A 72,089-nucleotide genomic window follows, 5' to 3' on the forward strand; every position below is an offset into this window, starting at 1 on the left:
CTACCCAGTCAACAGATCTGGGCTTGATCCATCACCGTTTTTTAGCTCACTGCACCATCCCAGTTCAGAACCTGGCTATATGCAAATTAGTCTGTCCCTGGCCCAGTGCATCATGGGAACAGGGCAGACCAAACTACCAAGCCAATTCTTCACTGGAAAGGAAACAAGCTTCCGGGGACCGGTTTCTGGCATTGCAGCCGTCTTCGGCCCGGCTTGCTTGAATCCTGATTGCCCTGTTCCCATCATGCACTGGGACAGGAACAGACTAATTTGCATATAGCCAGGTTCTGAACTGGGATGGTGCAGTGAGCTAAAAAACGGTGTTGGATCTAGCCCTGATCTCTTGACTGGGTGAGAGTATTCTGCTTAATTCAGAAACTCTGTCCATCACCACCCCTTGTTGTTAAATATTTTGTCCACCCTAAGCGTGGAAGGGTATACTCAGATGTGAGTCCCTTGCTCATTGCACCAGCAGGATTCAAGCAAGCCGGGCCGACGACGGCTGAAATGCCAGAAACCGACCCCGGAAGCTTGTTTCCTTCCCAGTGTAAGAATTGGCTTGGTAGTTTGGTTTGCCCTGTTCCCATCATGCACTGGGACAGGAACAGACTAATTTGCATATAGCCAGGTTCTGAACTGGGATGGTGCAGTGAGCTAAAAAACGGTGTTGGGTCTAGCCCTGATCTCTTGACTGGGTGAGAGTATTCTGCTTAATTCAGAAACTCTGTCCATCACCACCTCTTGTTGTTAAATATTTTGTCCACCCTAAGCGTGGAAGGGTATACTCAGATGTGAGTCCCTTGCTCATTGCACCATCAGGATTCAAGCAAGCCGGGCCGACGACGGCTGAAATGCCAGAAACCGGTCCCCGGAAGCTTGTTTCCTTCCCAGTGTAAGAATTGGCTTGGTAGTTTGGTTTGCCCTGTTCCCATCATGCACTGGGACAGGAACAGACTAATTTGCATATAGCCAGGTTCTGAACTGGGATGGTGCAGTGAGCTAAAAAACGGTGTTGGATCTAGCCCTGATCTCTTGACTGGGTGAGAGTATTCTGCTTAATTCAGAAACTCTGTCCATCACCACCCCTTGTTGTTAAAAATGTTGTCCACCCTAAGCGTGGAAGGGTATACTCAGATGAGAGTCCCTTGCTCATTGCACCATCAGGATTCAAGCAAGCCGGGCCGACGACGGCTGAAATGCCAGAAACCGGTCCCCGGAAGCTTGTTTCCTTCCCAGTGTAAGAATTGGCTTGGTAGTTTGGTTTGCCCTGTTCCCATCATGCACTGGGACAGGAACAGACTAATTTGCATATAGCCAGGTTCTGAACTGGGATGGTGCAGTGAGCTCAAAAACGGTGTTGGATCTAGCCCTGATCTCTTGACTGGGTGAGAGTATTCTGCTTAATTCAGAAGCTCTGTCCATCACCACCCCTTGTTGTTAAATATTTTGTCCACCCTAAGCGTGGAAGGGTATACTCAGATGTGAGTCCCTTGCTCATTGCACCATCAGGATTCAAGCAAGCCGGGCCGACGACGGCTGAAATGCCAGACACCGGTCCCCGGAAGCTTGTTTTCTTCACAGTTTAAGAATTGGCTTGGTAGTTTGGTTTGCCCTGTTCCCATCATGCACTGGGACAGGAACAGACTAATTTGCATATAGCCAGGTTCTGAACTGGGATGGTGCAGTGAGCTAAAAAACAGTGTTGGATCTAGCCCTGATCTCTTGACTGGGTGGGAGTATTCTGCTTAATTCAGAAACTCTGTCCATCACCACCCCTTGTTGTTAAATATTTTGTCCACCCTAAGCGTGGAAGGGTATACTCAGATGTGAGTCCCTTGCTCATTGCACCATCAGGATTCAAGCAAGCCGGGCCGACGACGGCTGAAATGCCAGAAACCGGTCCCCGGAAGCTTGTTTCCTTCCCAGTGTAAGAATTGGCTTGGTAGTTTGGTTTGCGCTGTTCCCATCATGCACTGGGACAGGAACAGACTAATTTGCTTATAGCCAGGTTCTGAACTGGGATGGTGCAGTGAGCTAAAAAACGGTGTTGGATCTAGCCCTGATCTCTTGACTGGGTGAGAGTATTCTGCTTAATTCAGAAACTCTGTCCATCACCACCCCTTGTTGTTAAATATTTTGTCCACCCTAAGCGTGGAAGGGTATACTCAGATGTGAGTCCCTTGCTCATTGCACCATCAGGATTCAAGCAAGCCGGGCCGACGACGGCTGAAATGCCAGAAACCGGTCCCCGGAAGCTTGTTTCCTTCCCAGTGTAAGAATTGGCTTGGTAGTTTGGTTTGCCCTGTTCCCATCATGCACTGGGACAGGAACAGACTAATTTGCATATAGCCAGGTTCTGAACTGGGATGGTGCAGTGAGCTAAAAAACGGTGTTGGATCTAGCCCTGATCTCTTGACTGGGTGAGAGTATTCTGCTTAATTCAGAAACTCTGTCCATCACCACCCCTTGTTGTTAAATATTTTGTCCACCCTAAGCGTGGAAGGGTATACTCAGATGTGAGTCCCTTGCTCATTGCACCATCAGGATTCAAGCAAGCCGGGCCGACGACGGCTGAAATGCCAGAAACCGGTCCCCGGAAGCTTGTTTCCTTCCCAGTGTAAGAATTGGCTTGGTAGTTTGGTTTGCCCTGTTCCCATCATGCACTGGGACAGGAACAGACTAATTTGCATATAGCCAGGTTCTGAACTGGGATGGTGCAGTGAGCTAAAAAACGGTGTTGGATCTAGCCCTGATCTCTTGACTGGGTGAGAGTATTCTGCTTAATTCAGAAACTCTGTCCATCACCACCCCTTGTTGTTAAATATTGCTTCCAGTAAGCAGCTGCCACTGTCCTACCCTCCACTTCAAAGTGCTTCACTCACCCCAATAGCAATAAAACTGATTCAAACCATGAAAATATCTCAGCAAACAGCCAACTCAGGACCTGCTCATCAATGGCAAAAAAGCAGCATAACACCCCTTCCTGTACACCTGGTCCATAGGACCAACCTACACATGATGCACCCTTCCAACCCCTAATAAAGGGGAATGTGTGGACGGGTAAAAAATTCTGCCCTGCCTAATGCTACCAGCCATTGCATCACCTTACCATAAAATAGTGGCTGGAAGCCCAAACCCTCCTACCTATGCTTAATGCCCGGCTCCTGCAAACTAGCCCCAGCCCAAAACCAACAGGCAGTCCTCTGGGCTGAACCAGCCTGCCCTGCCTACCCAGCCAGCCCAGGTGGCACACCACCCCTGTTGGCTGCCTCTTAACACCTTCGGTGCTCATGACGAGCTCAGCTCGTCATGAGGCACAGTTGCGCTGTGCTCATGATGAGCTGAGCTCGTCATGACCGCTGTGGCGCTCCCACGCGGGGATAATTCTACTGCTGTGCTGAGGATTCTACGAAGACTGGCGTGGTCATGAAGAGCTCAGCTCATCATGAGCACAGCACCACCGTGCAGCGTGATGAGCCGAGCTCGTCACAAGCACCGCGGCGCCGCACTGTTTGGTAGGCCCTCTGGGGCCGACCAAAGCAGTCATGCGCACTCTACATTTTCTCTATGTAGGCTGCATGCGGCCTACATAGAGAAAATGACCTCCCTACAGGTGCTCGGCGGGGCGCTGTCTTGGACTCCGCACCAATCACAGTGTTGTGATTGGCTTACAGGAGGGAAGGGAGCATGGCTCTTCCTGTTCCTGTTCAGGAGCAGGAAAACGCACGACCCGGCCCAGGAGCAGAGGCGGCGTGTGACCGGTCAGGTAAGTTTTATTTTTATTTTTATTATACCCTTGTCTCCAACCTCCGCCGTGGTAAATCCGCGCAACCCCCCGCCCCCCCACCTGTGAGCATTGCAAGCCGCGACTGCCTATACTCTATATCCTGTACTACCTTTAGTCGCTAAAAGTGTAAACCTTTAACTTCCTGCCTTCAGCAAGTGTAAATTTAGACCTACCCCCCCCTTCGAAGTGCCTCACTTACCCAGCAACAATAAACTGGTTCAAACCATGAAAACATCTCAGCAAAGAGCCAATCAGAAAAACTCTGATTCATGAGTTTTTTTTACCACTGCTTGCCTTTATGGGACTGCAACTGGCGACACCCAAACTCATAGTGCCTCCGACAATGTCTCACACAGCTGCACCAGATTCAAATCCATCCCTATGGTTGACAGATGAACTCCATCACCACTAAAGCATTGTCCCACCTGAAAATGGAAATCCGGATGCACTTTCCTCCCCACACCTTCCTCTCTCCTTCAAAAGATCTGCAACTTGACCTTCCACCAGGCTTCATCTATGGCTGCCGGCCTCTCCTCCCCTCACCACTTTCTCCTATTGATAGAAAGGGCCTGCCCAAGGTGTTTTTATCTCCTTCATGTCTGCCTTATTGGCCTTTATCAATGCATAGCTGTTAGATTTGGCCCTCTCTGCTGCGTCACCCCCAAACATTTTGGCTTAACCCCCCTGTTTTCTGAACTCATTTTTTGGGGCTTTTCGGACTCTCTGCACTCTACCACTGCTAACCAGTGCTGAAGTGCTTGTGGCCCCCCCTTTAAACGTGGTAAAATTGGCTTTCATCCTGTGGCCATATTTAATGTACTTGTACGCCCCTAGTAAAGTGGTAATACATGAACCAAGGGCCTATAAATGTAACGCTACTAGTGGACATGCAGCACTCTTGTGCCACCCACTTAAGTAGCCCTTTAAACATGTCTCGGGCCAGCCATTGCAGCGTGTGTGTGCAGTTTTAAATTGCCATTTTGACCTTGTTTATCACTAGTGTAAGGCAGGCCTCTTCTATAGGATAGCAAGGGGCTACTTTAATGCATTTAATAAGTGATTACATTCAATTCGGAGGAGGTAGTAAAGCCAAGTTTGGCGTCTAAAGAATTGTGATTTGAAAACTGCTTTAATGGTATATCATGGAACACTGTACCTAAGAAAATAAGGACAATTAACAATCATTTAAAATTCGGAAAAGCAATGAAAACATGGCTTTTTCCATGTCTTTTGGGTTCTTTTGGGTACACTACTAAAACCAGCAACTTCTTAACATGCGCTTACTGTGCTATATAATGTAGTGGATGTGATGGATGTAATTGGTAAATTAGGGACCAGGACTTGATCATTAATACAATAATCAACGTCCCAACCTTCAAGCTCTAGAGTCTATGTGCCACGGACCATACACTACAAACCATCAGTGTACTATCAGTTTCAACATCAGGCTCATCAGCCCTTAACATTACAGTGACAAGCATCCTAGGAACCACAAAAGCTATGTACACAGCAATGCAGCAAAAATAGTGTCTTAATGGCTAAGTGGCTCAATCAACTCTTACAGGGCCAGAAGCCACACCAAGTGCCGACTTCTTGTCTGTCCATTGCCCCCGCCACTATCTGCTTGCAGACCATGCAACGCCTCACCTTGCTCGCCTAGGTGTCCATGACATCTGTCACTGCACCTGACACCCTCAAACGTGGTCCCTGGACCTTCTTTTCTGGGAGACTGGGAGCTCAAGGCTACACACCAGATTCCCGATGTCCATAGTATTTGCTGTAACCCTCGGGCGGACGATCCAAGGAAAACACCTTCGAGGTTAGCTACCCCGACAAAACAGAAACGGTAGGAGGCAAATACAAATGCAGGTAGCAAGGCAGCAACAAGACATTAACATACTGTTGCCCACCTTGATGATGTTAGATGCAAAGGCTTCCATGAACATTAGGGACAGTTCTAGAAGTTTTGAGGCCCTGGGCAGAAAGGGAATGTGCAAGGCCCCACTCATTTTCCTATAATGTGACATCACAAGAAATTACATCACAGGAACTACCATCAAATGACTATCAGTCCTCTGGCATTGTTGAAGCAACTTTGCAAGAAGCATTATTCCTGCTGCGGACATCAGTATAACAATAAAAATATCAATAATAACCCTAATAAAATAAAAAGATATAATTTAAAGTTCTATTAAGTGGAAATACATTATATTAGTCACACTGGGTGGAATAACTTGGCCTCATTCTCTCCAAAACCTATATATTTAATCAAATGTTAGCAAATTGTTTCCCGATTAGTGGATTAAGAAGTATGTATATATGCTTGTATGTGGTGTTTACATAGTGCAAATCAAGCTGAAAGGCAGCGAAGTGTGCAGGGTCAAAGCTAAACACACACTCAACGTGTATTCGAGGTGTGGTTGGTTTGTGGACTGTGCATTGTGATGTGGCATTCGTTAAAGAGTAGAGCATTCAGGTGTTTCCTCAAATGGAGCTAGGTTGGGGCTGTCAGGGTAGATCTGGGAAATATGGTTCCAGATCTTAGGTGCATAGATTGGGAAGGTTTTTTACTTTACATTGTTTTTTTCCTTTTTGCACTTCTTCATCTTCCATCTGAAGGTGTCCTTGCTCTGGTTGAGTGGAAAGCCGCTGGAGATGGTGAGCTTGTCTTCCAAGTAGGCAGGGGTTTCTACTTGTTTGTATGTTGAATCTCTATGGGAAACAGCCTTCAGCATGACGCGGGAATCATGCTGTGCCTTTACAGCCCTGGCAATTGAAAAACGTGACATTAACACACATTCGTTTAGCATGCAAGTCATTACAATGACTTGCTTTAGGAGGGCCCATTGGTGCAGAGGTGTTGGATTTAAAATCCAACACCTTCCCTACTGATGCGCACACTGGAGTTGGACTAGTAAATTATACTAATCCCAAATCCAGCTCCCGCCTCCCCAGGGCAAGTCGCTGTAACAACTCGTGTGCAAGAGAAATGCATGGCTATGAAGCGCTTGTACTAATGACAGCGTTAAAAAGGCATGCGTTCTAAACTAATGCGGAATTCCGACATACAATCTTCTCTGTAGCACAAACCTAGCCAAAACGCAGTGGAGTGCTGTACAGGGTCAAAGACAAGCACAAAGTCAATGAGTGATAGGAAAAGTTACAGGTTTGTAAACACTTAATGCATTATGAGGCCAGCCATGAGCACTTTTTAGATTACAGTTTACTAGTTTTGAACGTGGTGCAGGCTTGAAAAGAAAGCCGGCAGACTTCCATTAGGGTGGGGTGATATGGTCATATTTATATAAGTTCCAATGAGGTGTGTTGCAGCATGTTGGATGCCATTTACCAGAGCCAGTGTGAATTACAGTTCCAAGATGGTTTCCCAGATACTCAGTGCAAGGTAAGATGTGTGGCACAAAAGATGTTTTACCAACAAAGATATGAAAGCAAGCAAAACAGTTGAAAATGCCTTGTCTTCTATAGAATGCATCACTCAAATCACCATAAAGTATTAGAAGCTACCAGAATACATTTAGATAAGACTCAAAAACTTTAGTATCATGTGCCATGGACTATAGCTATGAGACCCCTACCAATGCCAATTATTAGCATGCACTTGGATGGTTGCGAGTGTATTTTCCTGGGTAAATTAACATAATGCAGAGGCAATTAACATTATTGAGCTACATCTCCTTTCACTTGCTTTACAAACTTTTTTCCCAGTTTTGCAGCACACCTGGAAAGCACATGTCCAATGCAATTAAATGATGCTGAAAGCTTGGCTCACTAACTGGTCTATTCCCTTTTGGCCTCACAGGGGTGGACTATGGATGTGAGGCCCAGGGTAGAGAGGCCAGGCCTCTAGAGATTCACCTGGTAGGTATTTTTCCAGCATGGCCAGTATTTTCCTGTCTAAACCAGAACAACAACTGGTATTTTTTAATGTTTTCAATGGAAGGACCAAGGCAGATGTACATATGGTTCTCACTTGTAGCGAATTAGGCAAAAGTATAGCCTGGAATGATTACTATAATAATTATTGGGGACTGAAAATAATTCAAGTATTCTACCAGCCACTTTTTTTCTTCTCATTAGGGAATCTGCCAAACTGCAATAGGGATGCCTAGATGTTGGCTCTGTAGCTCACTGGGCCATAAAACATAAAATGCATCTCATTAAGGAGACCTAAAAGTGCAGTGCCCATAATGGGGTAGCGTTTGTTTCGATTGCAAATAGCATGGCTGGACTGTTCCTTTCCAAGCAGAATCAAACAGATTTGGATAAGGCTGACCCCTGAATCACAGAACATTTGCCCAATCAAAACATGTACTCCTGTCCCCCACCATGTGGGCGGAGCCAGCGCCTTTCTCTAGTGATGCTCACATAATTGTCTGGCGGCAGCTCGGCTGTCTAACCAGACCATAAGACACTATAGGCCATATGAGTGAACATATTTTCCCATAGACACAGAATGGGCAAAACCCTTTGATGCATCTGGCCCTATGAATCAAATCTATTTCTGATGTAGTAATGAGTTCCGATGTAAAGGTAGGCAATGTAACTACTGATATTTGCTCAATTTACTGCTTCTATTTCAAGTGGAGCATTTGCGAAATTGGGTGTTCTCTAATTTGCAGAATAATAAACTGCTCTATAACAATCAGGTGGGGTTTCTTGCGTGTGTTTCTGTGTTTGATGTGTGTGTGTATCTGTCAGCACGCGCGCCTGTAAGCATAGGCGTTATAAGTAGGGTGCAGGGTTGCTGCAGCACCCTCAAAGTTCAGAAGTTGAATAAGCAATAAAGATGCCTTTACATTTTGGGGAATTCTGAAGTATGATAGAAACAAAGATTTTAATAGGATCAAAACAAATTAAGACACCTTTGTGATGCGCAAATGATATATATTAGCTGAAAATCAATTTCCACTCATTATCGGTTGTGGGCGATAGCTTTACCAGTACAATTGCATGTCTGTGCATATTTAGTGGCCATTTCAATGGAAAATATACTGTGTATGCATTAGTGTGTTACCACTCCATACTTTTGTAATATATTTGCAACAGTGTGCTCCTAAATACACCATTGGCTAAATATTACAACTTTACCATTCTTCTGATCAATGGGCTCAGCTCATTTGCTACACTTTTTCTTTTAGTGATGCATGGATTTTTCACACTGCCCATAACTTCAGTGATAAATATTGATGGCAGAACCCACACTCTGGAAATTGATACGGCTCTCTGCCTGTAAGTGAGTATCCTGGGATGCACTTCAAGTTCTATAATATGATTTCCAGATTTCTTATTAGAACTAGGTATGGGTGTAAAATTCCACTCAGCTCACGGAGTTTGTGGAGTTTTTCCCACTCCACGCTTTGTGTGGCGTTCAGAGCTGAGTTTTTCCATGCTCATGCTCACCAACGTTAAGTTGGTGAGTGAGGAAAATCTTACTCAAGACCACCTCCTGGCAAGATTTCTCAATGCGGGTGGTTGCGGCTGGCCGCTACCGCTCACGTTGAGAAACCTTCTGTTTGCATTGAGACAGCTGCTGCTCCAGTAGAACATCTAGACTATCGGCAGAAAGAAGCAGCAACCTCTTGTGCTGCGCATGGTTCCGCTCGTGCTGATTTTCCAGCATGGGACAAACACACGGTGGTAAAAATCAACGCAAACAGTGCAACCTAACGCACTCCGCCGTTTGCAGAACTCTGCGTAGTGCGGCAGAGTTTTTTGGTCACTTCTCAAGTTCCACAAAGCAGAACTCCAGGAACTCTGCCCAGGCCTAATTAGAATAGCACACATCACTTCTAAAAACAGTTGTACATGAGCATCTGGTGTGTTAAATGTATTAATTACTCTGTTTTCAGCTTTTGTAAACTTCCTTTATACAACTTCACTAAACTGCTATAGTTTTAAAAAATAAGAAATTAGAAGTTCTGCACCAAAGCAGGATTTAAGAGAGAAAAAGTCACAGAATTCAACTTTTTTTGTCAAACGTTTTGAACTTTGCACCTACTCAATATTATAACTTTAGCAGCCCCCGATTAAATTACTAAAAATTACCTTACAAGCAAACTGCCTAATGGCTCGAGCATTCACATTTTAAAACATTCCATATTATTTCAAATGTTATCAAGGTCTCGCTATGAAGAGAATATTCTGCATAGACAGCCCAGCTAATTGCATCTATTCAGCCTTTCTGGGCTGTTCCTTTTAACAGTATTCAGCGCTCCGAAAATGTATTCTCTTTAGACTATGCAACAATCAAGCTTCATGGAGGAGAATCAATAGATCAGGCTGTTTTGTGATTGACAAATATAACATTTGCTCTTTTCTATATAAAGTGTTTTACTGCCATGATCTGAAACGTACTTCAGCTGTGGAGCCTCAGAAAATATGTGTTTTTTTGAAATCCAAAAAGAGACTAGTTGTCATTGGCAACTCCTGGGCCAGTCGGTCATGTCTCCTTGTACAGCAGTCAGTTCAGACCCATGGCTGGCTTTACAAACTTGCAGCCTCTTTGAAAGTCTTCATTCACTGTTTGTTGACATATGATAAACTATAAAATCTTGACGATTAGAGTCAGACTATAATCCAAGTTCAGACTATACACTCCCCTCGAACTCATCCTGCAAACTATTACATTCTGTCTGCTCCTGAGCTCTGCTGTTTTCACCACAGTTAATTTTCTCCAGCACTCACTCTCTCAGTGCAAGGCATGTTTAGTTAAATAAAACTATTTAACAAGATAGTAGAGCTGGATGTAAGAGGCATCATTTTGAGTCCGTATGACATTAGAAATGCAAATGCAGTTCTCAATTGATAGCCGACATTTATTTTACTGGTTCAGTATTCAAGATAACACTAAAAATCATCCATTTTATATGTACAAAAATATATGTTTTTATAATCTTAATACAAAGATCAGTATTATAAAATATACAGCCTTATTTTGTGTTTGATTTTCAGAATATGGTACAGTCAACTCATGTTTCGCAACGCTCTATTGCTTTTTCAGGGCTTTCTTTTAGAATGAATATTGCATCCGTGTTGTTGTTGCCTCAGAGATATTCTATGTTTGGCATTCCTTTTGATTGCAAGATGAACTGTATATGTTTTGCGCCTACTTACATCCGAGATCAGAGTAGGTGCATCATTTCTGTCAACTATATGAAAAGCTTTAATGGTATGATTTTTCTTAGTTTACCCAGAGGTAAGATATCACTCTTCAGATACTAGGTTCGGAGAAAACCTGAATCGGATATGTTTCTAGATGTTCCTGGTAAATCGAGGTGAGACTGGAACCACAGTCAGAACCAAGTCGAGTTGGCAATAGTGTTTCCAATGTACCCACAATAAGCTCGACAAGGCTTGAATCATGAATAGATCAAAAAGCGTGTTCGCTTTGATATTAGTAAAACACCCATGACAAGGCCGGCAGAGAGACAAGTAGTCCGGGATCGATGTATTAACATTTAACGAGATGTGATGTGGCAGTAAAATTTCACAAAACATTTTTTTTTAAATTGGAATCCATTGGAAGCAAGACCTGTATTCCATTGTCCCCATTGATTGGGGCATTTAAACTCCTGTGTCTTATTTAGAGCAAAAGGAATTACTTCCGGGTGCCGGCTGGTCATAGCCTAGAATGAGGCGAAAGGCAGAGATAAGAAGTTTGCGGTGCCCTTACGTGCATGCATTAAAAGTAGGCATTGGCAACTCCAACAAATCTGACTGTTTTATACTGAAGAGTAATTTGCAAGCATGTTTAAGAAACAGAAGAGGAAGCATCACTGGCGTAAGGAAAATTGAGGTGGGTCTCCCTGCACGGTACGAAGAGGGCCCCCTCTGGGCTCTATCAGGAGCTCTCTGGCCAGAGTGCAGTGCCGAGGGGGCCCTCTGGAGCTTAGGCCCCCCCCCCGCACCGCAGGGGCTGAGGGGCTGCGGGGGCCTGTGTTACGCCCCTGGGAAGCATCTAGGACCAGCTGTCGATGTTTATTATCCACATATCGGGAATCTCGCTTTGATGCACACGTATCTGTTCAATGTGTGAGTACGTGCATGCATTTGTGTCTGTTTGTGTGTGTGTGATGGTAGGCTGTTGCCACCTTTCCTGTAACTGCTATTGTTGGGGAGGCACACATTGATGCCTGTCAGTGGCGGCTCCTCCGCTAAGGCAGATATGTGTCGCCCCGCTGCCTTGAAGCAGTTAAAGAAAGGACAAAATAAAATGATAATAACATAATATTATTGTCATTTTATTTTGTTCTCCTGCTGCTGCAGCTTTGCATGACGGGACAGGGCTGCAGACCAGGGGAAGAGTGGTAGCACCCTCCTAAGTTAACAATGACTGTGCACTTTCCCTGTTCTCCATGCAGGCTGCATTACAGCCCACATGGAGAACATGCTCAGGCCCCTAGTCCCTGGCTGAGCGCCGAACCACGGCGCTCAGACCAATCACAACTCTGCATTGCAGCGTTGTGATTGGTCAGAGGAGCCTAGGTGCTTACCAATCACAACGCTGCACTGCAGCATTGTGATTGGTCAGGGTAGACTGGCTGCCTGCTTCCTGTTTCATTCCCGACACGAGGAGCGACAACGGAGAGATGCGGCGGTAAGGTACGTTTAAAAAAAAATGTATATCCTCTTACCCCACACCCTCTCTCCCCGCCGCCCGCCAACCCTGATCCATACGCCCGCTGTTGTCCGGTACCTGTGTTGGAGCTTGGCAAATAGTGTTTCAATATCCCAAAAATAAAACAGTTGGCAATTTGGGTGGGCTCGTAGGCTAAGGGGAGAATATTTAAATCACAAGCAGGTAGGATATCAGAAGTGGTCGGTGGTGGGAGTGCTGCCGGACGGGGACGTGGGGCGGGGATGGGCAGGGTGGGGGGTAGTAAAGTACAGAAAACGGCCAAATACAGGTAAGTAAACATATAAATAAATAAAACGAATTGTGTTGCGGTCACTGCATTTGCCTATGCCTGCTTGTTCAGGGTTTGTTTATTACTTCCCAGATTATATTTTTTAATATATTCTCTTCTCCTGCTTGGCTTTGAGGCAATAGGCTAGGACAGTGTTTCCCAAACTGTGGTCCGCGGACCCCCAGGGGTCCGTGACACATTCCCAGGGGGTCCGCAGGCAACAGTTTTAAAAGCACAGATAAGTTTCTTGTATAATTAGCAGCTTTCCAGCAGCAATAAAAGTGTCAAGATAAAGCCAGTGATTAATGTACCTGCTGGAGCGTGAGGAGAGTTTTGTTTAGTGGCAGCTTTGACTTAACTAATGTACCACAGAGGGTTAATGTGCCTACTGCAAAGATAGGTTCGTGGTTACTGCTTTTGTCACAGAGATTCGTTTGTTACTGTGCACTTCATAAGTGACAATCGTAATGTAGCAGAGGGACCTATAAACTGTCATCAAAGAGCTGCTTGCAAACTGCATGGTACCAGTTAGTAACTTTTGTTTTTTTCCCAGTTATTCATTATGCTGATGCTGCAAAAAAGATTTATTTGGGTGGAAATACATTTTTAATGTTAAAGTCAGTGCTAGCCACTGTGTTATGTTCTGAATCCTGAGTTTGTGCTTTTCCAGACCAAGCACTCATTAAACATTTTATATACACACTGATTTACATGTGCGATTCAATTGCTCTATATGTGTGTGATGTAAAGTGCTCTGACATCCTACAACGGTATGAGAGATGCTATAAAACAAATGAAATACATGTGACAGAGGGGCTATTACTTCAATATAAAATACTACGGGCCAGATATACGATCCGTTTTTATATGCGTGAACGGGTTTGTGAACCCGCTTTCACATGCAAAAACGTATTGGGCCATGTACATTGCATATTTCGCGAGTCGCAATTTGTTTGTGCCTCGCTAAATAGGTTTTTCAACTTGCTATTTGAAAGGGGCATTCCCTTCCAAATTGCGAGTCTTAAAATCATGTACAAATGTTTTGCGGTCGCAAAACACTCGCAATTACCACTTACTTCAAGTAGATGGTAATGCATTTGCAAATGGGAAGGGGTCCCAGGGGACCTCTGCCTGCCCTTAGAAAATGAAATGAAAACGTTTCATTTTCTTTTTTTTTTAAAATAAATGGTAAATGGGCTGCATTTTTTTTAAACTGCTTTATTTAAAAGCAGTCCCAGACATGGTGGCCTGCAGAGCCCAGCAGGCACCATACCTAGGAGGGCTGGCATTCCCAATAGGCTCGCAAATTGAGAGACGCTCATTAATATTAATGAACCTCGCAATTTGTGACCCCATTGGGAATCCAAAACAGTGTTAAACACACTGTTGTACATTTCATTTAGCTACTCGCAATTTGCCACTCGCAATGTGTCGCCAATTGCGAGGCGCTAAATGAAATGGTCGTACATCTAGCCCCAAAATCCTTAGGGGCAGATTTACAAGCCCTTGCTCCTCTTTTCGCCACCGTTGCGTCACTTTCGTGTTGCAGCGGCGACGCAAAAGATGCGCCTTGGTGCAGGGTATTTACAACGTGACGCATCTGAGAGATGCGCCACGTTGTAAAGCCTTGCGCCAGAAGGTGGCGTTCCGGCGCAGGAACGCCTCCTAAAAGTGGCTGAGTGAAATCTACAAGATTTCACTCAGTCACTTTGGGGCCCATGCTGTGTCAAAACCCTGTGCCTGCTTGAAGCAGGCGTAAGGATTGACGCAGCATCAGCAAGATTCGGCCCCCCAGAGCATTGCTGGAGCTGTGTTGTGCTTGCGACGCAACTCCATCAATGCACCACCTTTACGGCCCAGATGCGTCATGCATCTGTGCTTTTTTGCCCCATGAGGCGCAGCATTGTAAATGCGGCGCATCAATGGTGGCGGAGGCATGGCGCACAATAAGTGGCGCATCCCTGCTGATATGCATGGATGCGTCACTTATTGTAAACCTGCCCCTAAGCACTTTGAGTATTTGTTTTGTGAAATTTAACTCATACAAATTGCTTGGGGGTCCCTGGCTTCCAGTGGTGACTCAATGGGGGTCCTCAGGAGTCAAAAGTTTGGGAACCACTGGGCTAGGAATTTCGCCTTCAATACCAAGTGCTGTGAACACAGGCAACATTTTTGTCGATTTTGGGCATGCAATATACAGTTAGGTAGGGAGACTACTGGACTATTGCAGGTGGAATGTGCCCTGTCTCGCCATTTAGCCATTTTGCCTCTGAATGTCATTGCTCCATTGGTGATGGTAGGTAATAATTTGCTGCCCATCACCTTTAGAAGGGGGCTTAGGTCAGGATTCACCATTGATTTCTGTAGCTTGCGAAATGCCCATTCCAAGGAGTTTGCTGCTGCCTGCTGGGTGTGGATATGAGGTGCAATGTAGCCCCTGTGGTCTGGCAAACCTCCAGATATGTGTATGTGTCAACAACTTAGAACGCATTCCCCTCTTTGTACCATGCTCCCCTTTTTTCAGTTTCGGGGACATTATCATAGCCTTGGTGTTTGCCACATTTATCTTCAGATCCTTAGCTCTACATTAAAAGGCAAGTGCATTGAAGAGTCTCCGCAGTTCTATCGGTGTCAAATCAAAAAGCACCATGTCATCGGCGTACTGGAGCAATTGGACTTTAATGCCTGTAATGTTTGGTGGAAATGCCATTACCATCTCAAGATGTTCTGTTAAGTCAGCCAAGTACAGATTAAATAATAATGGCGCCACTATGCAAACTTGCTTTAGGCGTTTATTTGTCATGATTTTTGCCGTGGTGACCCATCCGACGCTGATTTTTATTTTAACCCAGGTTTTGGAATATAGCGTATTGATGCCTTTCAGTAAATTGGGTGGGATACCCCAGGCATTGAAACTGATACCCAACGTTCCAGCTACGTCAATATAGCATATGCCTACTTTCCCCATAAAGAAGATATGCAGTTATTCGGCTGTTACCATATACATCATCCATACCATGGTGCGCCTGTTTGCCCCATATTACAAACATTCAATTATGTACACTTTCCCTTGCAAGTCGATCGTGCTACAGTGTGCCCCCATCATTTCATATTCTAACTGGGACATGATGTTCCCTATAACCCCATGCCAGTCATGCAACCATTTGTCCCATATACCAGCCATGATATGATGCATTTCCCCATAATATTTAAGCCATGTTATAATGTTTGCCCATTCCCCAAATGTCAGTAGCACTGGGCAGCATAACTAAGTCTCAACACACACATAGACCTGTGTGCACATGCACACACCCACACATACAAATACACACATATAAATACGCACAGACACACAAACACACATACAGTGCTGTGTCTACCCATATTACCAGCTTGTGGGTTGCTGCAGATGCTCTGGTGCACAAATCCTTCTGCCCATGGCAGTGATCCCAGTGGGAAGAGGGTGGAGTTGACTGCACTGGTAGCGGCTCACCAATAAGACAAATAGTGCCATATGTATCAAACTTAGGTTTTGCGATTCTCAAATAGCGATTTTTAGAAAATCGCTATTTGAGAATCGCAAAATGCTTTGTATGTAGGATTTGCAAATAATTTTGCGAATCCTACATATTCCTTAATTGCGAATCGCAAATTGCAATTTGCAATTAAGGAATACCTCCCCATTCATTCCAATGGGCCTAGAGGCCCATAGGAATGAATGGGAAGACATTCTCAATTAGGGAATCGCAAATTGAGAGTGCAATTTCAAGGGTGCCAGGGTGTCAAAAGGACACCCTGTTCCACCCCTGAAATGTGCATGTGTGCACATGTGGCACACATACATGCCCTACAGACATGTATGTGCGCCACATGGCACTTTGAAAAATGCAAACAAGTGCATTTTTCAAAGAAATCGCAAATTAACACCAACTTGAAGTTGGTGGTAATTTGCGATTCCTTAAGGCCGAATTGCACTTTTGTGTGCTTCTTACATTGCATTTAAGGAATCGCAAAATTTGCGATTCCTTAAATGCAATCGCGTGCAAAATAAGGAATCGCTAAATTTGCGATTCCTTATTTTGCACGCAGATTTGCCTTCATACATACCATTTAGCAAAATTGCGATTGCAAACGCCGAAATTCTTCGAATTTTGGCATTTGCGATCGCAATTTTGCTTGATACATATGGCCCTTAGTCAGTGACCCATCAATTTTTCAAAGTCACTTTGAGGGTCTCACGGTGGCCAGAAGTGCAGATCTCACTCAACTGCAGAGCCCTTTAGTGGGAGAAAAATAATACAAGTTGTGCATAATTGATGGCTGATGATCCACACTTAGGTAAACAGCACTTTGTTAGAGGGGTGGGTCACAATTCTCTCCAGCAAAGTCAGGTATTTCATCTCTCTATATCACAGGGTAGACCCTGCATCATTCTAACACTGTGGTTGACAACAGAGGACCCATGACACAACCATTCGCCATGCTGCTCAAACATCATGGTGACTGGCCAAAAACTGAGCAGGGGATCGTGACTGGAGGCAGCCAGAGCAGGACATGTCAAGCCAGTCATCATAAAAAAGTATAAAAAAAGTAATGACTGCTGATGTAGTATTGTGTGTGTTTATGCATGGGTGTTTGTGTGCGACCTTGCATGTGTGCATGACTGCCTGTGTGTGTGTGTGTGTCTGTGTATTTGTGTGTGTGTGTGAGAGAGAGAATAAATGTGTTTGGCACACTGCAGTAAAATCCTAAGCATGATATTATTACCATAGTGGGCATACCTGGCATGATTGTGCCGACGTCTAATGTCATGATGGCCCTGACACGATGATGTTAATGTGGTACAAAAGGGGGTGGTGATGGATGGAGCACCTGAACCAATCAAACACACACACCCAGTCAACAGATCTGGGTTTAATCCTTCACCGTTCTTTAGCCCACTCTGCCACCCCAGTTCAGACATGGCCATATGCAAATCAGTCTGACTCTGCGCCTCATGGGAACAGTCAGGTTCTGAACTGGGATGGTGCAGTGAGCTAAAAAATGGTGTTGGATCTAGCCCTGATCTCTTGACTGGGTGAGAGTATTCTGCTTAATTCAGAAACTCTGTCCATCACCACCCCTTGTTGTTAAATATTTTGTCCACCCTAAGCGTGGAAGGGTATACTCAGATATGAGTCCCTTGCTCATTGCACCATCAGGATTCAAGCAAGCCGGGCCGACGACGGCTGAAATGCCAGAAACCGGTCCCCGGAAGCTTGTTTCCTTCCCAGTGTAAGAATTGGCTTGGTAGTTTGGTTTGCCCTGTTCCCATCATGCACTGGGACAGGAACAGACTAATTTGCATATAGCCAGGTTCTGAACTGGGATGGTGCAGTGAGCTAAAAAACGGTGTTGGATCTAGCCCTGATCTCTTGACTGGGTGAGAGTATTCTGCTTAATTCAGAAACTCTGTCCATCACCACCCCTTGTTGTTAAATATTTTGTCCACCCTAAGCGTGGAAGGGTATACTCAGATGTGAGTCCCTTGCTCATTGCACCATCAGGATTCAAGCAAGCCGGGCCGACGACGGCTGAAATGCCAGAAACCGGTCCCTGGAAGCTTGTTTCCTTCCCAGTGTAAGAATTGGCTTGGTAGTTTGGTTTGCCCTGTTCCCATCATGCACTGGGACAGGAACAGACTAATTTGCATATAGCCAGGTTCTGAACTGGGATGGTGCACTGAGCTAAAAAACGGTGTTGGATCTAGCCCTGATCTCTTGACTGGGTGAGAGTATTCTGCTTAATTCAGAAACTCTGTCCATCACAACCCCTTGTTGTTAAATATTTTGTCCACCCTAAGCGTGGAAGGGTATACTCAGATGTGAGTCCCTTGCTCATTGCACCATCAGGATTCAAGCAAGCCGGGCCGACGACGGCTGAAATGCCAGAAACCGGTCCCCGGAAGCTTGTTTCCTTCCCAGTGTAAGAATTGGCTTGGTAGTTTGGTTTGCCCTGTTCCCATCATGCACTGGGACAGGAACAGACTAATTTGCATATAGCCAGGTTCTGAACTGGGATGGTGCAGTGAGCTAAAAAACGGTGTTGGATCTAGCCCTGATCTCTTGACTGGGTGAGAGTATTCTGCTTAATTCAGAAACTCTGTCCATCACCACCCCTTGTTTTTAAATATTTTGTCCACCCTAAGCGTGGAAGGGTATACTCAGATGTGAGTCCCTTGCTCATTGCACCATCAGGATTCAAGCAAGCCGGGCCGACGACGGCTGAAAAGCCAGAAACCGGTCCCCGGAAGCTTGTTTCCTTCCCAGTGTAAGAATTGGCTTGGTAGTTTGGTTTGCCCTGTTCCCATCATGCACTGGGACAGGAACAGACTAATTTGCATATAGCCAGGTTCTGAACTGGGATGGTGCAGTGAGCTAAAAAACGGTGTTGGATCTAGCCCTGATCTCTTGACTGGGTGAGAGTATTCTGCTTAATTCAGAAACTCTGTCCATCACCACCCCTTGTTGTTAAATATTTTGTCCACCCTAAGCGTGGAAGGGTATACTCAGATGTGAGTCCCTTGCTCATTGCACCATCAGGATTCAAGCAAGCCGGGCCGACGACGGCTGAAATGCCAGAAACCGGTCCCCGGAAGCTTGTTTCCTTCCCAGTGTAAGAATTGGCTTGGTAGTTTGGTTTGCCCTGTTCCCATCATGCACTGGGACAGGGACAGACTAATTTGCATATAGCCAGGTTCTGAACTGGGATGGTGCAGTGAGCTAAAAAACGGTGTTGCATCTAGCCCTGATCTTTTGACTGGGTGAGAGTATTCTGCTTAATTCAGAAACTCTGTCCATCACCACCCCTTGTTGTTAAATATTTTGTCCACCCTAAGCGTGGAAGGGTATACTCAGATGTGAGTCCCTTGCTCATTGCACCATCAGGATTCAAGCAAGCCGGGCCGACGACGGCTGAAATGCCAGAAACCGGTCCCCGGAAGCTTGTTTCCTTCCCAGTGTAAGAATTGGCTTGGTAGTTTGGTTTGCCCTGTTCCCATCATGCACTGGGACAGGAACAGACTAATTTGCATATCGCCAGGTTCTGAACTGGGATGGTGCAGTGAGCTAAAAAACGGTGTTGGATCTAGCCCTGATCTCTTGACTGGGTGAGAGTATTCTGCTTAATTCAGAAACTCTGTCCATCACCACCCCTTGTTGTTAAATATTTTGTCCACCCTAAGCGTGGAAGGGTCTCCTCAGATGTGAGTCCCTTGCTCATTGCACCATCAGGATTCAAGCAAGCCGGGCCGACGACGGCTGAAATGCCAGAAACCGGTCCCCGGAAGCTTGTTTCCTTCCCAGTGTAAGAATTGGCTTGGTAGTTTGGTTTGCCCTGTTCCCATCATGCACTGGGACAGGAACAGACTAATTTGCATATAGCCAGGTTCTGAACTGGGATGGTGCAGTGAGCTAAAAAACGGTGTTGGATCTAGCCCTGATCTCTTGACTGGGTGAGAGTATTCTGCTTAATTCAGAAACTCTGTCCATCACCACCCCTTGTTGTTAAATATTTTGTCCACCCTAAGCGTGCAAGGGTATACTCAGATGTGAGTCCCTTGCTCATTGCACCATCAGGATTCAAGCAAGCCGGGCCGACGACGGCTGAAATGCCAGAAACCGGTCCCCGGAAGCTTGTTTCCTTCCCAGTGTAAGAATTGGCTTGGTAGTTTGGTTTGCCCTGTTCCCATCATGCACTGGGACAGGAACAGACTAATTTGCATATAGCAAGGTTCTGAACTGGGATGGTGCAGTGAGCTAAAAAACGGTGTTGGATCTAGCCCTGATCTCTTGACTGGGTGAAAGTATTCTGCTTAATTCAGAAACTCTGTCCATCACCACCCCTTGTTGTTAAATATTTTGACCACCCTAAGCGTGGAAGGGTATACTCAGATGTGAGTCCCTTGCTCATTGCACCATCAGGATTCAAGCAAGCCGGGCCGACGACGGCTGAAATGCCAGAAACCGGTCCCCGGAAGCTTGTTTCCTTCCCAGTGTAAGAATTGGCTTGGTAGTTTGGTTTGCCCTGTTCCCATCATGCAGTGGGACAGGAACAGACTAATTTGCATATAGCCAGGTTCTGAACTGGGATGGTGCAGTGAGCTAAAAAACGGTGTTGGATCTAGCCCTGATCTCTTGACTGGGTGAGAGTATTCTGCTTAATTCAGAAACTCTGTCCATCACCACCCCTTGTTGTTAAATATCATGGGAACAGTCCAGCCCGAACTGCCAAGCCATGCCTTCCCTGGACCGGAAACAAGCTTCCGAGGACCGGTTTCTGGCATTGCAGCCGTCTTCAGCCCGGCTTGCTTGAATCCAGTGGCAAAGTGAGCAAGGTACTCACGTCTGAGCATACCCTGCCAACTTAGGGCGAACAAAGAAAAAACAAAGGTGCCCTAATTAATTAACCTTAGGGTATTACAAGGGCAGGCAGGTAGTAGCCAATAGTGTACATACTTTAGGGCGTCTACATCCTCTAGTGACCAATTCACTGTGGGATGGGCCTGATAGGTTGTTCCACCATCCCAGGGTGGTGGAATTTCAGGATAGAGTGTAGTAGAATTATGCACCTTAAATTCTTGCATATTCTACATTACTCACCTGCTAATTTCCATTAAATGAATTTAGATACGGTTGCAGGACGTCACACTGATAAAGTGGATTACATACATTTTATTGTCTATTGCACAGTTTGGGGTTCAAATGTTTAAGATCCTTTAAAAATAAAATATATATGAGTATCCCCATCCCCACTCATCGCTCTAATAGAATATGTCAATACAGTAACTATAGAGGTGAGAAGGTATACAGCTGTAGCAAGTCTACTGGCAAAACAAAGGGTGGCATTGAAATGGGGCAGAGGGCCTATGCCTGAACTAAGGAATGGATAGCAGATCTCATGTAATGCAATGATATGGTGCCTAAATATACAATTACACATCCCACTATTTCATGCCCTAAAAATATTTGGGGGTCCTCCAACAGTATCCCTTCGTGATCAATTCAGGCCCCACTCAGTGGAGCCCGCCCACCAGTTTGAAGACCTATGAACTAGAGCAATATCTCTGCAAGCATTGGACACATTTTAGACAAGAAGACAAAGAGACGAAAGGATGTTGAGACAGAGGAGGGACATTGGCATTAGTTTTATGATTACCTTAATACGGAGATTGGCAAATTGGCAGATTGGAAAATCGGTGATGACTGTGCTCTATGCAATTCAAGTGTTTTGGGGAAAATGTGTCCAGTGGGTGGGTGAAGGGGCAGATGATGGGAAAGGGAAAAAGAGCATAGAAGGGTTGCCATGATTCCTATTTTGAAACGATTACATTCGGGGGCATTCAGGGTATTAGAAGTGATGGGCAGTATGTATACTATGGTCTGCAATGAGGTGGAATGGGAATTGTTGATGGCTAACAACAAATATGGTTACTGAAGACTAAGAATGATCTAAGGAAAATGGCCAGTAGGTCATTGCGGCCATCAGGCAACAAGATCATTTTCCCAATAGGAGTTGTCATGTAGTATGAGAGCTCAAGGGAACCACAACACATTTTGTACACAAGGATTGTAAATTGCTGAAGTGCTAAAGTGCTGGGATTACTAAGGAAATATTTGCAAGCAAAGGTTTGACAAACTATGGAGTATAAAGGGTTTTTATTTCTGAATGGGGAAACACATTTCAAATGTTTGAAGCAACAGAAGTCAAACTGTGTATTGGGATAGGTCCAGCCAAAAGGACGTGAGGGTGTGGCAGCATTGACTGGGATGCGAGCCCGGGTCAAGCAGCAACCACAATCCTAGTAAGGCACGAGCAAACCCCAAATTAACCTGTGCTGAACCCCTGATAGCTTGGCACTTAGCAGTTAGGCTTAACTTACAGGGAATGTGTAAAGTATTTGTGCAATAGTTCAAATAGTACAACAGTAACAACACCACACAAAATGATCTCCACACCAGGTTAGAAAATAGGGCTGAATTTACTAAATAAAACAAAACCAAAACAACAAAAACCAAACAGTAGAACCGGAGTTATGAATTTTTAAAGAATAAATTGTAAAATAGCACCTAAAAGAGGAAAGCGTCAACTGCAGTTATCTGTATGTACTGGTCTGAGTCAAAGTCAAAAGTTCATGCTGACCGCGATGGAGTGCTGGTCGGATACAGTCCCAAATTAGTCCCACTGAAGTGTTACCTTTTCAGGCTTTGTGGTAAGAGTCCCGTTCACAGTGGAGAGGGTCGCAGGGGGCAAAGAGAGCATCGTGGGCAGTGGTCAGTGTGGTGCAAAGAGGAGGCCGGGTGTTGCAGGTGGGCAGGCGAGAGCTTCACGGTAACAGTTCTCTATAGGAGATCAAAGCTTTCTGTGTGAAGAGACAGGCTGGAGGCTGGACAGGTTGGAGGCTGCTTGTGCTGAATTTCAGTGCGAGCGGTGAGATTCTGGAATGAAAAGGCCACTTAGCGGTCACGAAGAGTAAAAAATCATGATGTTAAGAGCCCTTGTGCCACACCAAGGGTCTAGATGCACCACTTGGGAGTATGGAACGCGCTACAGCTGTGTACAGGAACTGGTTGCAGAGCCTTTTATGTCCCTGAGGCTCAGATCAGGAGAGCAGCAGACTAGCAATTTGAGTCACTCTGGTGTCCTGGGTTCAAGATGAAGTTGCAGGTCCAGTTCTTCTCCAAGCAAGAGGGCAGCAGACCAGAAGGCACCAAATCCTTTGGAGCAGCAGTCCAGCAGAGTTTCAGTCCTTGTAACAGCACTGCAGTCCTTCTTCCTGGCAGAGTATCCACAAGTTCAGAAGTGTATTGAGGAGTTGGTGTCTGATGTCCTTCTTTTATACACAGTTGTGCCTTTGACGTGGAAAAAAGCTTCTAGAGCATGCCTTTGAAGTGCATGGATGACCTGCCTTCTGGGCCCTGGCTCCAGACTACCTACAGGGAGTATGCAGCCCTTTGTGTGGAGACAGGGCATGCCATATTTAAGTATAGGTGGAGCTGGGCCGAGCTCCTCCCTCCCATCCTGCCAGTGATTGCTAATCCAGTCACACCTAAGCTCCCCATGTTGTGTGGCTCTCTAGGAGGAATACAGCAACTCCAACTGTCAACTTCACCTAGTCATGTGACTCAGAGACAGGCTACAGGCACCATATGGCTAAGGCAAGAAAACGCCAACTTTCTAATAGTGGCTTTTTCAGAATTGCAATTTAAAATTCAACTTTCCCATAAGTTAAGATTTTAAATTGTGCTTTCAGAGACATCAAACATGAACTCGTTATCTTTCCTATTTGGAAATTACACTTATAAAAGGGAATAAGACAACTCCAGTGTTATCCTATGGGAGAGCTAGGCCTTGTAGTAGCGAAAAACAATTTAGCAGTTTTTCACTACCAGGACATGTAAAACTTAAAAGTACATGTCCGACTTTGTAAATACATTGCACTCTGCCCCCTGGGCTGTCCAAGGCCTACATAAGGGGTGACATATATATATATATATATATATATATATATATATATATATATATATACTGAGAGCTCGCCGTGACTGTGACTGGCGGTTGGAGCAGCCCTTTCAATCGCGTCGGAGGACGCGGGACACGGAGCGGTTCCCGCCATCTACGTGCGGTGAGTCTTTCTCAAAAGCAATATTACCCGGTGGTGAAGTTTTCAAGCAGCTTTAACAATAGCGGGCGGAAGAATTACGTTTGCCTGCTAGCTTTGACCAATACTTAAAAACAGAACACGTTTACAACATGAACGAGGAGGAAATTGACAAACTGCGGGAGGAAGCCGCTCTCACTTTGTTTGAACGAACAGATAATCCTTCTAACCAAACAAAAGCCCCAACGCAGGATAACTGCAATGTGACACAAACAAGGGATTTGAAATATTTGTTTAAAGAGCTAACAAAACTGCGCAAAGCTGAATGCACAAAATGGTGGGAACATAAATCCCTCAGTAAATATGAACAAGTTGGTCGGGTCCCCCGTGGATTACGCCTCATACTGGCACCTTGCTTTGATGACCCAGACCCAGCGATGCTACAGGAGTGGGGGGAAAGCAACCTAGCGGCATCTATGAACTTGGTTTGCATTTTAATTAAATATGCCGTACCTGATAGAGCCAAATTGCTGATTAAAATTAAATCTGTGGAAACTGAAATAAATGCTTGCCCAGAAACAGCAGAAATTAAACAGCTAAACGATAATATGAATGAACAGCTACGTAAGCATGAAGAAAAAATCAAAATCAGAAAAGCAACTAAATTTACTCGTGATGCCGATGATTATCGCTATGGGAGAATTTTTACATTTTCCAGAAAATACAACACAGCGAAAAGGCAAGCCTATACCAAGAGGAAAAATGCCATGGGAGGCAACATTGGCAACACCAGCAATACTAATGCAACCACAAATGCTAACACCACTGTACCAGGTGCTTCCACCAATGAGGGGGCAGAACAAAATTATGAGACCTCTTCTATAACTAGTTTATCTAGTATTGATTCCTTATCATCTGGCTCTACTAGCTCAGATTTAAACTCAATGGGACTGGAAACTTTCAATCTCCAGCAAGAAATGGACTTTGTGGTAGAGGAGAGATTGCAAACTTTGAGGTCATGGCAACCCAATCCACAAGCAGGCAAAGGAGGAACCAACGCAGGAAAGCACGCCGGCGCAGATCCAAACAGCGCAGGGGCGCAGCAACAACAACCACAACAGCAAAAGAAAAAGAAAAACAATTGGGTGAAACGTCGGTAGGTGAAAATACAATCATAAACTTATCCAACGTAACACTCAATAAAGCAGAGGAGCAATTGCTCTCACTTGGTTTAAACTACTCCCCTATACAGAGCCTAAATTATGCCATGACTCGAGTGGATCTTTTCCGTTTCATAAGGAAATTGAAATTAAAAAAACATTTTGCCTTGAAAAATGCTAAAGATCTTTACAAAACCAGCGATCTTAATGAGGAAACTGAGCCTAATGAACTACAGGAATTATGTGCATCAGACACCCACACCTTTTTGGATGCAAATGAATTAATGGACTCTAGTAGCGACTTGGAATCTGATTGTGATGAGGCTACACAAAGTCGTCTAATGCGAGTACCCATAGCCCAAAAGGGTGCTGGTCTGAGTCCTTTTGCCAGCAAATCTAAATTCATCCCTTTGATGCCTAAGGATGCGATAGACACTTTTAATGATTGTGTTACCAACGACATCAAACAATTGTACACACAAGTGAACAATAAACACCGAAAAAAAGAGATACATACAAAGCGTGCTTACAACAAATTGATAAAGAAACTGGAAGAAAACCCTGACATTGTGATAAAGAAATCCGACAAGGGGGGTAATCTGGTGATCTGGCCTAAACTAGACTACATTCGAGAGGCAAAGCGCCAACTCGATGACCCTCTTTGTTATACTATATCATCACAAAAAGAATATGAAAATGCTATCACTAGACTCCACAAGATGTTAAGCCAATGGAAAAGAGAGAGCTTGATTTCATCTGAAGAACATAAATTCTTGTACATTAATTTTCCTATCTTGCCCTCTCTTTATCTCATCCCGAAAGTTCACAAAGGTGTCCAACCTATACCCGGTAGGCCCATTGTATCGGCCATCGGCAGTGTGGGTGAGAAGGTGGGTGAATATATTGACTTTTTCCTTCAGGATTTTGTGAAACATCTCCCCAGCTTCATCCGAGATACTAGTGATTTCATCACAAAAATTTCTACTATCAAGTGGGACAGTGATATGTGGCTTATCTCTTTAGACGTAGAGTCATTGTACACTAGTATTGATCATCTGCAAGGACTCTCCGCCATACAACATTACCTCTCTAGCAGGCCAATCATGTATTATGAGCACAACAAAGTCATCTTAAGCCTTATAGAATGGTGTCTCTATAATAATTTTTTCTCCTTTGGCAAAGAAATATATAAACAACTGAGGGGAGTGGCGATGGGGGCCTGCTTCTCTCCCAGCTATGCGTGCTTGCACGTCGGCTGGTGGGAGGAGCAGGTCCTCAGTGTTCGCCATAAAGCTTGGGTTGATAGACATGTTACGTGCCTACTAAGATACATTGATGATATCTTTATTGCTTGGAGAGGTAGTAAAGAGGAAGCGCTCCAGTTTATTGAGGAAATTAACAACAATCCACTCAATTTGAACTTCACAGCACATATTGACAAGACCAGAATGCAGTTTCTGGATGTTGAAGTGTATGTTGTTGATAATACACTACAGACTACACTACACAGAAAACTGACAGCCGGCAATGCTACTTTGCACGCTACAAGCATGCACCCGAGACACACCATTTCTGGAATCCCGTACGGCGAGATTTTGAGACTTAAAAGAATATGTAGCTCCCCAGAAGATTACAACAACTGTGTAGAAGATCTCATGATGAGACTACGAGCTCGGGGCTATTCAGACACTGTCTTAAAAGCGGCCCTAAACAAATCCTTGTCTAGATCAAGGGAAAGTCTCTTCCCAACATCTACGCCTAATACTGTAGATTCCAATACTATTGAACCCCAGCTGGAATGTCCACGTCTAATCACTACATACAGTAGGGAGGACAGAAAAATTAGAGCCATATTAAAGAAGAATTGGCCAATAGTGTTGAGTGACCCAATACTGAACACTAGATTACCATCTACCCCCACAGTAACTTTTAGACGTGCCAAAACCATGGGTAACTCTTTGGATAAAACAGCTCCTGAGTTAAAAGTGAAAAAACCTTGGTTACGCCCAACTAGAGGGTTCTATAGATGTACAAGCTGTCGGGCTTGCAAATTTGGCACTACAACTACACACTACTCTACCCCTTTTAGTACTGTTCCTAAACCTATTACCGGTCACTATACCTGCAGGACAGATCACGCTGTATATGTCTTGGCATGCACCTGTGGGCTTAGATATGTTGGCAGCACTAAGCTCCAGGTGCACGTCCGGATACTACAGCATCTGCGGGCTATACTTCACAGCGACCCAGCATATCCGGTTGCCCGGCACTTTAAGCGGGTACATAATAAGGATCTAAAACACCTTAGCTATTTTGTTATCGGAGCTGTACCAGTTTTGAAAAGAGGGGGAGATCAAGAATTACAACTAAGACAACTTGAGTCTCGATTTATCCTTGAGCTGGATAGTCGTTGGCCTAATGGGCTCAATAATATTGAAGAAATGCACCATTATTTATAAACATCTAGAACGATGGTGGCAATTTCGTAATTGAGCCAGTGAGTATGTACTCACAGTGGCCTGTTTTAGATGTGGACTCCGGCCCTCTAGTTAGGTTCCCTATTAGAGGGCACAATTTACTGTATTTTGATTCGTGATGCCACATTATCAAGTCTTAGTGTAATGCTTATGTGCCACATGATTTTCAAATTGTCCAAATTGTTCAGATTTCATTAGGGCTGTATTGTATCATACACTTCCTTCCAGACTAATAACATGCCTTATATTAGATTCATTCTGACATTAGAGAATCTAGTCTGTGTTTACTAGGAAGAGTTGAAATGTACATGCTTGTAAATATTTGTATATTGATTCGTAGGTTTTTTTGGTATTGGGGTTATTATTATTATTTTTGTATAATAGGCTTATTTAGAGTTAGTTGGGTTTTCTTGATAAGAAACTGTACATGTGTATGTATATATATGAAATATGGAATTATTTTTACATATTTTCGTTTTTAATAACTTTGATATTTCACTTTTACCATTAATAACTTTTTAAAGAACCTGTTAATAAACACAGCTTAGATCTGTGAATCTATGGAATTGAAATAGATCAACAACAAGTAAAATTAGGTATCTTAAGTTGTATGGTAACGTGGCTTCTCCTCGCATTTAGCACCTCCTATGAATATTTCGAATTTGATGCACTTTTTTATACACTTATTTGCACTTTACACTTCCGCTGCTATAATGCATTGTTTTGCACAAAAAAAGTATATCATAACATAATTGTGGTTGCTTGACAATCTTTCTTTTAAATGTGATTTGTTGAAGAGTATTGGATTTAACCAGGAATTGCATTGCCTTTATGTACTATGTATGCCTAAAAGCAAAGAAAGACTAGCGGCGGTAGTATGTTTTCACTATTTGTTGCTCACCGGTGATCACCACTAGGGGGCGGTGATATTATCACTATAGGCATATAAAAAAGCATTATTACCTTTAACATGTTGCAGCGTGATCAAGGGCTTTGCAGCTCGAAACGCGTCGCTGGTTCTGTTTATGGAATAATTACCATCTGTTGCTGACTTTGCTGGTCCGTTTACCTCATTTCATGCTGGCGTGGAGGCGGTGTCTGCGAGCGCAGAGCGTGCTGAGGAGGAGCTGTTAATCATATATATATATATATATTAAATATGGCATGGCAACACCTTTATTTTGCCAGGTTGACATGGCAGTTTAAAACTGCCCACACAGACTCTGCAATGGCAGGCCTGAGACATGTTTGAAATGCTACTTAAGTGGGTGGCACAATCAGTGCTATAACCCCACTAGCAGCATTTCATTTACAGTCTCTGAGGATAAGGAAAGCCATTTGTTAAGGGACTTTCAGGTTAATTAAATGTGCCAATTGTGTATAACGCAATATAACATATTGTAAGGAGAGAGCACATGCACTCTAGCACTGGTTAGCAGTAGTAATGGGTCCAGAGTTCTAAGGCCTAAAAAAACAAATTCAGCAAACATAGGAGGAAGAAGGCAAAAAGTTTGGGAATAACCCTGAAGAAAAGGCCAGGCCCAACACGCAGGAACTGGTGTGTTAATCTATGTCTAGTATTCAAGGAGAGACTTGTAAGCATGAGGTGTGGATATGAGCACACTCCAGAGAAAAGTGTACCGGGAAACAGGCAATGGTTTAGGATGCAATTAGGAAGGTAATAAGAGAAGGCTATTATTGATAAGGTTGAGGGCTCCTGAACACAATTATTGCTGAAAAGAGTATGGAGTGATGCTAAGAAGACGGAGATCATTCACAGGTGTTGGACCTGTCCCTTGATGTAGAGTCACCCTCAATTCCTCCTCCTTGCTTGTTTGTTTGATTAATTCATTTTTGCTGGTCTTGCGACTCTGAGCACGTTACCACTGCTAAACAGTCCTAGAGTGCTTGTGCTATCTCTTTAAAACATGATAATATTGACTTATATCCAATTGCCATATTTAATTTACTTGTAAGTCCCTTGTACAGTGATGTTTCATATACCCAGGGCCTGTCAATTAAATGCTACAAGTGAGCCTGCAGCACTTATTGTGCCACCCACTTAAGTATCACCATTAAAGATGTCTTAGGTCTGCCACTGCAGCTTGAATGCAGTTTGAAACTACCATGTAGATTGGAATTTAAACCCCTTGCCAAGCCTTAAACTCCCCTTTTACTGCATATAAGTCACCCCTACGGTAGGCCCTAAGTAGCCCATAGGGCAGAGTGTTGTGTACTTAAAAGCGTGGGCATGTACCTTTCAGATTTACATGTCCTAGTAGTGAAAACTCATTCATTCATTTTTCATAATTGTGAGGCCTACCCATCCCATAGATTAACATTCAGGATTCCTTCTTACATCTAATAAGCTGTAATTTCCAATTAAAACCTGAGAGCTATGTCATGTTTGGTGTCTTTGGGATAGTGATGACAAGCCCTATTTAATGAGAAAGTCAAGTTTTTTATCACAATTTTTAAAATGTGACTTTTAGAAAGTTGCCATTTTTCTGCCCTTAGCTGTTTTGTGCCTGTAGCCTGGCCTGGGTCACATGATTGGGTGTAACTAACAGTTAGTCTTTGCGGATTCCTCCCAGACAGTCACACAATAGAGGGAATAGCGTGCCTGAATGGGACATCTGTTGGCAGGATGGGAGGTAGCTAAGCACAGTCTCACTTGTAACTGAGGAGCCTGCACTCTGCCTTCACACAAAGGGACTAACTACCCCACATTGTCATTGCAGCCAGGTTGGAGTCAGGACAGGGGAGGCAGGAGCTCCCATAAATTTCAAAACACTGTCTAGAAGCTTCTCACACCTTCCAGAACCAGGGCACCATTGCTCCTTAGACATCAACTCTTCAGTACACTTCTATACCTGTGAATACTCTGCCAGGAAGAAGGACTGCTGAACTGCAGAAGGACCCTTACTCTACCTGACTGCAGCCCTGCTGGGCTACTGCCTTGCTGTGCTGACCTACTGTCTGCTGCCCTCTTGCCTGGGAGAGACTGACTGGACATGATCTCTTAAACCCAGAAACCAGAGTGACTTCAACGGCAAGTTGGATGGCCTCCAGATCTAAAACCTCAGGGACACAACTGGCTTCCAACAACCTTGCACTTGGACTCTATCATCTCTGAGTCTAATCTGCCAAGTTGTGCCAACCCAGTCCTGAACCCTTGGAAGTGGGCCTAAGGAGCTCTGCCATCCTCTGTGGATAAAGTGAAACCAACGCATCTCCAATGCTGCGTGGCACAATGCCAAGCAGAACCAAAGCAACGCCGTTACTGCATGGCTCGGAACAGTCGCAAAGACTCGCATCACAGCCAGTCACCATATCAGAACCACTGCTTTGCAATGCATCAATCGTCGACGGAAGCCACGATAACGGACTCTGCATCAAAACTTTGCCACTCCTTGGAACCAATGCATTGCCCCAAGTGTGTGGCACATCCTCGACTCCTGACTTTGCATTGCAAGCCCTAATCAACAGAACCCTCTACGACCACGCAGGACCATGCACCACAGTCTCACCGCTTCTTGGCTATCAAAGCATCACTACACATCTTCAACATGGATCCTCACAACACTCCACAAAACTGTAGCCAGTCCCTGCACTCCATTGCAGTTGACTGGAACTTGTGACTTTGTCGCATTCTGCCACAACCAGATATTCACAGTTAGCGATTTACACCTTTTGGCACTATTTTCACTAAAAGTTTTTTAATTGAATATCTCTGGATCTTCTAGTTGGATTTTTGTCATTTTGTGCTTATTCTATTTATTAACAATTACTCTAGTTTTCTAATACTGTTGTGCTGCTTTGTGGTGTGTTTTCATTGTGTTAATGTTTGCACAAATACTTTACACATTTTCTCTGAGTTAAGCCTGCCTGTGCCAAAATACATGAGGTTTGAGTACAGGTTAATCTAGGGAGAATAATTGTGCTTGCTGCTTGAGAAGGGTTCCACCCCCCTCTACCAACAACCCAATTTCTTAAAAAATTAATAAGAAGGAAGAGAATAGAAATAGAGAGGTTTTCTGGATTTTAGAAGGCAAAGAACATTGGGCTGATATGCATGACTATATTGTGGAAAAATGGCAGGTGCTCTTTCGGTATGATGAGGATCATATAACATTGCCAGGAAAAAGATCTATTTGAGGAAGTTGATGGAAGCAGTGGAAGTCGAGTTTGGTGGGCAGCACTTACAAGTCAGAGGGTCTGTCATAAATGCCCTCATGCTGGTAGCTTCAGGTGACTTCCTGTTTCTGAGTAAGAAGCATGAGATTGTAGTGGGCAATATAGTACTCAGCTGAAGGCAGGACTTCCTGTTGACGCGGTACACGTCACACAAATAGCAAGAGTTGAAGTATCAAGAGAGTATTTGAATCATTTTGAAAGCAGTTGCTGCGCTTTTCTTCCAGCATACCCACCAATAATATGATATGAGGAGGGGTGGAGTTTTGTGAGGGAGCTCTACCTACTTGTTCCACTCCTGACATCATGGCACCAGTGGTGTGATACTGTTGGGCATCGTTCTATCGATGAACTTTCTCTGATTTCTGCATGACCACATGAGTACTAGTGTTATAGAATTTGTATATATTGAAGTATTTCTGTGGTATAGTAGCTCAGAAGATTCTTATGTTTGTTTACTCAAGAGTGAGGTATTATTTGGGTACTGTGGCACAGAAGGTACAAGTCTAGATGAAACAAATCAATTCATTTGGACTGCCTAAAATCCTATTGTGGGTAATTATCATAAAATAGTCACAACATTTTTGACCTTCAGTTAGTATAGTCAAGAAATGTCCATCCCCATATTTTTCAGGAAGAGGGTAGAATTCCTGTGTTACAATAAAACTTGTTTCTTCATCTTCTAGTGATCTTAGATGTTAGTGCAAACAGTAACACCTGGTTAACTCACAACTAAGGGCCCCATTAGGATGGTGGTCGGTCAGACTGCAGTCGGCTGTTGCCAGGAGGCCGTCCAACAAGCATGAGCTGGTCCAACCACGGCATTTCGATATGACAGCCGTGCTGGCGGTCGGAAAGTGCTCCGTATCACAGCGTCTTGTGCTGCGGCCAAGGAAGAGGGCTGCAGCACAAACTGCTGTGGTATGAAACACCTCCTGCACATTCATGGGCCGTGTGCTATGCACCATTTTGTGCATTGCACACGGTGCATGGAGGTGAGTGGGGGCACTACATCTGTTTACAGTGGCCCACGACGGATGGGGCCCTGTTTGTGGGCCCCCATATCCATTTCCGTCAGCCTTCCCGCCATGAAAAGGCTGTTGGAAAAGGATATTTTAACCCCAAAGGCGGTGCCTGTCACAGCGCTGCCGCCATTCAGGGATATGACTCCGACAGCTGCCTGTCAGGATCTCAGATCCTGGCGGAGGCGGCAGTCTTCCCTCCAACCACTGTGGGTCCAACTGCTGGAACTGTAATCCAGCGGTCGGACTGAAGGGCTGTCAGTGGTCGGGCCGCCAACAACAGCCTGTCCGATCACCATCCTAATCAGGCCCTAAGTTATCATTATAACTGAGAAGAGGAATTTAGGGCCTAATTATGAGTTTGGCGGCCCATAGGACCGTCAAACTTGCCTTGGAGGTGCGGTGGCGGTCGGGGATTACGACTATGACGGGCAGACCTCCAGGGGACTGCCGCGACTGCCAGGTCAGGGGGGGGAAATATATGCTTGGCTGTACGACTGCTGCTCTGACAAACATATTACGAGTTTCCCCATCCCCATGCCTTTTCATGGTGGTGAACCCACCATGAAAAGGCTTGCAGTAGGGAAACAAAATCCTGTGCATGGGAATGCTTGCAGTGGGCATATGTGCCCCACTGTCTGCATGCACCCCTTTCCTGCACAGCATGGGCTAGACAGTCCATGCCATGCAGAAACTGCCCTTAGCACTGCCATTGCATTGCCCTCTCAATAGGCACAGTAATAGGACTGCCGTGCCACCCGCCAGACAACGAGGAAACCCGTAATCTGGCGGGTTGGCAGTCAACTTTGGTGGTCTGGGGGCAGAGGGATGGACAGCCAAATTCGTAATCAGGCCCTTAGTGTTTGTTCATTGTTTTTTACAGATTCGTTCCTAACAAGTAGAGGATTCATAAAGCTCCTGAAAGACATGGGGTGGGGGGAAAATAACAACTTGGAGAGGGTGGAGGGCTTTTCGTTTGATGGACATAAGAACAATAGAACTGATAGCTCTGCAAGCAGGCTGGTTGGTTATGAGTTTGGAAAAAATAGAGTGTCCGTAAGTAGGAATGTGAAACAAGCATTTGCAATGCAATAGGTCTCGCATTAGGAAATTTGGAGCTATTGGTATTGTAAATGTCAAAATTTCTATTTGTGTTTTAGAAAATAGCAAAATTAATAGCTTTGTCATTTACAATGCCAATAGTTATAGCATGTGGTGGTGTCCCCGAGTGATGTGGTGTTGTCCCCGAGTGATGTGGTGTTGTCCCCGAGTGATGTGGTGTTGCCCCCGAGTGATGTGGTGGTGCCCCCGAGTGATGTGGTGGTGCCCCCGAGTGATGTGGTGGTGCCCCCGAGTGATGTGGTGGTGCCCCCGAGCGATGTGGTGGTGCCCCCGAGCGATGTGGTGGTGCCCCTGAGCGATGTGGTGGTGCCCCCGAGTGATGTGGTGGTGTTCCCAAGTGATGTGGTGGTGTTCCCTGAGTGATGTGGTGGTGTTCCCTGAGTGATGTGGTGGTGTCCCTGAGTGATGTTGGGTGAAGTTGGAGGGGTGGAGCTGGAGGGGTGGAGTTGGAGGGGTGGAGTTGGAGGGGTGGAGTTGGAAGGGGTGGAGTTGGGGGGGGGTGGAGTTGGAGGGGGTGGAGTTGGAGGGGGTGGAGTTGGGGGGGGCGGTGAGGGGTGGAGTTGGGGGGTGGGGCGGTGAGGGGTGGAGTTGGGGGGTGAGGGTCAGTGGGTGAGGGGTGAGGGTGTGTGGATGTGAGGGTCAGTGGGTGAGGGGTGAGGGTGTGTGGATGTGAGGGCCAGTGGGTGAGGGGGTGAGGGTGTGTGGATGTGAGGGTCAGTGGGTGAGGGTGTGTGGATGTGAGGGTCAGTGGGTGAGGGGGTGAGGGGGTGTGGATGTGAGGGTCAGTGGGTGAGGGGGTGAGGGTGTGTGGATGTGAGTGGTGAGAGGGTGAGGGTGAGGGGGTGAGGGTGAGTGGGGATGATAGGGTGACTGAGGTTGTGTGAGGGTGATAGGGTGACTGAGGTTGAGTGAGGGTGATAGGGTGACTGAGGTTGTGTGAGGGTGATAGGGTGACTGAGGTTGTGTGAGGGTTATAGGGTGACTGAGGTTGTGTGAGGGTGTGTGAGGGTGATAGGGTGACTGAGGTTGTGTGAGGGTGATAGGGTGACTGAGGTTGAGTGAGGGTGATAGGGTGACTGAGCTTGTGTGAGGGTGATAGGGTGACTGAGGTTGTGTGAGGGTGATAGGGTGACTGAGGTTGTGTGAGGGTGATAGGGTGACTGAGGTTGTGTGAGGGTGTTTGAGGGTGATAGGGTGACAGGTTGTGTGAGGGTGATAGGGTGACTGAGGTTGTGTGAGGGTGTGTGAGGGTGATATTGTGACTGAGGTTGTGTGAGGGTGATAGGGTGACTGAGGTTGTGTGAGGGTGATAGGGTGACTGAGGTTGTGTGAGGGTGATAGGGTGACTGAGGTTGTGTGAGGGTGATAGGGTGACTGAGGTTGTGTGAGGGTGTGTGAGGGTGATAGGGTGACTGAGGTTGTGTGAGGGTGATAGGGTGACTGAGGTTGTGTGAGGGTGATAGGGTGACTGAGGTTGTGTGAGGGTGATAGGGTGACTGAGGTTGTGTGAGGGTGTGTGAGGGTGATAGGGTGACTGAGGTTGTGTGAGGGTGATAGGGTGACTGAGGTTGTGTGAGGGTGATAGGGTGACTGAGGTTGTGTGAGGGAGTGAGGGTGAGGGGGTGGGGGTGAGGGGGAGTGGGAGGGTGAGTGGGGGTGATAGGGTGACTGAGGTTGTGTGAGGGTGATAGGGTGACTGAGGTTGTGTGAGGGTGATAGGGTGACTGAGGTTGTGTGAGGGTGATAGGGTGACTGAGGTTGTGTGAGGGTGTGTGAGGGTGATAGGGTGACTGAGGTTGTGTGAGGGTGTGTGAGGGTGATAGGGTGACTGAGGTTGTGTGAGGGTGTGTGAGGGTGATAGGGTGACTGAAGTTGTGTGAGGGTGATAGGGTGACTGAGGTTGTGTGAGGGTGCTAGGGTGACTGAGGTTGTGTGAGGTTGTGTGAGGGTCATAGGGTGACTGAGGTTGTGTGAGGGTGTGTGAGGGTGTGAGGATCTGAGGGTGTGTGAGGTTGTGTGAGGGTGATAGGGTGACTGAGGTTGTGTGAGGGTGTGAGGATCTGAGGGTGTGTGATGTTGAGGAGGTGTGAGGGTGAGGGTGGGTGAGGGTGTGAGGGTGAGTGAAGGGGTGAGGGGGTGAGGGTGAGTGAGGGGGTGTGATGGTGTGTGGTGTGTGGTGTGTGAGGGTGAGGGTGTGAGGGTGAGTGAGGAGGTGAGGGGTGTGATGAGTGGTGTGTGAGGGTGTGTGAGGGTGGGTGAGGGTGTGAGGGTGAGTGAGGGGGTGTGATGGTGAGGGTGTGTGATGGTGAGTGGTGTGTGAGGGTGTGAGGGTGTGTGAGGGTGAGGTGTTGCGAGGGTGTGAGGCTGAGTGGTGTGCGAGGGTGAGGCTGAGTGGTGTGTGAGGGTGTGAGGCTGAGTGGTGTGTGAGGGTGTGAGGCTGTGAGGGTGTGAGTGTGTGTGAGGGTGTGTGATGGGGTGAGGGTGAGGGTGAGTGAGGATGTGAGGGTGAGTGAGTGGGTGGGTGTGAGTGTAAGTCTTTTGTAAGTGTGTGTGTTGTTGTGTTGTTGTGTTGTTGTGAGCTTGTGTGTATGTTTCTATATGTGTTTGTATGTGTGTGCGTTCTGAGTACGGATATTGGCCTAGCCTCTTAAAGAACCAGGAGAATTATGTTTTGCCCAGGATCACATAGTTCAGTCAAGCGTTGGAGTCGGGACGGGAACGTCGTTTTCTTGACACTACTCAATACTTTGACAAATCCAACCCATTTGTTGAAAAAAAGAGGAGCTGGTGGACTGAAAGCATCAGCAACGCAATTATTCAAGTAAAAAGTTGTTCCACAAATACAGAAACTACAACCAGACCTGCACTGAGCATCATTTAATTTGCACACGGCATCATGCAGGCAACTGCTCCGTGTGTTGAGGCCATGGGGACATGTGTAATAACAGAGCAATACTAAAACTCAAAGCGCATATTGCCATAATTGTGCCGTTTTCAAGCGCACCAAACAACAAATGCTACTATTGCCCAGTTTAAAGGTGCCCATGATGGGGGTGACATGTCAATCTCACGTAAAATACTTAATGTATCATTTATTCTGTGAGGCACCTCTCAGAATAAATGACAAAGTATTGCACTTTATGGTCTGTTCAGTCAGTTTCTCATCTCTCCCGGTTTTGCCAAATAAAGAACCTAGGGAAGATTTTGCCCAGGATCACATAGTTGAGACAAGCGTCGGAACTGGAACCCCGTTTTCTTGACTCTACCCAACAATAGTGGGCAGGCACTAATCTGGTACTGCACACCTACCGTTCAAACGTATCAAATAACATATAAACACGAGTGCGGAACCCTTCATTCATTCATATCTACCCAACACTCGGCCAAATACAACCCATTTGTGGAAAAAAGGAAGAGGAGCTGGTGGGATAAAAACCATCGGCAATGCAGTTAGATGAAACTTGGAGAAGACGGGACAAAAATCGTTTTTCATGCAAATAAACGGTAAATGATTTAGCTGCGAATGCTGGTGGCGGGGTCTTCTGATTAGAAAAAAAAAACTTTTCTCACCAGTTACAAAGTGAGCAGCAGACTTCTGCAAGTGCAATAAAAGAAGCAGAAAATGTGCAGCTCGGCATGATGCTGTGTGTAAGCCAGCATCACACCACTGCGCTCTCTTTGAAAGTACAGGGCTCTGACTGTACAGATGTTTTTTTGTTTTTTTAGGATTAAGACTTTGGGAAATGTGCACTGCTCCCGCATCCGAGGCAGTTTACATGCAATGGCTGTGCCCAAGGGAGGGTTTCCGTGACTTCCTGCCTTTGTTGTACTGTATCAGTGCTAAAGGGAAAGCATGCATATCGTGTGGAGGGGAGGCTCTAAATGCGAAGCAGCAGGGGTGTGAGGAAATAACTTCAATGAGCATGCAGCGGCATGCAAAATGCTCCTAATGTGAAGCAAAAAATTCTCTCAATGTGAAGCAAATGAAATCCCGACGGGGTTGGGACGGGAGGAGTGGCACTTCAATGGTTGTAAAAATACAAATTATGCAGTAGCCGATGGATTATGTGACAAATGCGGCAAATCAGCAATTATGTGGAAAAACGGTGTAATCACGGGCCTGATCATACATCAGTCGGCCTCCTACTGTGAAAAGCAGACACTGCAAAACTTGTGAACTATCCACAGAAAGCAGTTGTGCGCCATTACCTAAGGAGTCAGACTCATGGCACATGTGTACCATTTCATATAAGGACTGATATTAAGAAAAGCATAGGCTACAGGGCATGCTATCGCTCACTACACAATCACTTACAGTGCCTTCTACTGTGAGAAGCAGACATTGCACAACTCGTGGATTCTCCATAGAGAGACACTGTGCACAATTACCTGCTACTTGTAAACAGAGACTGTTGGAGACATGAACACTTGCATTCCAGCAGCAAACCATGGAATGCCTACCACTAAGGGAAGCTGAGACTGCAAATCCAAGTAAGGTTGTGTGCGGGGAGAGAGAGGGGAGGTGCTAAAGAGGCTAAAAGGGCTGAAAGGGAGGGGAGAATGCACGTAGCACATTCCAATGAAGTCTGGTGGGGGGCGGGGGTGGGGAGCAGGCATATGGTGTTTCAGTGAGCAGCCTTTGATGTGCGAGCGAGTGGGAGGGAACAGCAGGGGGCGGAGAAGCAGATTGCCTTCAAGGCAGGAGGCAGGCAGAAGGCTCGGGCAAGCTTGTGCACGAGAGCACATGCACTCGTGAAAAACCTCTTTTTTGGGCTCATGGTGAAACTCTTGGTTTCACTGCTATAGACTCGTCCTATTCCATTCCTGCGGAATGGAAATAGGCCGAGACCTAAAAAGGGATGGTAGACTGAAGCAGTGCCAGTGGGCATTTTAAGTGTAAGTTGAATTTGAGTTTTTAAAAGGGGGCATTAGAGCCAAATGGTGTAGGCTGAGCTGTTTAGTGGTTGGGAGAGTGTTAGTGGCCAATGTTAGAGCATTTCATGGACACTTTAGTTTTTGCTGCATTTGCTGACATTGTGCTTTGCAAACTTGATCTGCTTCCAATAAGTGCAACCATTGAAGGAACAATGAGTCTATGTTCTGTCCATCTCCCAACTTGGTCATGGATGGACAGACAGCAACGAGGATCAAACAGGCCCATCCACAACCATCCTTTAATCACATGTCTCAAATTGTCTCCAACTATACCATATTGAGAACTCAATTCCACAAACAGCAAAACTAGTGTTGCAATCAGGTAGATGCAACGAGTGAGCTGCAGTCCTGCAGATCTCCCACCTGAAGACAGACCACGCCTTGCAGTGATTTCTCCTTCAAAGGATGGAAAGCAGCAAAAATAACATAGCATCAGTACTAGCACAGTTTGAACAGATGTGTCTTTGCCAAGGGGGGGGGGGGGGTGCCAGGGGACATGTACAAATGCTTGTTAGTGGGTAGCTGGAAAGAGTTCAAACATTCTCCACCTCTTGGCAGCTTGAGCATGGGGACAAAAGATATATAGGGCAAAGCGGGCGTAGTGTGAAATCATTCCTCTGAACCATATCTGTACTCATTATCATAGAAAACAAAGCATTGGCAATTCCGTTAGGTCTGCGATGAGTGCCAGCCTTTAGGCTTTGTCAATGCTTGTTTTGTTATGATTTTTGTAAATATTTTCTGTTAGAGGAGCTAGTGGGCCCGTTCCAATTTTTAAAAACAAATTGGTCAAAAGCATGTCTTTGTGTGTGGATATGCTCCTTGCGAAAGAGCAGAATGCGGCCACTCATATGGAAGTTAGCCAGTCTGAAGTGGCCTGACTCATTGAGCCATACTGTGTTATTGCACTGCTGAAGTTCATTACAAACACCTGGATTTATCTAATTTTATCTCTCCTTCTGAACTAAATCTGCTTTTAGAAGTAACATACCTTAACCATCTTAAAGTTATTCTAACACCAACGTAAAGCTGCATATTTGCTTGTTTAGTTTTGAACTACAGATTTCACATTTATTTCAGGTGTCTGCATCCATAGTATCCCTTTCATAAGAAAGAGCAAGAGGGCTAGAGGAAGAGGAATGATCTGATCATCTATCATGGGAAATAAAACACCCTATTCCATTTGTTACATATGGGATAAAGTACTTCCTGCTGTACATTATAAGCACATTACAAGTCACCGAATGGTTCCATGACCTTTTAGGGGAACAAGGCGGAGGCCCAAGATCCTTTATAAAGTAATGGAACTCTGAAGGGACTTACAATATCCTTTTCATTTATAACAGGGGGCACTTTGTGCCTTATAATACATGGTGAAACCATCACCTTTCTCACAACTTAAATGTTTGGTTTAACACTGCGTAACGTGTATTTGTAAAGCACACGTTTACCCAGAAGGGTATCTTGGTGCTGAATAACAGATATCTACTGCTACCTAACTCAATGGTCCTCATTTTATGAACCTAAGAAGGATAAAAGGCTGAGTGGACCCACCAGGATTTGAACCTTTGACCGTAAGGTCAAACACAGGACCACTATAGCGAACTCATAAGTCCACTAAGCCACCAGTCCCATGTACCTAGCACTTTCGTATGAAAGAGAGAGCATGTTTGCAAACATGAAGAATAAAAATAGAATGTCTAATGCAAAATTAAATCCATTAAAAAACTGTTTGATATTTGTTGCAAAAAGATATTAGAATAATTTAATACAAGTCAGTTTTTTAAAAGAGGGGCAGCAGAATGTGTTTAAACATGCAAAGATTCTAACTTTTCTATAATTACCTAAGAAGTGCAAATAATAAACGTTGTCCTAAATATGGTATTTCTGCTTGCAACTGGACAGCTTGAAAAAGAGAGGTTCGAGTTCTGACATAATTTCTATAAAATAGGCGTCTAGGTGTGTCACATGTTGCTGATTATAAAGAAATTAGAGACAGGTTTTTAATACAGGTATTGCGGAAGCCTGGGATATTACAGTCTATTGGTGACATCACTAGTCACCTACAATAAGGAAATGTCATTGCTACCCTATTGTTAGTCCACCCGAGTTCAGACAGCAGATTTGCACAATACTGGAGACAGCAGACTAGTGAAAGGCAGGGCACTGAGCAGAGTTACATCCAAGGATAATTAGAAAACTAGCTTTTCAGTCCCCTTTCCTCTGAAATATTTTCCCAGAAAAATTCACAGTAAAGATATGATATGGAGCCCTTTATGTCAGTGTGTTTATTTGCAATATTAGAGTTAATTAAAAGAAGGAAGAGAACCAGGCGCATCTTAGTAAACATTTCAACCTCCCACTAGCTTTGCAAATGATTTACATTAAAACAGTTTTAATATTTATTTTCAGCTAATTACAAACATATTGTTGCGTTTATTTTCACAGTACCGATTCCACATATGTTCTGCGTACCTGCAAACAGAAAATCTCCTTCACTCAAAGAAGCGCAAATCAAGGAAACATATTGTAGAAACGTTGCACTTGTTTACAAAATAGAGCGAGGCACATGGACCATGTTCACTGCTTGTATAATACAGAATTTGGCAAACTGGTAGTTTACAGCAGTGTTAGAAGGGAGGATGAGAGATTGTGAAACCATATGTAACGCTTGCTTTGATAATACATAATATAGTGAGTTATTATATGAAAAAAGAAATCACGTTCAATCATTATTTTTTATGATAGCAAAGGAATTTTGCATTTTTTTTGCATCACGTCAGTTACCTATGCAATGAACAGCACTAAGAGAACCAATATGTCTACGCTCCTATGGTGAATGCAGACGAATGGCTAGATGGCTGAATGAATGGATGAACAAATGATGGTGCACATGGATTGTAGGATGGATTGGTGATTGAATGAGCGCATTTATGAAAGTTAGATTGGTTGGTGATTGCATGATTGAATGACGTGTGCAAGGGGGGTGTGGGGGAGCAATGTAGGAGAAGGGGTAGTGGCTTGGCTCTCTCTGACTGGGGACAGTAATGTGCTGTGTAAATTAGGATATCAAAAATACAGATGCAGACAGATGAATGGGTCATTCTTCCTAAAGCCGGAGGCTAGATACGAAGCTGCTAGTGCTGTTTCTATCTCCGCTTCACTGCTCTGGAAAAGGAAAACTAGATCCCAAGAGCAACAGACAATAATGGTGAGTAACATGACAAACACATTTTAGAAGGACCAAAAAAACAAAAACCTCTAGGTTCTAAACATTGCTGCTAACACAAGGAGATGATGGACGGAGCGCTGAAACTTTTCAGACACTCAACCCCAGTCACAGATCTGGGTTGATTCCTTCATCATTTTTTAGCTCACTTCTCCACCTCAGTTCAGACCCAGCTATATGCAAATCAGCCTTGACCCTGTGTCTCATGGGAACAGTCCAGCCCAAACTGCCAAGCCAGGTCTTCCTGAACCGGCAACAAGTATGCTGGGACCGGTTTCTGGGTAACACCCTTCATCAGCTAGGCTAGCTTGAATCCAGTGGCAAAGTGAGCAAGGGACCCACGTCTGGGCATACTCTGCCAACTTAGGGCGAACAAAGCAAACACAAGGAGATGATGGACGGAGCGCTGAAACTTTTCAGACACTCAACCCCAGTCACAGATCTGGGTTGATTCCTTCATCATTTTTTAGCTCACTTCTCCACCTCAGTTCAGACCCAGCTATACGCAATTGGACTTGACCCTGTTCCTCATGGGAAGAGTCCAGCCCAAACTGCCAAGTCAGGTTTTCCCCGAACTGGAAACAAGCATCCTGGGAACAGTTTCTGGGTAACACCCTTCATCAGCAAGGCTAGATTGAATCCAGTGGCAAAGTGAGCAAGGGACCCACGTCTTGGCATACCCTGCCAGTTTAGGGCGAACAAAGCAAACACAAGGAGATAATGGACGGAGCGCTGAAACTTTTCAGACACTCACCCCTAGTCACATATCCGGGTTGAATCCATAATCATTCTTTATCTCACTTCTCCACCTCAGTTCAGACCCAGTTATGTGCAAATCAGCCTTGACCCTGTGCCTCATGGGAACAGTCCAGCCCAAACTGCCAAGCCAGGTCTTCCCTAAACCAGAACCATGCATCCTGGGACAGATTTCTGGGTAACACCCTTCATCAGCCAGGCTAGCATACCCTGCCAACTTAGGGTGAACATTGCTGCTGCCAAAGGATCCAAAATGGTTGTGTGCATGGTGGCCATGTGATTTGACCATCTTTGAACGTATATGGCCAGTGGATCTATCCAGAACCAGGAGAAAGAAACCATGATTTTGCCAAAGGAGAATCAATTGTTATAAGCAATAGGAGTAGGTGGTAGAGAGTGTGGTTAAAAGTGCAAGCGTGTGATAGATGCGTTCACACAAGAATGGACATTGATTATCCAAAGTGAATACAGAAAATAAGTACAACTCTCCTTGAAAATAAGCTCAAAACAATCCAAGCTACCAATAATGATAGAAGGCGTTGCATGATACATGTCCTAAATATTATCGCCACCAAGGGAAAGGCACTGTTACTCAATATGAGGTCAATATACCTATTCAAAACAGGTATGTGCCTGCTGGCCATGTGTTTTTATCATCCTTGAACCTGCATCAGCAGTGTATGTATGCAGAGCCAGAAGAAAGGAGCTGTGTCTCATATTCAAAGATCAAATGTGGGAAGGTGATTGAAACTCAGTGCAAGGATAACTTTCTCATTTAGGGTTGCTGGTTCATCAGAAGTTGTTCACAGGAGCCTGTCCACTGGCAGAATGCAAGACCTACATTATCCAGATGGAATGAACATATAGGGCCTAATTACGAGTCTGGCAGTCCGAGGACCTCCAGACTCGTGGGGGCACGGCGATGGTGGTCCAGCCACTGCTGCACCAGCGGTTTGACCGCCCAATTACAACTTTGGGGTCGGATCACCATTGCACTGTCGCAACCGCCGTTCCCTAGCAGTGGCACAGCCAACATGGGCTCAGCAATATGCTGGTGGTGCCACTGCAGCACCGCCATGCATATTACAAGTTTCAGGACCGCCAGCAGTGTCATGGAGGTCTTTACTCCCTGCAAATGCTGGCGATCCTGAAACAAAGGGGCCCCTATAGGGCCCCCTGTTGCCCATGTGAATAGGGATGCATGCAGGGGGGCACAACATGTTCACCCTTGGGTGCATGCACCTCAGTTCCTGAGCGGAATGGACTTAAAAGTCCATGCCATTCAGGAACTGTTTTTGGTATTCCTATTGCTGTTCCCATTTACAGAGGCACTGCCGAGGGGCCGCCAAAAAAGCCAGCAAGACACGAGGAAACTCGTAATCTGGCGGATGGTGGGAACACAGGTTTGGGCGTGGGGGAGCTGGCTGCCAGCATGGCGGTCGGCTTCTGCACCGCCAAACTCATAATACGGCCCTTAGTGTCTAACATCTTCCCCCAGTATTGTTGGATTGGAGTGAGAATAGTAATTGTCACCCCTTTAATACCTATCAATTTTTTACTTTTATTTGTATATTTTAGAAATAGTTTGTCATTTTATTACAATTGTTGGTCATTAGAAATATAATAAAAATGGTTAGTTCTATGTTTGTATACAATATTAATATTAATTACATTGTTTTATGCAGTAAACACATCACACATTTTTATCTTTCATTTATTTTTTCAAACTTTATTAATTGTATAATTTGACACTTTTAATTATATTTATTGTATGTCAAAAACAAAGATTTCTATAAAGTTAAGTAAATTAAACATTTCTTGTAATTTTTTTGCCTTGTTTAACAGTTTATTAACATATCTTAACTTTGTAATATACATATTTTCTATAATATATCATCTTATGTCTTTTAAGTATATATTGAATAATTGTATATGTTTTATACTATTATTTAATTTATATTGTATACATTTTAAACATTTTACAATAACATTGTGACGTTTTACATGTTTAATATTTTTAACATTTTTGTATACATTTATTAAACATTTTTGCAATATTTCCCATTCATTTCTATGGGGAGATAGTGTTTTAGTTTCATTTACAGCCCATTTATTTTACCACTACCTTCTATTTTGTAATCAATTTGTGTTATTTTAGTTTTCCCAGAACCAAGTCACGGTAAGGTGCTGTGTTCGTCGGAACAGGTAAGTCCTTTTTTAAGGATTTATTAGGGGATTTGAGGGTAGGGGGGATTTATGGGGAGGTCTAGAAGGTAGTTATAGTGTTTTGTGGTCTTGTATATTTAGAGGTATTACTGTTATTGTTTTTCAGGAGCTTGTAGGTTTGCATCTTTGCATACTATTTTGGTAATGTTTTGTTAAATTAAATTAGGTTGATTAAGTTTTGATGATTAACTGTTATGTATATGTATTTGTGAGAGTAAAATATGTTTTATGGGTGGGCAGTTTATTTGACTTCACATGGTTTTGTCTATGATTGTGTGCTATGGCCATTGGAAGTTTACTTTTTTTTATGGAAATAACTTTTGGTTTATAGTAAAACAATGCTTTTTAATTCAATTTTCTTTTTTGGCTTTACAGGAGCATTTCTTTTTTTAAAATAGACTTTTTGGTTTTTTTTATTGTTCCTACATACAGCATTTTTTGTGGGGCTTTTTGGAAAATATTTTTCCTATTTTTGGTGGATAGCTATTTTATAATACTTTGATACAGAAAGATCTTCTGCTACAGAACAGTAAGTATTATATATTGTATTTCCTTTTAGGTAGGAAATGTCATTTTAAAATGTTTGTGTTAATATTATGTGATTATTATGTGGAATTGTTTGGTTAATGTTTTCTGATTTTTTTATGTGATGGATTCAATTCCTTTTTAAAATGTTGGTGATTGTTACATTTTATTTTAAATAATTGATATATATTTGCATTATATCAGCCTTTATGAATATTGGTATTTTCATTGTTTTTTTGACTGATGCAATAAAATATATCTAATATTTAAAATAAAAAAACGTTTGGTTTGTGGGTTTAGACTTTCGGAGGATTTTTGTAGGTTACTATTTTTTATAATATGCTTCTAGCTATCATTTCTAAGTAATCTACTCCATTGTTATTTAGGAAGGTTTTGACTTTAAATTGTAGCATATCATACATTCTTTTGGTTTGTGTGCTAAGTTTAGGTGCAATTTGGGCAACAGATTGTTTCATTCTTAGTTGTTGGTAGCTTTGCTCTTTCTGTAATGCTTCTATACATTTGTAAAGTGTAGGTTGGGTTATGCCTAATGTGGATTGGAAGGGATTGTGCCATTCATCCACTGCATTGTTTGTTTTGGCTTCCTGTGCCAAGGTACTGTCATAGACATTCCCCCATGGATTTAGAATTTGGGTTGGCGTCTGTGTCCTGAGCAATGCAATTTGCCAACCCAAATGTCTTCAAAATAGTCCATTATAGGGCTACGTTTGCCTTCATTTTGTTGGTAGAAAGGGATTTCTATGAGTAGATTGTAATGGCTGGTTACCTTTGTGCCATGGACAAAGGCTAATTATTTATATTTTTTATTTCAAAGGCAAATTGACAGTTTGTAGAATATTCTACACTTAGGGCCTGATTTAGATCTTGGTGGTGGCGGATATCCTGTCCGCTGAAATATAAAGCACATAGTATATAATGGGATTTATATTTTGGCAGACAAGATATCCGTCACCGTTGTGATGGAATAACCCATCCACCAAGCTCTACATCAGGCCCTTAGTGTAGATTTGTAGAGGTGTCTGCATATACTTTTATTTAAATAATAGTAACATTCTTGTATGGCTATGTGCAGGCACATTTTTAGAATGGGTTTAATCATGGCTTGCTCATAGGCTATAATTATTTTTGGGGGGTAGTAATTATTAGTTTTGTGTTTGATATGTTTAGGACCTTGTAGTTTATTTGGTAGTAAAGAATATATTATTTGTGGTTTCCTATTCACCATGTACGGTGTATATCCAAGTGAATGGGTTGGGACATATATTGAAAGTAAATTTTTTCATCCATGTGTCATATTGTCTCAGTTTTAGTAAGTTATCCACTGTAGAAATTATTAGGATTTGTTTTTTAGTTATTTAGGTTCTCATGTATAAGGAAAGGTTCCTAATTATGTGTCATTGGTAAGTATTCAGGTATGTGTACGTCTGGGTTTCTTTTAGATGCAGGTGGGGTATCGTTGGTGGTTCTTTTAGTTCATTAAATGAAACATTTTAGAGTGGGGATAGATGGTAGTTGGTCTGTAATGTGTTCGGCGACTTTCGGTAGAATATCGTTAAGGATTTTGCTTGTGGGTACCTGGGAGCAAGTGCTTGCCTCTGTTATGTTTTGAAATATCTCTCTTACTTCTATTTCTGTTACATAGGATGGTGGTTGTGCTCTCTTACATGAATTACAACATGATCTTTTGTAGTTGCCCTTCCATAGCATCCTTTAGATTAATATTTCATACATTTCCTGTTTACAGCTTCTGTTGATGCCGTTTCTCGGCTGTAAGTGTAGCCCATGTGATTTATATATATTTTGCGGCTTCTGTCATTGTATCTGAAAGTAGTGTATTAGTATAAATATAAAGAATATTTTAACGTTTGTATATTTATTATTTACATTTCAAATTATTCTATCACTTCTATTTTGTATACTTACATATATGTTGTGTGAAAATGTATCTCATGATTTTGCAGCTTTTCCGTTCGGGATGTTATTTGGGTGAGGGGCTTTGTTTTCTGTTGGATGAAAAAAATATCAGAAGTTTCACTTTAAATGTTAATATGCAATGGTCCATATGTATCATTCCGTTAGTTCCACATTGTGTTCTGCGCTGTATGTGATATCAGGCAATGTTCTACATAGTGGTATTTTCTACTCTGAGTGCAGTCAGCCTGAAGGTGCTGCCTGCGCTAGAAGTTTCCACTCAGTTTATGTCTAGAAGCAGCGTCCGGAATGATTAAAGGGGTTCGGGTCCACTCTCTTGATACCGCTATGCTTCGGATTCTGTAAGCTGAAAAAAGCTTCTGGAAATGGCCTACAGAATACAGGGTGAACAATTCTAGGTGCAGCCTTGGATTGGATTATGTATAGTAATCTAGAACCACAGTAATGTAAAGCCTAATATTTCATCCCATTTCCATGCACTGGTGCTGTCTAGAACCTCATCAAGGTACCCGAGCAGTGTATGACCACCACGTGTGCTCTGGGCAGTAAGTCAACTGGTCTAGAACCCATACACTTCTGCATAGAATGTTCAAGCTATCCAATCACCTGATGTGCCCTGGTGCAGTTTAATGCTAAATATTTGAGGACAAGAGCCAGTGCTGTGAGTGGTCCAGTAAGCCAATCATTCTAGAACTGTGTAGCTGAATATTTGAGCTCTAGATCCCAGTGTGACACGGCACATTAAACCCAGTAGTCCAGAAGAGTGCAGTGGCACTCAGAATATTCCAGTTCTAGCGAAGGTTCGTGTTTACCTCTCGCCCCTGAAGTGAACTGTGAGTGAACTGCACTTGTAGGTGCTCATTTAACTGCAGCGTATGAGATGCGACACAATGGACAAATGATTCTGTTCATTAAACTGATAGCTCACTGTGAGAAGTTGGCCTGATGTATGATGTCCCCAGTTCTGGGGGTACCTTATATCAGTCCAAACAATCCCTTATGGTGGTGGTTGTAAGTCAACCTTATAGACAAGCTATCCTAGGGGTAGCATGGACTAAGCAGCCTTAAAGGCTTAACTTCAAAGGGCTAGTAAAGCGAGCTGTTTTACCATATACAATCGTGTAATATCAAATGAAAGGACACCACACAAGTTATATATTATCAAAAATATATGTATTTATTCGTAGAATAATCCCCACTACTCTTTATGAGCAATGAAGCACAAGCGTTTAAATAAAAGCACAGTATAACATAGACAAGTTGCACGTTTTGGATGAGGCCGGTGGCCACTCAAACCATATATCAATAAAGTGGTATAATAATCACTAATCGATCTGGGGTAAGGCCTAGGGCCTTGGGAATCGCTTGGACTATGATGCACTAACAGCAGTTAGGGAGGGAGTAGCCCGCGGGATTCGGGTGCAATGCAGAAAGCACAGGCATGCACCAATGCAAAGTCAATGGTGCGTAAAAGTTATCGAGTTACAGTTTTAAGAGTCTTCCGACTGGACTAGAAGGACAAAACTTTAGACTTAGACACTAGAGGTGTAAAACACTACAGGAGCACCGGCGTTCAAGAGTTACCTCACCCACAGGAAGCGGGTGCACAGGTGCAAAGGTGTGTCGGGTTTCGTCACGAAGATCTAGGGTGCCTGGAGATGAAGATGCTGCAGGCGTCCAAAAGAGAAGTGTCCGGTGCGATCCAAGGGTGGATCGAAGTTGTAGATTACCTGAAAGCAGAGGGGACAGAGTCTGGGTCACTAGCCAGTGACCAGGAAGGAACCAGGCAATGTCGGGCGCAATCAGGTCGATGTCGTGTAGCTTCTGTCCGCTGCCACGTGGTCTCTGGGGCACCGAGGATGTCCTGAAGTAAATCACAAGCTGTTCCACAAAGGCTCTTGCTGTTGACGGTGTTGGCTTCAAGATCGGAGTCAACAAGCCTTGGCAAAGGCAACCCATGCAGGATTCAAAGATGGCTTAACACTCGGACCAGCAAGGTCTGAGCGGGTGCTCCTTTTCAGGGGAGCGAGTGCCAATCTGGAGCAACCAGACTAGCTGTGTAAATTCAAGTTTTCGTTGGTACTGGGGCCACTAGCCAACAGGCAAGCGACCGGACCAATGCGTTGAACAGGAAAATGCAAAAGGGCCCCCCGCAGCACTCGTCGAGTGTGGAGGGGTGAGCTTCGGTGCACAAGCTGCTCGGGGCTGGAGCTTCTCAGACTCCAATGCACAGCTTCAAGGGGGCTTTGGATGCTGCACGGTCAGCGCTTCGTAGTTTCTCCAAGATGGCCGCTCCCACGCTTCAGGTCGCCTCCACGGGTCTCAGCTCTGCAGGGACTGTGGATCGGGCTGTTAGAAGGCAGGCACGCTGGGTCTTGTCGATCTCTGTTGCTCGAGTTCCGGCAGGAACTGCAACAAAGCAAATGTTGAGGTGCTGGATGGTGCCTGTTTGCACAGGGTGGTCACTCCTTGACCACAAGGGAGATTCTTCAGTCTTCCACGAGGAGTGGGATGTCGAAGGGTCCAGAGTTTCGTTTCATAAGTTTCAGTCAGGATAATCTGATGTGCATTGGCACAGCTCCTACTTTTAAGTCGAATCAAGGGACTGGATTACCTGCTAGGTCCCTCCTATGGGTGGGACCTGGGAAGGGGGTGGTTACAGCCCTTTCCCTTTGTCCCGCTTCACGCCAAGACTGGGGCAGGAGTGCCCCAGAACCGGTTTGACTGGAATCTGCCCAGGGACACCTTGTGCGCCCCAGGCAGTGTCTAGTTTCATTCAACCCTCCCTGCTACAATCCACTATCTCCTGTCTGGGGTGGTGTGACACCTCCCTGTGACAGGAAACCCTTTGTCCAGGCGTCCTCTGCCAAGTTTCGGTCAGCAGCAGGTGGCCAGACATGTGTCTGTGGCAGCAGCATCCATTTTGTGAAGCTGGGGCTCTGGTTAGGATTAACCGCGTTTTCAGTAAGTAACATGCCTGCACCCTCTAGAAGGGTGGGATGCTATCCCCATTACAAGGACTGGCAAGGGGATAGTATTCCAATGTGTATGACACCAAACACGACATGTTTTGATAAAGCCAAACCAGAGTTGCAATAACCGTAAGGATTATAATGCACTTAAGAGTATATGGTATGGCAGTATCACTGGAACAGCATTAAGGAATTGGTCCCAACACTACAGACAGGCTCAGCTCATGCTAGAGCACCATCTCACATAAAACCAAGCACTCTGCCTCCAGGACTGATAGATATAGATGTGTCCAGATAAAGGTTTAGACATAGGGAGACTACATCTAAGCAAGGGGTGAGTAAACCACCTTGCCCCAGCTGTGGGAACAGCCAGTTGTGTCGATTTAAGTACCAGCCAGGGGTGGCAAAAGATATGCTGCAGCCCCTGGTAGGCCTTGGATGCACCTATGCCCTTGGCACCTAGTGTGCACTGGATAGGGGCTGACAAGGTATCCAGTACCAAATTGGTTATGTACCTATAGTACATGTCTGTGAATTTAGAGAGAGAACAGCAGGCTTGGGGTCTGATTAGCAGGCCCACAGCCACATTAAGTCGAAAACCAATGAAGCAAAAAGCAAAAATTGGGGTGACCATAGGATAGCAGACCCTACTCTCCTACACAACCCCCCCCCCAAACGCAGGGACATTAAACTTAACCTTGACCAGATAAGTCTTCATGTTCTAAGTGGAATTACCTGGAGAGACCATCTGCATTACCATGGTCAGTCCCTGGGCGGTGCTCCACTGTAAAGTCCATCCCCTGTAGGGAAATGGACCACCTGAATAGTTTGGGGGTTTCACCCTTCATCTGATTAAGCCACAAGAGGGGCTTATAGTCTGTCTGAATTAGGAAGTGAGTACCAAACAAGAATGGCCTCAGCTTCTTCAGGGCCCAAACCACAGCAAAGGCCTCCCTCTCAATGGCTGACCAACGTTTCTCTCTGGCGGTCAGCCTTCTACTAATGAAAGCAATGGGCTACATTAAGTTGTGAAAGCACAGCTCCCACCTCCAACTCCGAAGCATCTGTTTGAACAATGAACTGTTTGGAGTAGTCAGGACTCTTAAGGATCGGTGCAGAGCACATGGCCTTCTTCAGGTCATCAAATGCCCTTTGACAGCTAACTGTCCGCTGAACCTTTTTGGGCATCTTCTTGGATGTCAGATCATTCAATGGTGTCACAATGGACCCATAGTTCTTTACAAATTTCCTGTAATACCCAGTCAGGCCCAAGAAGGCTCTGACTTGTGTCTGGGTAGTTGGAGGAGCCCAGTCCTGTATGGCCTGGATCTTGCTCTCCAATGGTTGAACTTGACCCCCACCTATTAGGTGGCCCAAGTACACAACCTTGCTCTGCCCTATCTGGCACTTGGTAGCCTTGATAGTCAGGCCTGCCTTTTACAGGGCCTCCAGAACCTTCTTCAGGTGGATCAGGTGATCCTACCAGTTAGAGCTGAAGAGAGCAATATCATCTAGATATGCTGCACAAAAGTCATCCAACCCAGAAAGGACTTGATTCACCAACCTTTGGAAGGTGGCAGGTGAATTCTTCAAACCAAAGGGCATCACCACAAACTGATAATGTCCACTGGGGGTAGAGAATGCTGTTTTGGCTTTAGACTCCTCCGCTAACCTGATTTGCCAATAGCCAGCTGTCAAATCAAATGTGCTCAGATATGTGGCAGAAGCCAGCTTATCAATGAGCTCATCTGCCCTTGGAATGGGATGAGCATCTGTCCTAGTGACAGCATTGAGACCTCTATAGTCCACACAAAATCTCATTTCTCTCTTTCCATCTTTGGTATGAGGTTTTGGCACAAGGACTACTGGGCTGGCCCAGGGGCTCTCTGATGACTCAATCACTCCAAGGTCTAACATTTTCTGCACCTCAGCCTTTATACAATCCCTGACATGGTCAGGTTGCCTGTAGATTTTATTCTTCACAGGCAGACTGTCACCAGTATCCACCACATGGGTGCACCAGTTGGATTGACTGGGTGTAAGTGAAAACATGTGTCTATGGGCTTGCAGAACCTGTCTGCAGTCCATCTGTTGCTGGTCAGTGAGGCTGCCTGCCAAGGCTACTCCATCAACTGAGCCATCATCAGGGTTTTGGGAAAGCAGGTCTGGGAGAGGGTCACTCTCTTCCTCCTGATCCCCATCTGTAGCCATGAGTAAACCCATGCTTTCCCTGTCAACAAATGCTTTCAACCTGTTTACATAGAGCACACTGTGGGGGCTCCTAGGGGTTTCTCCCTTCTTTTTCAGTATGGTGTAGGGTCCAGACCATTTGTCCTGGAGAGTTGCTGGGCCCACTGGCTCCAACACCCACACCTTCTGCCCTGGCTGGTACTCAGTCAGAACAGCCTTTTGGTCATGCCAAGCTTTCTGTAATTCTTGGCTGGCCTCCAGGTTTTTGGATGCTTTCTCCATGTATTCAGCCATCCTGGAGCGGAGACCAAGTACATAGTCCACAATATCAAGTTTAGGCTTTTTGAGAGGTAACTCCCATCCTTCCTTTACAAGACACAATGGACCCCTCACAGGGTGGCCAAACACAATTTCAAAAGGGCTGTAGCCAACCCCCTTCTGTGGGACCTCTCTGTAAGCAAAGAGTAAGCAGGGTAAAAGGATATCCCATCTACGCCTGAGCTTTTCAGGTAATCCTTTTATCATTCCCTTTAGGGTCTTGTTGAATCTCTCCACAAGCCCATTGCACTGAGGATGATAGGGTGTGGTGAACTTATAGTTCACACCACACTCTTTCCACATTGCTTTTAAGTATCCAGACATGAAGTTAGTACCTCTATCAGAAAGTACCTCCTTTGGAAAGCCCACTCTGGAGAAAACTCCAAGTAAGGCCCTTGCCCCAACAGGAGCTGTTGTGGTCCTCAGGGGAATCGCCTCTGGGTACCTGGTGGCATGATCCACTACTACCAGTATAAATCTGTGCCCAGATGCTGTTTGGGGATCCATTGGTCCAACAATGTCAATCCCAACTCTCTCAAAGGGCACCCCCACCACAGGTAGAGGTATAAGGGGGGCCTTGTGGTGCCACCTGATTTGCCACTGGCTTGGCAGGTGACACAGGAGCGACAAAACTCCTTGGTATCTTCTGACATTTGAGGCCATTGAAAGTGAGGGACAAGCCTGTCCCAAGTCTTGTTCTGGCCTAAGTGTCCTGCAAGGGGAATATCATGGGCCAAGGTTAGAAGGAAGCCCCTAAATTGCAGAGGTATAACCAACCTCCTGGTTGCACCAGGCTTGGGGTCTCTAGCCTCTAAATAAAGGAGCCCATCATCCCAATACACTCTATGGGTACCTTGAGCATTCCCAGCAGCCTCAGCAGCAGCTTGCTGTCTGAGGGGTTCAAGTGAAGGGCAAGTCAACTGAGCCTGCCCCAGGTCTGCCCTTGAGGGTCCCCCTGTCCCCAGAAACTCAACCTGATCAGGTTCAAGCTCTTCAGATACAGTCTCCTCTTGGATCACAGAATCACCCTCCTGTGAGGTCTGATCCTCAACCTGGGGCAAGTGGAAAGGCACTGTCTTGACCCTCTTGTTCCTTCTCTTGGGTTGTGGTTGGTCTATTGTTTCAAGATCCACCACAGGTTCAGGTAGGCACTTCTTGGCCTGGGACCTGGTTACAGCAAGGACATGGGCTGAAATCCCTAGCATTTCTGCATGAGTCCTGTACTCCACTTCTGACCATAAGGATTCCTCAAGATCATTGCCCAACAAACAGTCAACTGGGAGGTCTGCACTAACAACAACTTTCTTGAGGCCAGTTACCTCTCCCCAGGAGAAGTTAACAACAGCCACACTATGTGTAGTAGAGGCATTGCTTGCGTTGGTCACTAGGTAATTCTCACCTAGTATCATCTGTTCAGGGTCCACAAAGTTAGGTGTCACCATAGTGACACTGGCACAAGTGTCCCTGTAGGCCTGAGCCAGCTTCTCATTAATTAAAGGCGTCTGCCTGTACTTGCCCAAGTTATTAGGACTTATAGTAGAGGACATAGCTATGTCCCCCTCACAGATCAGAACTGCCTGAGTAGGGACTCTGACTAAGCCAGATTCCATCTCAGTACCCAGGGTTAACCCTACTATAGCCTTGGGTTGTGCAATACCACTGCTAACTGTACTAGGGGGTGCAGGTGTCTTAGGGACTGCAGTGGTAGGAGCTGGATTTCTCTTGGTGCATTCACTTCCCCAATGAGAAGTGGACTTGCAAAAGTTGCACCAAGGTTTCTTTGGGCCATCATTCTTTTTTTTCTTGTTACCATTCTGGGAACCACCCTCCTTATTACTATTTTGGGGGCCTGTAGAAGACTTCTGATCTTTTTCTTTCTTATCTCCACCCTTCTGGTCTGTTTTCTTCTGATCACCTCCTTGGTTCTGGGGTTTCTGCTTAACCCTTGTTCTGACCCATTTGTCTGCCTTCTTTCCCAATTCTTGGGGAGAGGTCAGATCAGAGTCTACAAGGTGTTGATGCAACAGCTGGTTTGTACAGTTATTAAGGATCTGTTCTCTCATTATAAGATTGTACAAGCCTGTATAGTCTGAAACTTTACTTCCCTGCAACCAACCCTCCAGAGCCTTAGTGGCACAATCAACAAAATCAGTCCAGTCTTGAGTCTGTGCTTTTTGGGTGTCTCTGAACAACAACCTGTATTGCTCAGTAGTTAGGCCAAACCCTTCAATAAGAGCACTCTTCAAGACAGAGTAGTTTTTAGCATCCTCAGGTCTAACTGTGAGGAGCTTATCTCTCCCTTTCTCAGAAAAGGAGAGCCACAAGATTGCTGCCCACTGATCTTGGGGGACCTGCTGTACCATGCAAGCCCTCTCAAGAGCAGTTATCCATTTGTGGATATCATCCCCATCTCTCTAGGGAAGCACACTCTTACTCAGGTTTCTATGATCATAGGACCTGTCTTTATCTCTTGGGATAATGCTGCCAACAGTGGGGATCTCCCCACTTAACTTCTGCTCTCTTGCAAAAGCTAGTCTAGCTTGGGCCAGGGCTAATTCCTCTCTTTCTATTTGGAGATTCACTGCTCTCATCCTGGCCTTATGCTCTTTTCTTTGAGGGGAAGTCATTCCTCTCTGTGATTCTCTTGAGGCACTAGAAATGTGAGAATCCCTGGAAGGGCTTCTCTCTCTCCTATTGCCTGGGAGAATCCTGTTATGTACTCTGAGGAGGTGCTGGCCCTCTCCATTTCCATGTAGGTCCAAGTTGGCTTGGCTAAGCCTTACCACTGGTACCTGGGTATCCCCTTGACCATGATCTGACTCTTCACCTTCTGATTCAGGGTCTACCTCCTTATTTTCTACTTCTGGGGAGGTGTTCTCAGTATCTAGGGGGGGTTCACTCTATCTCCTGATCCTGAGGGAGCTACTATAGCTTTCTCATGGTCATCCTTTTCTAGGATGGCTATCATGATAGGAATGGTAGGGTTGTGACCCTTTCTCAACTTCCTTGCAGTGCACAAGGCACTCAAGTCTCTGTGGCTGAATTTGTCATAGTTGGAGGTTGACTGTGGAGGGTCAACCGTCACAGGTAGAGAGCCTGTAGCTTCACCTGTGCCAGACATGACTCTAGTGTGGTGTAAGTGATGCACCTACCTACACTAAGTGTTTTCCTACTGTACCTTGCTAGTGAGTTGTAGTCAGGGTGTGCTAAGCCCTTCTACCTACAACTACTAAGTTCAGTAGAACTTAAATATGCTAAACTTTTCTTTATATGTACCTATGGTACTTAATGTGATCTTTCAATTTGATATAAGATTGTAAAGGTAAAACAACAGCAAAGCTCGAATCCGTACCGCTGCTCACCAATGTGAGAAGTTGGCCTGATGTATGATGTCTCCAGTTCTGGGGGAACCTTATATCAGTCCAAACAATCCCTTATGGTGGTGGTTGTAAGTCAACCTTATAGACAAGCTATCCTAGGGGTAGCATGGACTAAGCAGCCTTAAAGGCTTAACTTCAAAGGGCGAGTAAAGCGAGCTGTTTTACCATATACAATCCTGTAATATTAAATGAAAGGACACCACACAAGTTATATATTATCAAAAATATATGTATTTATTCTTAGAATAATCCCCACTACTCTTTATGAGCAATGAAGCACAAGCGTTTAAATAAAAGCACAGTATAACATAGACAAGTTGCACGTTTTGGATGAGGCCGGTGGCCACTCAAACCATATATCAATAAAGTGGTATAACAATCACTAATCGATCTGGGGTAAGGCCTAGGGCCTTGGGAATCGCTTGGACTACGATGCACTAACAGCAGTTAGGGCGGGAGTAGCCCGCGGGATTCGGGTGCAGTGCAGAAAGCACAGGCATGCACCAATGCAAAGTCAATGGTGCGTAAAAGTTATCGAGTTACAGTTTTAAGAGTCTTCCGACTGGACTAGAAGGACAAAACTTTAGACTTAGACACTAGAGGTGTAAAACACTACAGGAGCACCGGCGTTCAAGAGTTACCTCACCCACAGGAAGCGGGTGCACAGGTGCAAAGGTGTGTCGGGTTTCGTCACGAAGATCTAGGGTGCCTGGAGATGAAGATGCTGCAGGCGTCCAAAAGAGAAGTGTCCGGTGCGATCCAAGGGTGGATCGAAGTTGTAGATTACCTGAAAGCAGAGGGGACAGAGTCTGGGTCACTAGCCAGTGACCAGGAAGGAACCAGGAAGGAACCAGGCAATGTTGGGCGCAATCAGGTTGATGTTGTGTAGCTTCTCTCTGCTGCCACGTGGTCTCTGGGGCACCGAGGATGTCCTGGAGTGGATCACGAGCTGTTCCACAAAGCCTCTCGCTGTCGGCGGTGTCGGCTTCAAGATCGGAGTCAACAGGCCTTGGCAAATGCAACCCATGCAGGAATCAAAGATGGCTTAACACTCGGACCAGCAAGGTCTGAGCGGGTGCTCCTTTTCAGGGGAGTGAGTGCCAGTCTGGAGGGAGGTGTCATACCACCCCAGACAGGAGATAGTGGATTGTAGCAGGGAGGGTTGAATGAAACTAGACACTGCCTGGGGCGCACAAGGTGTCCCTGGGCAGATTTCAGTCAACCCGGATCTGGGGCACTCCTGCCCCAGTCTTGGCGCGAAGTTGGACAAAGGGAAAGGGGTGTAACCACCCCTTCCCAGGTCCCACCCATAGGAGGGACCTATCAGGTAATCCAGCCCCTTGATTCGACTTAAAAGTAGGAGCTGTGCCAATGCACATCAGATTATCCTGACTGAAACTTATGAAACAAAACTGTGGACCCTTCGACATCCCACTCCTCGTGGAAGACTGAAGAATCTCCCTTGTGGTCAAGGAGTGACCACCCTGTGCAAACAGGCACCATCCAGCACCTCGACGTTTGCTTTGTTGCAGTTCCTGCTGGAACTCGAGTGACAGAGATCAACAAGACCCAGCGTGCCTGCCTTCTAACATCCCGATCCACAGTCCCTGCAGAGCTGAGACCCGTGGAGGCGACCTGAAGCGTGGGAGTGGCCATCTTGGAGAAACTACAAATGCTGACCGTGCAGCATCCGAGGTCTCCTCCAAGCTGTGCATTGGAGTCTGAGAAGCTCCAGCCCCGAGCAGCTTGTGCACCGAAGCTCAACCCTCCACCCTACTCTCCTACACTCACGTTGAGAGGACATGTCCTCCTGTACCTCTTAACAGTTGTGGCATTGCATGGCAGCACTCAAGCTATCATTCCAAGAAGGATAAACAGCTGCTTGACCCTGAAATTCAGACCTGTCATTAACAGGTTACACGGGCATCCTGGAAGCGGATACATTAACCTCCTATGCTAGCCCACCAGTTTCAGGTATCAATGCCGCCTGTAAAGAAGAAACTGAGCAGTAAATGCAGAGTACCGAACTAGCTCCTGTGGGGTATGAATACAGCGATTTGATTTATACATTTATAAAGCGTGCGATTGCCCGGAGGCGTCTTGGCGCTAGAGTTTCATGAGCAGTGGATTACTGATAAGTTGGTGTGCTGACTTAGCAGGTTAAGAGTCAATTTTATACGGCTTTTCTGAAAGACAGAAGCGACGGGCCGCTTTTTATCATGATAGGGAAAATGTTCCAAGCTTTGGCTGTCCGCAACAGAAAGCTTCTCCCTCCCCACCTAACCTGCTTGAACTTAGGTACTTGTAAAAATTTGTGTGAGCAGATCTCAAGCATCTTGCCATTTCAGGTGTGTTCTCAAGAACTGTGGCCCTGAACCATGAAGGGCCTTATAGGCCAAGAATAATGATTTGAACATAATCCTTTTTCTCATTGGTAACCAGTGGCGGACCCTCAGTCTGTGAGCGACTGGCTCTGATCTGAGAATATCCTACACTAACCTTGCTGCTGCATTCTGCAGACGCTGAAGTTTTGTTAGATGTTGGGCTTGAATCTCAGCATACAAAGCATTGTCATAATCCAGTCTGGCCAGGGCCAATGCTGTGACCAGAGTTTTCCGTGATTCATGGGGAATGAATGGATGTATTCGTCTGATCATTTTTAAAATGTACCAGATAGTTGATGACAGGTTATTTATCTGGGCGTTAAACATCAGTTTATCATCAAATATAATTCCCAGATTTTTAACTTCGGCCACTGTGATTGGGCAATTGCCCAGACAGGCAGGCCACCATTTAGGAGACCAAAAGTCTGAATCTGATCCTAGTACATAACTTCGGTTTTATCACCGTTCAGTTTCAAGCAGTTATGCTGCATCCATTGATTAACCTGCACCATGCAGTCATTAAAGCGGTCGGCTGTTTCCTCCACATTGCTTTAAACTGACACCACTATTTGGGTGTCATTGGCAAAAACCCACACTGCCTGATGATCGATGCCAGTGGAGCAACATAAGTATTAAAAAGAGTAGGGCTCAGGGAGGAGTCCTGAGGCACTCGACAAGGCGACCTGAAGGATGTGGATGCAAAATCTCCCAATTTGACTGAAAAGGTTCTTTCCCTTAAAAATGATGACATCAACGTGAGTACAGAGTCTTTTACCCCCAATTCTGCTAGACGGGGTGAAGTATCTTGTGATTCACTGTGTCGAAGGCCGCCGATAAATCCAATAGAATCAGGGCGGCCTTCCCTCCTGCGTCTAGTATACTCCTGAGTCCCTCTGCTGCCATGACCAAGGCTGTCTCTGTTCCATGCTCCTCCCTGAACCCATACTGTGATTGGTTCAAAAAGTTTCTAGAAGCTATGAATTCTGTCAGTTGTTTATTGAGCAGTCTTTCAAACACTTTGGCTGGGAATGGTAATCTAGAGATTGGACGGTAACTGCTGTGTTCTCTTGGATCCAAATTAGTTGGTTTTTTTAAAGTGGGAGGACAGATGCTGTTTTCCAAGTATCTGGAAAGCGGTCTGACTGGATTATCTCTGTGAACACAAGATTTAATTCTACGCTTAGCATTTCGGAAACCTGTGCATTACCTTAGGTGGGCAAGGGTCCGTTGGGTCCCTGGACCTAATAGTCTTTACTACCTGGCTGATCTGTTCTATTGAAGGCGCAACAAAAGAGAATCCTGTTTTGGGGTTTGATGTGTCCATGCCTTGTTTAGGGTGCTTAGCTAAGGCTTCGCTGTTGTTATTAATCTTAAAAGATTCATACACTGAAGTGACTTTATCTACAAAGAACTGCCCCAGTGTGTTACAAAGTTCTGTACTACTTTCCATCTGTTTTACAGCAGGGAGATTTGATATTTTTTTAACTGTAGGGAAGAGCTCCCTGCAGGAGTTCTTGCCCTCACTTATTTTTCTTGTAAAATAATAGTTTTTTTCCCTATTACCAGTTTTTTGTAGTCTGCCAACGTTCGTGCATGTTCACTTTTCATACTTTGATCATAGTTAGCTCTCCATTTTCTTTCTGCCCTTCTGCACACTTGTTTTTGTGCCCTAAATTTTTCCGTGAACCACGGTTCTGATGGATTTTTCCTCCTGGGGATAAAACTTTTTGTAGGGGCTGCAATATTGACCCCTGTTTTGAACCCAGAGGATAACCTATCAACGGCTAGATTGCTCTCTTGCACCGGTTCAGGTTTAGTCCTGAATAGTAATTTCTGGAATATAGGATCATTAATATTAGCCCAATCCTGATAGGTTACTAGCCTGTACTTGTTTGTGTGAACTGTCTGCACCTGATCCACATTTACAGTAAACAAGATAGCTTTGTGGCCTGACCAAGGAACGGGCATTATTTCGACAATTATGAGATTGGAATTTGAGGAAAAAATCCCATCTAGCGTATGCCCGGACACGTGTGTGTCCTGTTTAATGATCTGATCTAAAGAGAGACCAGCAATTACATCAATCAGTGAGGCTATGTTATTGTCTGCAAATTTTTCTAGATGATAATTGAAATCCCCTAGTATTGAGAAGTCTGATCCCTCCAAACTGGATTCCAAAATAGGGCTTAATATCTGTAGCAAAGGGGCCCATGCCCTTGGTGGTCTATAAAGCAGAAAACCTTTTAACGTATAATTATTAGTGAGTAAAATCTGAAAGGATAACAGTTCGCAATCTTGGGAACTCCTCACTGCAGAGCCCCTTGCTTGCAGCTCTTCTCTAAAAACAATCGCTAGCCGCCCCGCTTCCTCGTTCTGTCAGATCGTATGACAGAATAGCCTACCGGAAGTGCCAGGGCGATATCTGAGTCTGAGGCACCATCTGCCCTTGTTTCTGTAATAAATGCCAGATCAAGTTTGTGTGACTCAATAAATTCAGCAACCTCCATGTTATGTTTCCCTAGTGTATTGATTAACACTGCCTTATAAACCTTGGTGGCCTTCTTACATGAGGGGGTGCACTGCAGATTTAATGCATTCATTTTTGTAAAGCTGAGCAGCAACTGGCAATGGTCGCACTGCTTAGTCTCTTTCTGCAAGTCCAATAGTGGACAACGGGGTTTGACCATGAGCCTGTGTAACTCATTGCTCATGTAAATTATGCTTCTTGATTTGCCCCCGTTATGTGCAGGGGTTCTGGCCCTAGGCATGAGTCAGGTGCGGACGGGCGCAGACGGGCTTTCCTTTGCTGAATCATTCATTCTGCTTGTGAACATGCTGTTCTCCCAAGTAAGTTGTTGACTTATGGGCTACCATTTTTTGGGTCAAGTCTACTAGACAGCGTATGCTGTTTGATTGTGAAAGATCTATTGTATGCTACACTGGGCTTAGAGACCACCCATTGTTTACCATTGGTTGGCATTATTGTCACTGTCTCTGGGCTAGTGTAGAGAGTCAAATGGTTGAATTCCTGTGGAAGGAAAATTAGGCTTTGGGAAATGTTTCCCTTTACATTTTGACACTTTCTTATTCTTTTTAAATTCTGTTCAGTGGTTCTTGGGTGAAAGGTGTTTGAGCTATCATAAGATATGGTAAAAAGTTTTATTGTGTGATTTAGATTAAAATTCAATATACTAAGATAGACAAACCTATAAATATATAAGCTTTAAAAAAGGAATACATTACTATTGAACATTAGTTAAATGGCAATACATTCATTACAAATATATTTAGCAATTATATAAAGTCATAAATATTATCATAATTGAGCCTTCTTATTCAATTCAATTTCAATTTCAATATTTGGCACATACATATTCATAAAAGACACATAAATAAATAAACAAAAAAGAGGTAAAAAGACAGAAAAAAATATGTGTAAAAATACAAAGATTAAGAATTGTCAAATAACAACAACCTTCCGCCCTGAAACGCACCTGTGCTGACACGCAATTTAAATGAACAAAAAGGCAACAGATGTCACTGTTATAAAAGAAGAAAGGAAATTACAGCCTCTTACCCTTCCATGGATCTTTCCGAACTTACAGCAGCTTTTAGGAAGGCACAAACCCCTTGACACACTTCATAAGTATGTAACAGAAGGAGATAAGACAGTGCATCCTCACACTTCCTAAAACCTAAATGTTTTAAGATCGGTTTCAAAAAAGTTTTAAAATAAAGTCTAAAAAAGGTGCAAAAAAACATTAAATGCCTTATTGATTGCTCAGAGTGAACATCACAGGGACACACTGTTCCTGGCTCCTCCACCTGTGCGCATAGCCCCAGAAAACACAGAAGACTTTAGTACCAGCCCTAAAATGGAAAAGAAGAGACATTTCCCAATTTAACAAAGGCAGTGTGAGATACAGAACATTGTGTTCAAGTTCATGAAAAACTCAATACTATTTAACTGTCCCTTTGTTCAAATTCACAGTCAAGCCTCTATGAGTGAGAGTGATCTAAAAACAAATAGTTTGATTGAGGGTGGAGAGGATGTAGGCTTACTGCTACAGCGGTCGCCCTCGAAGCTGGGTAACCGGGTTCGAGTCTCGGCAACGACGCTCAACATCCTGTTATTCTGGGCAAATCACGTAATTTCCCCGTGCCTAACAAAAATGTATGGGTCCTTCTGTAATGAAACTGGTGCTATGTAAATGCTTTGATACCCGATGTCTCGAGTCTAGTTTGCGCTACATAAAACTCTAAAAATATAATGTTATTAATAATTGAGGGGCGACCATGACCCTTGAACAAGGGCAGTATTTTCTTTTCCTCACAAAACCAATCTATGACATCCACAGGATCGTGGGCGGCCAAATATCCTGTCCACTGAAGTGCCATTGGAGGGGTGAGTGGGGTCTGAACAATCCATGGCTGCCTTCTTCTTCCCGATAGGAGTCTTTAAGCATACAGCCCTAAGCCAGCACCCAATCGGACTCAAAGAGAAGAAGAGTTGCTGGCCCCGCCTCCTTTTCCACTCATGTCGACCTTGTAGTCCCCACCAATGGAGAGTCCTTGTGTCGCCTCGTATTCAAAATAGTTGTTTATATATGAAGCCATTAGTGAACGAAATTTAGCTGGGCACCCAATTATCTTATTTGTTTCGCACGAGAAAAAAAGCAGCACAGCATCTTATCAAAAAATATGTTTGCTTTTCCTCCAGTGTTTTAAAATGTTTTTTTTAATTAGCTTTTTTTAAACAAACCTTTACAGTCAAACATTGTCAAAGCAAACATCTGCGCATTACCTGTATAAAGGCAAGAACTACTGGATCGCAATGCTTATTACTTGCGGTATTGGCTATATTATTTCTTATACTACACGGTCCCCATCACCCGCCCCACAACCCACTTTTTAGATCCTTGCACCTTCATATAAAAACATCATCTGGATGCAGTTAGACAGAATAAATGATAAATCTGCAAAGTGAAACTAAACACAATATGTCGTTTTTGATTTGTTTCAGAGTGATTATAAGCAGTATGTGTGTGTCACTGTCAAAAAGGGCTCCCGGATGGACTGTGTACTTGCCTGCAAAAAGATGTTATCCATTGCTTAATTTAAACTGTTGGTGCCGGTGAATCTCACCAGACTCATTTTTGGGGACCTGCACTTATTTTTTGGCATCAGACAATTACCAGCGCAAGAGAGGGAAAAGCACACAAGACAGTCAGAGGAAGAGAAAGACGGAAAACCTCAGAAAGGGAGAAAACAGGAACTTGCAAGAGAGAGGTAAATTGGCACGGAGAGTCTGGTAGTGGATTAAAGAGGCTAGAGCTCTATTTAGGCCCAGGGCAGCCCTAAATCCAATCACCAGGACAGCACCCTGAGGAAGATGGGAGGAGGGCAGAGGAGTGCTAATAATTACGCAGAGGTACATTAAGGGCTGATTACAAAGGGCCTTATTACGTGTATTGCGGTCCTGGGACCGCCACACTTGCGGTGGAGGTCCGACCAGTGGTGTAAAAGAGGCAGCCAGTCCGCTCCGGGCGGCACAAGTTTTGGGAGTGATGGCCTCCACCCCCTCCCGCTCTTTCATGCACCCGCAGCGGACTACAGCGCAAAAAACGCCAGCACCCCCTCCACTCCACCATCCCGCCCTTTCATGCGGCCGCTGGGCGGCAAAAGCAGTGGCCGCCATGGATGGCACATGGGCTAGCTATGCCACTGGGTCCGACCACCACTGAGGGTCCGCCAGCTGTATTATGATGGTGGCAGTGGGACCGCCACAGGACCGCTGCCTCTGCTGGGATCCAGGATCCCGTGGTGGTGCATAAAGGGGCCTGAATATGCTGGCAGTGCCGATGCCGAGCATAATATGACGTGCATATCCACCACCCTTTTCATGGCAGGGACCTCACCAAGAAACGAGTGGCGGACATTCAGGTTAGGGGGTCCTAACAGGTCCCCTCGCCGAATCTGGTCCTGGGGTGCATGCCGGAGTGTCCGCCATAGTGTGCCCCCCTTGAATTGCACTTATTTTTGCTATCTTGTAAAGAATGCCAGCACCAGGAGCTAATGAAAGTGTAATGAAGAAATTGGTTACACAACATTATGTTCTTATAACCAGGGCCATTGTAATTATGTACCAGGGTTGGACCAAATAATGTGGCAGAGTTGACTAAATTGTGCAGCAAGAAATGGAAAATGGTGCAGCTTAATGCAGTATATTTTCTGACATTATCACTTAATAATGTTGCCATTTGTTAAGGTTAACACTGCCTGGGCAAAGTTACCTCCTCATCAGTACCATCTTAACATCCCACTACAGAAAACGCAACTGAAAGATGACCCGTCACACTTTGCATAGGGCCTTCCACCGTGCATCGGCAGGGGGTCACTATGATTTTAGTAGCGTTTGGTCCGTTCGAGCTAGAAACTAAACATTTTTTGTGCAAATCTGCAAATTCTGCAGCAGATGACGGAATGTGTGGCAAATATATACTTATGTGGAAAACGTCAAAGCCGCAAAATGACATAATTCCAGTAACCTTCTTTATAGCACATGCTAGATATTACTTAATCTGAATTAAATTCCACATAATTAAGAATACTTGTTTTTTCTTCTCTAATTATTCAACACATTAGTTAATTGATTTCTCCTATTATACGAGCGCCAGCCACTTGCCTCATTCATACTACAGCAACCTTTAATACTGCCCACTGATGCAAATTTCTAGCTAACATTTTTGCAGGGCATATTTGGAGTGTTTCCCTCAGCACCATATTTGGACAGAAAAGCGCTCCTCGTGTTTTAGGGGAAGCTAATGCAAACTTTAGACCTTGAGGGACTTGGGAGGTCGTGTTTACAGAAGCCGTGCAGAGTTCACTCGTAAACAGCGATGAGCCAGCCCCTCCTCTGAAGCCATTAGGAGGCGAACAGGATGGCGGCTTCTGGGAAGTTCTGAGAGAAAGAATCTGCAGGATCAACAGTGCACTTGAACTGTCCTCGCCAGAGAGGGTGGAGCGATTCACCGCAGCCTCGGCTCCCTCCAGGCCCTGGCTTTATTAAAGCAGCGGCGCAGTACGCCTCGGTAGCGCACACGGCAGCTCTCCCAGGGCTTCTGGGCGGAGGAAACGTTTCCCTCGAGAAGTTTCTCAGCAGAAACAAAGCATCTTGGAGACGGCGGGCGCGCGGCAGCTGCTGCAGTCAGTCAGACCGCTATCTTTACCCAGAGCGCCGCCTGTCAACGCCCTGAACATGTCCTTTTGACCTTTCCCCTTTCACCTCTTCTTACAGCCTGGGGTTGAGAACTATGATGTGCAATGTGTGACTCTGTTTGCAGTCAGATATGCCTTTCCATTTTGCAAAATGGGGTTTGCACCCAGGAGAAGTTATAAGAGGTGTACCCACCTAATTGTGAGTTGCAATGGTATGTATATACAGTGGTGTAATACAACTGAGGGGAACCTCCTGCAAAGTACATGGACGCCCCCCCCTGTAACACTCTAGTGCTCCGAGGGTCTCGGCTGAGCCCTGGAAGCACCCACACACATTGTATCACCTTCAGGCCAGGCGTGACCTGAAGGCTATAAATAAATGGATGGAGGTCGCTCGGGACTTCCGGTCCGACCATACTTCTGAGTGTTGTGTGCCCATTCTTTAACTGCTGTATCCCCATAGCCGTATCCCATGTGGTTAATCTCTCTCCCACCAGCTATTTGACACCCTAGTGATACTGTGCCACCCAACACATAGTCAGTCATGAGTTCTCAGGCCAGGCCCCCACTGTCCGTGCATAGTGCCGGAGGAGCCCCCCTGGAGCGCTGAGCTCACCAAGCACCCCGGACGAGGGGGGAGCAGTGGGGGCTGCGAGGATAATGTTACGCCACTGGGTATATATCAATGTTTTGAAACCACAGTCTGCAGTCTGTCATCATTGATCAGTCACTTCCGATTTGGAAAGAGCGAGGGACGCTTTTCTCTTTGTGAATTACGTCGGCAGACCTCGGGGCAGAGCAGGGAGCTGTTTTCCCTTCCACACTTCCCCCGATGTGCCACTGACTGCTTCCCCAATGTCTTCCCAAATGGAAAACATACTTTTTTCAAAAGCAGCATTGGTTCCTGTAAGGAATACTGTCTGCTTAAAAAAAAAGCCCATTTGGGAATGGAAACACAGGGCCATAAACCCATCATTCCAAAAACACCATCCCTATATTTGTAACCAATCACACTGGCTTACAAATAATGACTTGCCTAATTAATATTCATTAGGCAGATCGCTCTGTGACCCCCTGTGACTTAAGATTTTGTGATATGACGTATTAGTACATAGATCACGTTGCAGAATCAGAAACAGGTCCAAAAAGTCAGTGGTCAATTTCTGACTATATTTTGATATCAGTCCCTCAGTACATCTGGCCCGTACGTATGTAGAGTGCCGGACTGGCCATTTCTTGCACCCGATATTCCCACAGCAGGGGGAGGGTTGCTGGATGCATGCAGACCAGTTTTCTTTCAACTGTTGCTCTCCAGACTAAGTAGAGCATGTTATTGATGGACAACGCTGTAACTCCACTGAACACCTGTGAGCGAAAACGTTCTCCCTGAACCTTTTTCTTGCCACCAGTTTCAGAACTGTTTGCTAAATGTCTAAAATGGATGTATGACGTTACAACGCATACTTTTACCACGCCTACCATTACCACGCATTTTTACAACGCAGGATCCATTACAACGCATACCATTACCACGCATGTATTTACAACGCAGGTACCTTTACAACGCATACAATTACAACGTAAGTATTGGTAAGTATATAATATTTTTTAATATTTAATTTAATTAAAATTAATATAATGTAATTTAATTTAATTTAATTTAGTTAATTTAATTTAATTTAATTTAATTTAATTTATTTTAATTTAATTTAATTTAATTAATTTAATTTAATTTAATCAATTTAATTTAATTTAATTTAAATTTAATTATATTTAATTTTTACCCTGTACCCTTTTACCCAAAAACCCAAAACTGACCCTGAACCCAAAAAATACCCCTTTACCCAAAAACCCAAAACTGACCCTGAACCCTAAAAATACCCCTTTATCCAAAAACTCAAAACTGACCCTAAACCCTAAAAATACCCCTTTACCCAAAAACCCAAAACTGACCCTGAACCCTAAAAATACCCCTTTACCCAAAAACCCAAAATTGACCCTGAACCCTAAAAATACCCCTTTACCCAAAAACTGAAAACTGACCCTGAACCCTAAAAATACCCCTTTACCCAAAAACTGAAAACTGACCCTGAACCCTAAAAATACCCCTTTACCCAAAAACTGAAAACTGACCCTAAACCCCAAAAATACCCCTTTACCCAAAAACTGACCCTAAACCCTAAAAATACCCCTTTACCCAAAAACTGAAAACTGACCCTGAACCCTAAAAATACCCCTTTACCCAAAAACCCCAAACTGACCCTGAACCCTAAAAATACCCCTTTACCCAAAAACTGAAAACTGACCCTGAACCCTAAAAATACCCCTTTACCCAAAAACTGAAAACTGACCCTGAACCCTAAAAATATCCCTTTACCCAAAAACTGAAAACTGACCCTAAACCCTAAAAATACCCCTTTACCCAAAAACTGAAAACTGACCCTGAACCCTAAAAATACCCCTTTACCCAAAAACCCAAAACTGACCCTGAACCCTAAAAATACCCCTTTACCCAAAAACCCAAATAATATTTTTAATAAAATAATATACTTACCAATACTTACGTTGTAATGGTATGCGTTGTAAAAGTACCTGCGTTGTAAATACATGCGTGGTAATGGTATGCGTTGTAATGGATCCTGCGTTGTAAAAAATGCGTGGTAATGGTAAGTCGTGGTAAAAGTTGCGTTGTAAAGGTTGTATACCGTCTAAAATAGGTGCAATACACATAGAAGTAATTTACATGCCTCTTGTGGCAAACAAGATTGAGAAAATATTATATACAAGTGTGAAGTCCATATGATCCGCGACTGTAGCTGTTCCTGTGGTATCCATCCTTTCTCTTGAGCTTTACAAAACGAGAGAAGCCTCTCCAGAGGAATACATTTAGGAGGCAATCAGTCTCCCCATGTAGAAAAGGAAAAGTGAAACTTACCGGACACTGTACTGTATTTGTATTATATCTGTAAACTTTTCAATAGAAACTCTTGAAATAAAAAGAAATAACAGGACCCAGGGTCTACCTGGCCCTATAGGGAATCTGGCAGTACCTGAAGGGCTGGTCTGACAGGTCAGTGTGTGGGGCGTTTTCTTGACTGTTTGTGGCCTTATATTATGGTCTGGTGGGCTGATTCTTTTCTCTGGTATTACCACAAATGTTGCTTGTAGCAAGGACAAATGCATGCAGTTATTAATATCTTGCAAATCACAGATACAGCTTTTGATTATAAGTTCAAAACTGCCTTGATTTGCAAATGTGGGCCACATTTTTAGCTAGCTGATTCTCTAAAGGGGGCCACTTCTATGTTGGTGCTTAAACCTATTTTCGGTCCCAGTTCAACCCTGACAAGACCTCAAATTTAATAATTTTTCCTTACCTGGAAGAAAGAAAGGAGGAACATCTGCGAACCACTTTGAAGTTCAAAACATACACGGTCATCATAGTTCCACAGCGGCGGTCCCTCCATGGAAGCTGAGGAGCGCCGCCCCCTCTCCCCACACAGCTGCAGAAAGGTGGAAAAATAAAATGGTAATGAAAGGATTTTATTACAATGTTAGTTTTCTGGCTTTCTGCCGAACTGAGAGGGAAGAGCGGGCCACTGCTGCTGATTGGCTGCAATGACAAGTAGCCCTTTCAGTGTGAATTGGGCATGTCCATTTGGCCAGCTACATTATCACGGCCAAACAGACATGCACAATTCAACCTCTCCAACCCGGCTGCGGAGAGCAGGCACAGGCCTTCAGTGCTCTTCGGCACGCTGACTCACCCTGCTCCTGCCAATCCAGACACTTCTCTCATGCAGCATGAGAGCAGTATCTGGATTGGATAAGGAGCTGCGTGACCTCTCGCTGGAAGAGTCGAGAGCTGTCTTGAGGAGTCAGGAGACAAGACGTGCTGCAGGCTAAAAAGGTAAGTTAAACTTTTTTTCATTTTAAAATGTAAATTTAATATTGTTTATTTAATCTAATTCGACCTACCATTTTCGTGGGTCACCAACCGCCACTACAGTTCCACTTGGGCAGGTATTATTATCAGGGATGTGCCAAGTTTCATAGTGACCCCACAACCTTTTTCTTTCAAACATTTCAAGCTTTACTTAGTGTGAAACCTCGAAAATATAAAAGGGGAAACCTTTCCTGCAGCAGGGCTTCGCGTTAGCCTTACATGTCTGCTGCTTGTAGCCCTCACCCACAGCTGCTTCCCTTGGTCAAAGAGCAGGGCAAACCCACCAGTCAATTCACCAAAATGCAAAGGGTAGCATACGCAACATCACACATCCTTTGACCCCAATGAAATGAGAGAGCTAAGCTGTTGTTCCAGCCTAACCCAGTCAGTAGCTTCTTATTTGCTGCTCAGGAGCTAAGGGAAAGAAAAAGACTTTAAATCTACAGGAAGTAAATATTGGGTCATGGAAGCTCTGTTTACTGTTTGTTCTTGCCGTGACCTATAAGACTTCTGAAAAAGGGGTAGCACTGTCTGTGTTAAGGTATCAGAAAGCAAGCCAATGATGGCAGCAGCTACCACAGGCTATCTCTAATTGACTTCCAAAACCCCCTCCCCAGTAAATGGCTATCTATGGTGCTCAAGCTCTTCCCTCATTGTAGGATCCCATTTCAGACCCAAGCCATCTCTGGAAATTCCCACGTTCAGAGTCCCCCACAGAGCACAACCCTGTACATGGTTCTTGACATGTCTTCTGGGTCTTATTGTCTCCCTAGTAGTCCATCCCTTCTTGCACAAGTTGTGCTGTGAACAAAATCATCAGGTGTGGAGGTTCAGGAGGGCTGACCTTCCCCTTGGTGAAAGTCATGTGAATTTGGAAAACGTTGCTCATCTTCATGAATGACAAAGTTCCTGACTTCGTGGCAAAATGGTAAACCTGGCTCACCCCCTAGGTGCAGCCAAGTTCCTTAGTTATAGTTCAGCTGCACTGCCTGTATAATGCAAACCCAGGCGCAGCTTCAGGGGTGGTTTGGGGTGTTTCCCCCTCTAATAAATTTATTTTCCGATGAATTGTTGGGTATAGTTGCTTTCAGTCGGTTACTGTGAGGTGTCTGTCTGATTGCACCTGGGATTTTTGCAAGCACACACTTACAAAAACTCACACACTCTCTCTAATCTCGGTTTTGAAAGTCCTAATGTTTAAAATTATTTTATAAAATATTGTGTTTCTCTCATTTAGTATTCATACCAATCCGCATTTCTCTTCCTTCCCACTGCCCCTCAAGCCCCCCATGCGCCCTGCTTGTCACATAATGTATTTCAACATTATATGCCAGAGCGATTGTCGGGAAATCTGAAGCACACACCACCCCAATCTTACTGGTCATTACTTAATGGAAATGCTCATTTCTTCTAAGCTTTCTCTTTCAACCTCGAGACCCCTTCATCAATAGACACATTTGATGAGAAAAGTGTTGCTGCAATATATTCTAAAAAGCTTATTCACAGAGATGATGGTGGTGTTAAGCCTCCTCTAGAAGGCGAAGTGGCTGAAGGGAATATTGGAAAATGGATACTGGTTAGTTGTTAGTGTATGCACAAAATGAGTAATCTGTAAAGGAAATACCTACAAGGGCATACAATTATTCTTTAGAATCCTCCACCAGTGCTACCAGATGCTGATGTTGCCTAACACCAGGCTTCCAAGTTTTGATGATTTAAACTAATGCCTC

Source organism: Lissotriton helveticus, chromosome 6, assembly GCF_964261635.1.
Source record: "Lissotriton helveticus chromosome 6, aLisHel1.1, whole genome shotgun sequence".
Lineage (NCBI taxonomy): Eukaryota > Metazoa > Chordata > Amphibia > Caudata > Salamandridae > Lissotriton > Lissotriton helveticus.